Raw genomic sequence first — 71,676 nt, forward strand, 5'->3', positions numbered from 1 at the left:
AAGCTACAGAGAATGGACTCTGAGAGCTGCAGAGGGGCCCTGCTCAGGCAGAGGCACCCCCTCACATGGAAACCAAGCACCCTGCCCTCAGGATTGATAGGGCCTGCCTTAGGGGTGACTGATAAGTTTACATGTGTATGTAAGGTGAGTTATAAGGAACCTATAACTCAGTGAGGAGTGCTAACACTCCCTCACCCAGGCTGCAGTAGCAGGCCTGTGGTGTCAGATTTAGTCTGCTTTCCAGGGGTGGCATAATACATGCTTCAGCCCCTGGTAGGCCTGTGAAGTACCTATGCCCTTGGTACCTAAGGTACCATATACTAGGGGCTCATAAGGTACCACAGTATCCAATCACTAGTGCATCTAATATGCACTCCAAGTTGTTTAGAGAGAACAGAGAGGCTGGGGCCCTGATTAGCAGGGTCCCAGAAAGACTATAGCCATACACCAGTGTAAACATCAGAAAAAAAGTGCGGGCAACATAAGTGCAGATCCTACTCTCCTACAGTCTCGAGGTCCCTTTGCGATCCCTGGTACTTTGACTGGTGGGTCCCTGAGGGGGTAACTTTGTATTTCCTTGGGCTTTCCTGGTTGCTCCAGTTGTGGCCCGACTCCCTACCAAGTCGTGAGTCCCACAGACCTTACTGGTCTGCATCGAAGCATCTTTCTTGTTTCTGCGTGGGTTGCTGTTGCCAAGGCTTGTTGTGTCCAATCCGGGCACCGACACTGCAGCACTCGACATCCTTCATGGGACAGCTCGAATCCAGCTCCTAGTTGTCCTCGACGCCTACTGGTCCTCATGGCTGAAGAGTCAAGCTTCACCTCTTTCACCTGAAATCACCCGACATCGGTGGGTTCTGCTCATTGCCTTCCTGGTCACTGGCTAGTGACCCAGGCTATGTTCCCTCTGCTTTCAGGTTCTTCTCATCTTCGATCCAGGCTTGGATCTCTTCGGACACTTCGCATCTTCATGGCAGCAGCACTTCTTCGCCAGCTCCCGTTAAAATCGACGACACGAAGCGACACCAAACGACACCTATGCACCCGGCTTCCCTGTGTGAGGTAACACGAGTACTCTGATGCTCTTGTGGGTGCTAGCCCTAGAACTTCCTAAGTCCAAAAGGGTTTGGTCCTGACTCATTTCTAAGTGTCCCTAATCTTTAAAAATCTAACTGCGACTTTCCCCATAGAAGCTAATGGGAGCTCGCGGCTGTGTTCACACACTGCACATGGCCCCCGTGGGTCCCCTGTGTCACTACCTTGGGTGGTTCCTTGGGGTCCCAGCGATTCTACTGGCCCTAGGCCTTGTGTCTAGTTAAGTCGTGGTTCTTATACTACTATTTTAGTATATGGTTTGGCTCGCCCCTAGGGCCTGATGTGTATTTGTGCTATTTTACTGTGATTATTGAAGTGTAACTTATGTGTTTTGACCTCTAGTCTCATAAAGAAACTAGGAGGGTGTGTTTAGTAATAAATACATATATTTTATATATATACCTGGTGTGGATATCTTTCATTTAGTGACTCAAGAGATTATAGACTGGTAAAACAAGCTGCTTTACATTCCTTCAAGACTTAGCCTGAATACTGCTCTCCATAGCTACCACAAGGATAGCTTTCAATAAAGGTTGTCTTTAACCTATAACCAATAAGGGGTTGTTTGGACTGATACAAGGTGCCCACTAGAACTAGTGGACAGCATATATCAGGCCAGCTTCTCACATTGCAAAGGTAGTATTTTATGCTATACTCTTGGCTCGTAGAGAGATCTGTAAATTATGGGTATCTCCTGCTTCACCAATGGAGTGTGGCTGGCTCCAATCGATTAAATATTTTGCTAAGCTGGATACTTCGGATCAGATGAGAAAGAGATATGAATTTTGCACTCCCTTTCTGTCTTGGTGTGGTTGATGGTTGGGGAATTTTTAAAACGGTTCAAGGATTAAGCCTTTAATCTGCTTCGGCTGGTTTTTAGTCCTTCCTGTGTAAGCAGGAGGACTTGGGGGTTGGTAGGCAGTTAAACAGAGGACGAGGTCTCCCAGAAGAAATACGAGGGTGCCTCTGTGGAAGGCCTCACTTTGTGCTGTCTCCCCTTGCTTCCCCCCTTCTGTCCAGTATATATGAGGCACGAAACCCGGGGTTTGTTACGTTAGAAGAAGGGTGAAAAAAAGGCAAATGAGGACCAAAAAAAACCAAAAACAGAGGTGCTGAAATAGGCAAGAGTGGTGCAGAAAGAGAGAAGAGAGGTGTAGAAAGAGGCAAGAGAGTTGCAGAAAGAGGGAAGAGGGGTGCAGAAAGAGGCAAGAGGGCTGCAGACAGAAGCAACAGAGGTGCCGTAAGAGGCAAGAGAGGTGCAGAAAGAAGTAAGTGAAGTGCAGAATGAGGCTACAAAGGTGCAGAAAGAGTCAAGAGAGATGCAGAAGCAAGCAAGAGAATTGCAGAAAAAGGTAAGATAATTGCTGAAAGAAGCTTCAGAGGTGTATAAAGAAGCAAAAGGAGTGCAGAAAGAGGCAGGTGAGGTACAGAAATAAGCAAGAGCAGTGTAGAAAGAACCAACAGAGGTAGAAAAAGAGGCAAGAGTGGCACAGAAAGAGGTAGAAGAGGTGCACAAAGAGGCAAAAGAGGTACAAAAAGAGACAGGAGGGGTGCAGAAAGAAGGAAAAGAAGTACAGAAAGAAGCAACAGAGGTGCTGAAAGAGGCGCAAAGGGTGCAGAAAGAGCAAGCGAAGTGCAGAGAGAGGTAACAGGAGTACGGAAAGAAGCAAGAGAGGTGCAGAAAAAATCAACATAGGTGCTGCAAGTGGCAAGTGAGGTGCAGAAAATAGCAAGAGAGGTGCAGAAAGAGTCAAGAGAGATGCAGAAACAAGCAAGAGAATAGCAGAAAAAGGCAAGATAATTGCTGAAAGAAGCTTCAGAGGTGTAGAAAGAAGCAAAAGAAGTGCAGAAGGAGGCAGGTGAGGTACATAAATAAGCAAGAGCAGTGCAGAACGAACCAACAGAGGTGAAAAAAGAGGCAAGAGTGCCACAGAAAGAGGTAGGAGAGGTGCACAAAGAGGCAAAAGAGGTACAAAAAGAGGCAGGAGGGTGCAGAAATAAGGAAGAGAAGTGCAGAAAGAGGCAAGAGAATTGCTGAAAGAAGCAACAGAGGTGAAGAAAGAAGAAAGACAAGCTCAGAAAGAGGCAGGTGAGGTGCAGAAAAAAGCAAGAGCAGTGCATAAAGAACCAACAGAGGTGCAAAAAGGGGCAAGAGGGGTGCAGGAAAAAGTATGAGGGGTATATAAAGAGGCAACAGAGGCACAGAAAGAGGCAAGAGAGGTGCAGAAGCAGGCAAGAAAGGTGCAGTAAGAGGGAACAGGGTGCAGAAAGAGAAAAAAGGGGTGCAGAAAGAAGCAAGAGATCTGCAAAAAAAAGCAACAGAGGTGCTGAAAGAAGCAAGTGAGTTGCAGAAAGAGGCAATAGATGTGCAGAAAAAAGCAACAGAGGAGCTGAAAGAGGCAAGTGATGTGCAGAAAGAAGCAAGAGAGGTGCAGAAAGAGGCAATAGAAGTGCAGAAAGAAGCAACAGAGGTGCAGAAAGAGGCAAGAGTGATCCAGAAAGAGGAGAGAGAAGTACAGAAAGAAGCAAAAGAGGTGCTCAAAGAGGCAAGATGGATGCAAAAGAGGCAAGAGCAGTGCGGATAGAACCAAGAGACGTGCAGAAAGAAGCAACAGAGGTGCAGAAGGATGCATAAGGGGTGCAGAAAGAAGGAAGAGATGTGCATAAACACACAACAGAGGTGCTAAAAGAGGCACAAAGGGTTCAAAAAGAGGCAAGTGAAGTACAGAAAGAAGCAACAGAGGTGCTGAAAGAGGCAAGAGTGGTGCAGAAATAGGGAAGAGAGGAGTAGAAAGAGGCAAGAGAGTTGCACAAAGAGGGAAGCGGGGTGCAGAAAGAGGCAAGAGAGGTGTAGAAAGAAGCAAGTGATGTGCAGAAAGAGGCAACAGAGGTGCAGAAAGACACAAGAGAGATGCAGAAACAAGCAAGAAAAAAGCAGAAAAAGGCAGGAGAATTGCTGAAAGAAGCTTTGGAGGTATAGAAAGAAGCAAAAGAAGTGCACAAAGAGGCAAGTGAGGTGCAGAAATAAGCAAGAGCAGTACAGAAAGAACCAACAGAGGTGTAACAAGAGGCAAGAGGGGTGCAGAAAGAAGGAAGAGAAGTGCAGAAAGAGACAAGAGAATTGCTGAAAGACGCAGGAGAGGTGTAGAAGGAAGCAATAGCAGTGCAGAAAGAACCAAAGAGAGGTGCAGAAAGAGGCTGGAGGGGTGCAGAAAGAAGCAAGAGAAGTGCAGAAAAATAATGGAGGTGCTGAAAGATGCTCGAAGGGTGCAGAAAGAGCAAGAGAAGTGGAGAGAGAGGCGATAGAGGTACAGAAAGAGGCAAGAGAGGTGCATAAACAGGCACGAAAGGTGCATAAAGAGGGAATGGGGTGCGGCAAGAGACAAGAGAGGTACAGAAAGAGAAAAGATGGGGTGGAGAAAGAGGCAAGAGATTTGCAGTAAAAGGCAACAGAGGTGCTGAAAGAGGCAAGTGAGGTGCAGAAAGGGGCAAGAGAGCGTGCAGAAAAAAAGCAACAGAGGTGCTGAAAGAGGTAAGTGTGGCTCAGAAAGAGGCAAGAGGGGTGCAGAAAGAGGCAAGAGAAGTGCGGAAAGAGGCAACTGATGTACAGAAAGAGGCAAGAGAGGTACAGAAACAGGCAGGAAAGGTGCACAAGGAGGGAACGGGGTGTAGAAAGAGGCAAGAGAGGTGCAGAAAGAGCAAGGAGTGGTGCAGAAAGAAGCAACAGAGATGCTCAAAGAGGCAAGATGGATGCAGAAAGAGGCAAGAGCAGTGCAGGAAGAAGCAACAGAGGTGCAGAAGGATGCATGAGGGGTGTAGAAAGAAGCAAGAGAAGTGCATAAACATGCAACAGAGGTGCTGAAAGAGGCACGAAGGGTTCAAAAAGAGGCAAGAGAAGTACAGAAAAAAGCAACAGACGTGCTGAAAGAGGCAAGAGTAGTGCAGAAAGAGGGAAGAGAGGTGTAGAAAGAGGCAAGAGAGTTGCACAAAGAGGGAAGAGGGGTACAGAAAGAGGCAAGGGGGGTGCAGAAAGAAGCAAGTGAAGTGCAGAAAGAGGCAACAGAGGTGCAAAAAGACGCAAGAGAGATGCAGAAACATGCAAGAGAAAAGCATAAAAAGGCCAGAGAATTGCTGAAAGAAACTTCAGAGGTATAGAAAGAACCAAAAGAAGTGCACAAAGAGGCAACTGAGGTGCAGAAATAAGCAAGAGCAGTACAGAAAGAACCAACAGAGGTGGAAAAAGAGGCAAGAGGGGTGCAGAAAGAGGAAGGAGAGGTGCACAAAGAGTCAGGAGAGGGACAGAAAGAGGCAGGAGGGGTGCAGAAAGAAGGAAGAGAAGTACAGAAAGAGACAAGAGAATTGCTGAAAGAAGCACCAGAGGTGTAGAAAGAACATAGCGAAGTGCATAAAGAGGCAAGTGAGGTGCATAAAGAAGCAATGGCAGTGCAGAAACAGCCAAGAGAGGTGCAGAAAGAGGTAGGAGGGGTGCAGAAAGAAGCAAGAGAAATGCAGAAAGAAATAACAGAGGTGCTGAAATATGCTCGAAGGGTGCAGAAAGAGCAAGAGAGGTGTAGAGAGCGGTAACAGAGGTACAGAAAGAGGCAAGAGAGGTGCATAAACAGGCAGGAGAAGTGCATAAAGAGGGAATGGGGTACAGAAAGAGGCAAGAGAGGTACAGAAAGAGAAAAGAGGGGTGGAGAAAGAGGCAAGAAATCTGCAGTAAAAAGCAACAGAGGTGCTGAAAGAGGCAAGTGAGGTGCAGAAAGGGGCAAGAGATCTGCAGACAAAAGCAACAGAGGTGCTGAAAGAGGTAAGTGAGGCTCATAAAGAGGCAAGAGGGGTATAGAAAGAGGCAAGAGAAGTGCAGAAAGAGGCAACAGAGGTACAGAAAGAGGCAAGATAGGTGCAGAAACAGGCAGGAAAGGTGCACCAGGAGGGAACAGGGGTGCAGAAAGAGGCAAGAGAGGTGCAGAAAGAGAAAAGAGGGGTGCAGAAAGAGGCAAGAGATCTGCAGAAAAAAGCAACAGAGGTGCTGAAAGAGGCAAGTGAGGTGCAGAAAGAGGCAAGAGATCTGCATAAAAGTCAACAGAGGTGCTGAAAGAGGCAAGAGTGGTGCAAAAAGAGGGAAGAGAGGCATAGAAAGAGGCAAGAGAGTTGTACAAAGAGGGAAGAGGGGTGCAGAAAGAGGCAAGAGGGGTGCAGAAAGAAGCAACAGATATGCCGAAAGAGGCAAGAGAGGTGCAGAAAGAAGCAAGTGAAGTGCAAAAAGAGGCAAGAGAATTGCTGAAAGAAGCAACAGAGTTATAGAAAGAAGCAAGAGAAGTGCAGAAAGAGGCAAGTGAGGTGCAGAAATAAGCAAGAGCAGTGGAGAAAGAACCAAGAGTTGTGCAAAAAGAGGCAGGAGGGTTGCAGAAAGGAGGAAGAGAAGTGCAGAAAGAGGCAAAAGGATTGCGGAAAGAGGCAAGTGAGGTGCAGAAAGAAGCAAGAGCAGTGCAGAAAGTTCCAACAGAGGTGCAAACACTGGCAAGATAGATGCAAAAAAAGTCGGAGGGGTGCACAAAGAGGAAAGAGTGGTACAGAAAGAGGCAGGAGGAGTGAGGAAAGAAGGAAGAGAAGTGCAGAAAGAGGCAAAAGGATTGCTGAAAGAAGCAACAGAGGTGCAGAAAGAAGCAAGAGCAGTGCAGAAAGTACCAATAGAGGTGCAAAAAGAGGCAAGAAGGGTGCAGAAAAAAGGAAAAGAAGTGCAGAAAGAGCAAGTAAAGTGCAGAGAGAGGTAACAGAGGTGTGGAAAGAGGCAAGAGATGTGCAGAACAAAATCAACAGAGGTGCTGCAAGTGGCAAGTGAGGTGTAAAAAGAAGCAAGAGGGGTGCAGAATGAAGCAAGAGAAGTGCAGAAAGAAGCAACAGAGGTGCTGAAAAAGGCAAGAGAAGTGCAGAAACAGGCAGGAAAGGTACAGAAAGAGGGAACAGGGGTACAGAAAGAGACCAGAGTGATACAGAAATTTGCAAATGAGGTGCAGAAAGAAGCAAGATCAGTGCAGAAAGAACCAACAGAGGTGCAGAATAAGGCTAGAGGGGTACTGAAAGAGGTAAGAGGGGTGCTGAAGGAAGCAACAGAGGTGCAAAAGAGACAAGACAAGTACAGAAACAGGCAGGAAAGGTGCTTAAAGAGGGAACAGGGGTGCAGAGAGAGGCAAGAGGGATACAGAAATGTGCAAAAGAGGTGCGGATAGAAGCAAGAGCAGTGCAGAAAGAACCAAGAGAGGTGCAGAAAGAGGCAAGGGTGTAGAAAGAGGTAGGAGAGGTGCACAAAGAGGCAAGAACGGTACAGAATGAGGCAAGAGGGGTGCAGAGAGAATGAATAGAATTGCAGAAGGAAGCCACAGAGGTGCTGAAAGAGACAAGAAGGGTACAGAAAAAGGCAAGAGAAGTGCAAAAAGGACCAACAGAGTTGCAGAAAGAGGCAATAGATGTGCAGAAAGAGGCAAGAGAGATGCAGAAGGAAGTAAGTGAGGAGCAGAAAGATGCAAGAGATGTGCAGAAAGTGGCAAGTAAGGTGCAGAAAGAGGAAATAGATGTATTGAAAGAGGCAAAATAAGTGCAGAAAGAGGCCCTTGGGGTGCAAGAAGCGGCACTTGAGGTGCAGAAAAAGGCAAGAGAGGTAAAGAAAGAGGCTTGAGAAGTGCAGAAAGAGGCAAGAGAAGTGCAGAAAGAGGCAAGAGAGGTGCAGAAGGAAGACAGTGAGTTGCAGACATTTTCAAGACAGGTGCAGAAAGAAGCAAGAGCAATGCAGTAAGAAACAACAGAGGTACAGAAGGAGGCAAGAGGGGCACAGAAAGAGGCACGAGCAGTGCAGAAAGAACCAAGAGATGAGCAGGAAAAAGAAAGAAGGGTGCAGAAAGAGGCAAAAGGGGTGCAAAAGGAAGCAAGTGAGGTGCAGAAAGAGGCAAGAGAGGTGCAGAAAGAGGCAAGAGAGTTGCAGAAAGAACCAACGGAGGTGCAGAAGGAGGCAAGAGGGTGCAGAAAAAGGATAAGAGGGGTGCCGCCATTTGCAAAAACTAACTATTACTCAGAGGTGCAGAAAGAGTCAAGAAAAGTGCAGAAAGAAGCAACAAAGGTGTAGAAAGCAGCAAGAGAAGTGCAGAGAGAGGCAAGTGAGGTGCAGAAATAAGTAAGAGCAGTGCAGAAAGAACCAACAGAGGTGCAAAAAGAGGCAAAAGGGGTGCAGAAAAGGGTAGGAGAGGTGAACAAAGAGTCAAGAGAGGTACAGAAAGAGGCAGGAGGGGTGCAGAATGAGGGAAGAGAAGTGCAGAAATAAGCAAAAGAGGTGCAGGAAGAGGAAAGAGAACAGCAGAAAAAGGCAAGACAGGTGCAGAAAGATGAAGTAGAGGTGCACAAAGAGGCAAGAGTAGTACAGAAAAAGGCAAGAGTGGTGCAGAAAGAAGCAAGAGCAGTGCAGAAAGAAGCAACAGAGATGATGAAAAAGGCAAGAGAAGTGCAGAAACGGCAGGAAAGGTGCAGAAAGAGGGAACAGGGGTGCAGAAAGAGGCCAGAGGGATACCAACATTTACAAAAGAGGTGCAGAAAGAAGCAAGATCAGTACAGAAAGAACCAACAGAGGTGCAGCAAGAGGCTCGAGGGGTACAGAGAAGAGAAGTGCATAAAGAAGCAAAAGAGGTACAGAAAGAGGCAAGAGAACTGCAGATAAAGGCAAGAGAGGTGCAGAAAGAGGAAGGAGAGGTGCACAAAGAGGCAAGATGGATACAGAAAGTGGTAAGAGGGGTGCAGAAAGAAGCAAGAGAAGTGCAGAAAGGAGCAACAGAGGTGCTGAAACAAACAAGAGGGGTGCAGAAAGAGGCAGGAGAAGTGCAGAAAGAAGCAACAGAGGTGCAAAAGAGGCAAATGAAGTACAGAAACAGGCAGGAAAGGTGCAGAAAGAGGGGACAGGGGTGCGGAGAGAGGCAAGAGTGATACAGAAATTTGCAAAAGAGGTCCAGTTAGAAGTAGGAGCAGTGCAGAAAGAACCAAAAGAGGTGCAGAAAGAGGCAGGGGTGCAGAAAGAGGTAGGAGAAGTGCACAATGAGGCAAGAACGGCACAGAATAAGGCAAGAGGGGTGCAGAGAGAAGGAATATAATTGCAGAATGAAGCAACAGAGGTGCTGAAAGAGACAAGAAGGGTGCAGAAAAAGGCAAGAGAAGTGCAGAAAGAAGCAACAGAGTTTCAGAAAGAGGCAATAGAGGTGCAGAAAGAGGCAAGAGAGATTTAGAAGTAAGTAAGTGAGGAGCTGAAAGATGCAAGAGAGGTGCAGAAAGTGGCATGTGAGGTGCAGAAAGAGGCAATAGATGTATAGAAAGAGGCAAAATACGTGCAGAAAGAGGCCATTGAGGTGCAGAAAGAGGCACATGAGGTACAGAAAAAGGCAAGAGAGGTAAAGAAAGAGGCCCAAGAAGTGCAGAAAGAGACAAGAGAAGTGCAGAAAGAGGCAAGAGAGGTGCAGAAGGAAGACAGTGAGTTGCAGACATTTTCAAGACAGCTGCAGAAAGAAGCAAGAGCAATGCAGTAAGAAACAACAGAGGTACAGAAGGAGGCAAGAGGGGCACAGAAAGAGGCACAAGCAGTGCAAAAAGAAGCAAGTGAGGTGCAGAAAGAGGCAAGAGAGGTGCAGAAAGAGGCAAGAGGTGTGCAGAAAGATGAAGAGAAGTTCAAAAAAGAAGCAACAGAGGTGCAGAAGGAGGCAAGAGAAGTGCAGAAAGAGGCAAGAGAGTTGCAGAAACAGGCAAAAGAGGTGCAGAAAGAAGCAACAGCAGTGCAGAAAGAACCAACAGAGGTTCAGAAGGAGGCAAGAGAGTGCAGAAAAAGGGTAAGAGGGGTGCCGACATTTGCAAAAACTACTTATTACTCAGAGGTGCAGAAAGAGTCAAGAAAAGTGCAGAAAAAAGCAACAAATGTGTAGAAAGCAGCAAGAGGAGTGCAGAGAGAGGCAAGTGAGGTGCAAAAATAAGCAACAACAGTGCCGAAAGAACCAACAGAGGTGCAAAAAGAGGCAAAAGTGATGCAGAAAAGGGTAGGAGAGGTGAATGAAGAGTCAAGAGAGGTACAGAAAGAGGCAGGAGGGGTGCAGAAAGAAGGAAGAGAAGTGCAGAAAGAAGCAACAGGGGTGCTGAAAGAGGCACGAACGGTGCAGAAAGAGCAAGAGAAGTACAGAACTAAAGCAACAGAGGTACAGAAAGAAGCAAGAGAGGTACAGAAAGAGAAAATTGGGATGCAGAAAGAGGCAAGAGAGGTGCAGAAAGAAGCAAGTGAGGTACAGAAAGAGGCAACAGAGGTGCAGAAAGAAGCAAGTGAGGTACAGAAAGAGGCAACAGAGGTGTAGAAACACACAAGAGAGGTACAGAAACAAGCAAGAGAATTACATAAAGAGGCAAGAGAATTGCTGAAAGAAGCAACAGGGGTGTGGAAAGAAGCAAGAGGAGTGCAGAACTAGGCAAGTGAGGTGCAGAAAGAGGCACTTGAGGTGCACAAAGAGACAAGAGAGGTACAGAAAGAGGCTTGAGAAGTGAAGAAAGAGGCATTAGAAGTTGAGAATGCGTCAAGAGAGGTGCAGAAGGAAGATAGTGAGGTGCAGAAAGAGGTAACTGAAGTGAAGACATTTTCAAGAGAGGTGCAGAAAGAAGCAAGAGCAATGCAGTAAGAAAGAACAGAGGTAGTGAAGGAGTCAAGAGAGGTGCAGAAATGGGCAAGCGCAATGCAGAAAGAACCTAGAGACATGTAGGAAAAGAGAAAAAGGACATGTAGGAAAGAGGCACAAGAGGTGCAGAAAGAAGGAAGAGAAGTGCAGAAAGAAGCAACAGAGGTGTTGAAAGAGGTACGAAGGGTGCAGAAAGAGGCAAGAAGAAGCAAGAGATGTACAGAAAGAGGCAAGAGTGGTGCAGAAAGAGGGAAGAGGTGTAGAAAGAGGCAAGAGAGTTGCCCAAAGAGGGAAGAGGGGTGCAGTTCAGGCAAAAGGGGTCCAGAAAGAATCAAGTGAGGTGCAGAAAGAGGCAAGAGAGGTGCAGCAAGAAGCATGAGAGGTGCAGCAAGAAGCATGAGAGGTGCAGAAACAGGCAAGAGAATTGTTGAAATAGGCAACAGATGAGCAGAAGGAGGCAAGAGAACTGCAGAAAGAGGCAAGAGAGTTGCAGAAAGAGGCAAGTGAGGTACAGAAGTAGGCAAGAGAACTGCAGAAAGAGGCACGAGAGGTGCAGAAAGAGGCAAGTGAGGTGCAGAAAGAAGCAAGATAAGTGCAGAAAGAAGCAACAGAAGTGCAGAAAGCGGGAAGAGGGGCAGAGAAAGAGGCAAGAAAAGTGCTAAAAAAGCAACAGACATGCAGAAAGGGGGACGAGGGGTGGAGGGGTGGAGAAAGAGGCAAGAGGGGTGCAGAAAGAAGAAAGAGAGGTGCCGAAAGAAACAAAAGAAGTACAGAAAGAAGGAACAGAGGTACAGAAAGAGGTAAGAGGGGTACATAAAGAGGTAAAGGTGTGCAGAAAGAGGCAAGAGGGGTACAGAAAGAGGGAATAAGGGTGCATAAAGAGGCAAGAGGGGTACAGAAAGAGGCAAGTGAGGTGCAGAAAGAGGCAACAGGGCTGCAGAAAGAGGCAAGAGAGGTTCAGAAAGTAGAAGAGATGTGCAGAAAGAGGCAAGAGAAGTGCAGAAAATGAAAGAAATGTGTAGGAAGAAGCAACAGAAATGCATCACTCTTAGATGGGGATTGAAGTCCCCTTCACTGCTGGGGGTCCTTAGGGGCCAACTAGCCTACCTCTCACCTCCAGTAAGCACCACACAGTGGGATTGCTGATAGGTGGATACAGGCCATACCCTTTTTCTCCACCACTCTGCAAACAAGCTTCCTGGCACACTCTTGGTTGGGGGGATGAAGTCCCCTTGCCTCCTGAGGATCCCCGGGGGCCAATTAGACCTCCTCTTATCTCTAGTAAGCCCCACACAGCTGGATTGCTGAGAGGTGGTCCAAGGCCATGCCCCCTTTTTACACCACTCTGCAAACATGCTTCCTGGCGCACTGCTGCTCAGGGGATGTAGTCCACTTTAGTCCTGAGGTCCTCAGGACACAAGAAGACCTCATTGCCTCACCAGCAGTGTGCCAAGAGGCGCGTTTGCAGAGTGGTGTAAAAAGGGGTGTGGCCTCGGACCACCTCTCAGTGATCCAGCTGTGTGGGGAATACTGGAGGTACCTGGTGGGCTAGTTGGCCCCTAAGGACCCTTAAGGATCTAGGGGACTTTATTCCCCAACTTAGAACACGTTTGCAGAGTGGTGCAGGGAAGGGGCAAGGCCTCCGGTGAGATGCTGGCTTTTTCTTTTTTTTAAATGCTTTTAGAAGGGTGCCTCCCTTTTTTTTAGTATTTTTTGGGCCCTGGGGACTCCATCCTCCAAGGAATTTTTTTAACTTTAAAAATAAAAATGGGAATGGGGCCACGCGGCCCCCCTCCCAAGGCCGATTTCAGCCCCAGGGATCCCATCCCCCGGGGCATGGCCTCTTTTTGAATTTTTTATTTTATTTATGTTACGGGAGGTGGGCCGTGTGGATCCCCTTCCCTGGGCCACTTCTGGCCCCGAGGACCCCATCCCCCAGAGCCTGGCTTCTAATTTAAATTTCTTTTAATTATAAGTACCTGGCCCCCCCTTCCCTTGGGCAATATTATAAAAAAATATATAGATCATGAAAAAGGGGAGGGGGTCTCGTGGCCGGCCTTCCGTTTTCTTTTTTTTAAATAAATTAATGGGGGGCTGAGTGGCCCCCTCCCAGGCCACTTCTGGCCCCGGGGACCCCATCCTCCATGAATTGGCCATAGCATTGGGGACCGTGGGGGGAGCCCCAATGCCCCCACTGTGCCTGCCGGCTCCCCGCCTCCTGCGGAAGCTGGCATTGCTTTTTGGCAAGTGGAGCTGCTAACATGCAGCTCCCCTTGCCCAAAAGCAATTCTGTTTTGCTTCTTGAAAGTGAGATCAGGTTTCCTGCTCTCACTTCCAAGAAGCAAATAAGTGTTTGCTGTGGCAGGGAGGGAGCTGCGCTCCCGCCCTGTCAAAGCAAACAGCAATGTCCAGGGGGTGGGCACCACAGGACATTGCAGGAGCCGGCCCCATCAAGGGCCCCTGTAGGGGGGCCACTTGGCCCCCCGCATCGAGTACAAAGCCCCCTATGCATTTGTTTTCAAGCCCCGGGGAGGTGGCGGTCCCCGAGACTGCGGGGGAGCCACGTGCCCCCACACATAATAAATTAAGCCCCTGTGAGGTGGCAGCCCCTGGGGTTGGGGGGCACCTGCAGGTCCCCTCATATAAATTCTCCATTTACCCCGGGACCTGGCCCACACAGGGACTCAAAGAAATGAAAAATGGGAAACCGCACTTCGTTTAAAAAAATATTTCAACAGGATTCGAGCACCCGCGAATTCTTCCGATTTGTTTTATTTTTTAAATGCTGGTTTGGCCTGGAGGTCCTTGTGGGACCCCCTGAGCAGGCCTAGGGGGGTCAGGGTGTTTCTACCCTGCCCCATATTCTTGTTTTTAATCATTTTTGTTACTGTTTTTTGTGACTCCGTTTTACAAAGTCACAAAATGAAGCTCGTGTCCGGGAGGATAAGGGAATCCTCCTCGGTGCTCAGATATTTTTATTTTTTGAATCTCTCAACAACTACTGAACGGACATACACCATTTGAAAAAAGCACGCTTTCTAGACCATGACCTACCATTTTGCCAAATTCGGTATAATTCAGTTCAGCCGTTCGAGCTGTAGCTTTGTCTAAAGTTTCCTATGGAAATTAACATGGGGAAAACACGCTTTGGGACCCCCTTTGTTCCCTCAGCCCCCGCTTGTTAAATCACCGACAAACTTTCAAGACAGGAGCTGACCTGAGCTGGTCATTAGTTTGGAAAATTACGTGAAGATTGGTCAAACGGCGCCAAAGATATTGGCAAAAGAAAAACACTCTATCTATGGAAACTAGGTCCTAACTATAACTACCTACTGGTGACCGCCAGAAGGCAATAGATATATAGAAATATAATAAAAAACATAATTTTAACTACCCATAACAATATCCTTCCTGATCCCTAAAGACTTTCTACCATTTGAACGCTACCCTTTCCTAAACCCCAAAATCCCTTAATACCACTTTACACACTTTTCCCCGAACCCTGAAAATGCCTTACTACCTTTTAACGCTACTCTTCCTTGAACACTTAAAGCCTGTACTACCCATTAACGCTACCCTTCCCTTAAAGCTATAAACCCTTTACTAGGCCCTAATGCCACCCTTACACACTAAAAATGCCTTACAATCCCATAACACTGCCCTTATTAAAACCTAAAACCCTTACCACCCTTTGACCCTACCCTTCCCTAAACCCCCAAAAACCCTTATTACCCCTTAACACTACCTAACCCTAAAACATAAAAAACCCTGACTACGCTTATCACTGCCCTTTCCTGAACCCTAAAAACTCTTTCTGTCCCTTAACCCCTTAAAGCCCATTACCTTAAACTCTCATACATGTGTTATAACTGTAACACATTTGAAACGTATCACGTTGTAATTCTAGACACATTGTAGTGTTATGCCTGGTGCTCAGTACACTTTGAATGAGTATAACTGTATTATGTCCTTTTCAGTCAAACCGTGAGTGCAACTGAGATCCTGTGCTATCTTAGTGTCCTCATGCCTTCCTCTGGCATAGGTACGGTCTATTCTTAAGGGCACCATCCCCTGCCTTTTTGCATCATATGTTTGGGTCAGGCAGCCAGATGATGTATGTGTTCTAAATGTATGGGTGCCTGACTACCACAGCTGAAATTTGCCAAAATGAAAGTTTCAGAGGCCTGTGGGTGTGATCTCCTCGGCCCGGCAAAGCACTGGAGGTCCTTCCCCTCATGGCGAGGGGGTGCGCCACATATAGACTCTGACCCGGGCACTTCAGTTTTAAGCCCTGAAGTGTCCAGGGGCGACTGTCCATCAGTATAGCCTCATCACAGAGTAGGGTGGGGTTAGCAGACTTACTGCCCATTCTACACACTAACTAGTAAAGGACTGCTGTCTCCTCTTCTTCGCTGACCCATAATAAGGTTAGTGAATAAAAGAAGGTGACAGTCCTAATACTCCAGCACCACAAGGCCTCTCTCCTGTGACCTTACCTTGTCGCTGCGACCTGAAAAGGTATTTTTAATGTCAGGTGCCTGTATGTATGTATGAATGTATGTCTATTTGTGTGTGCTGTGAGTGTGTGTGTGTGTGTGTATGTGCTCACGAATGGTGGGTATATGTGGGAGTGTTTGTGAATGAATGGGTGAGTTTGTGTGCATGTAGATGGGTGAGTCTGAATATGTGTGTGTGTGAGTGCGTGTGTGTGGCCTACCTGCCCCCCACTAACTCAAATTACTAGCCACCCATGCTTTGGCACTTACTAAACTACGGGCATTGCAGTGTAGGCACGCAACGGAGGCTGTAGAAAACTCTTGATTAGATGAGCTCAATTTTCCCACAAATGAAAAAAAGCAGCCAAAAAAGAACCCAAATGGAAGGATTTTTGATATTTTGTGTGGGACAAGGTTGAGTTGAGCCATCCAAAGCCCAGTGACCGAGACTCTCAGTCATATGGGGGACTTTCTTGTTGTCCAGTCAGCCAGTGTTAAATGTATTATTTGGCTGCACAAGTGTGTGCTCGGTGTTGTCCTCATATCTGCAGTTTGGTTGTTTATTGCATAACTGTGTGCACCCTGTGTGTAACCCTCACTGAGCCTTCTTCCAACTGGCTGACTACAACACACCTTACTGAACCCTTCCTTTGTGCCTGTATCCTAAGGGGCAACTGATGTTAGCTTCAAAGGTGCAGTCCCCCTGTTGTAGTCATGACTTGGACTGGCTAAGAGCTCCTGAACCTTTTTATTACAGGACTGGTTAGACTAGTGTATGGTACTGCCAATACAATCTGTATTGACGTTAACAGAAATGCATATGACTGGCTAATACTCAATGTCATTGACCCATGTTTGCTACTTTGTTAGTGAGTACTTTTTTTTTACAGCACACGTCTTGAACACTCGTATTTCAAGGTGCTCTCATATACGTTGATGACCTCACTAGCACATATGAAGCACCTTGAAATACTTAAACGCAACATATGTGCTTTACAATAGAGGTTCATGAGCCAACAAATTATCATGGAGAGCAAAGCTAAGGGTGGATTCTGGCTTTAAGATTCCATGCACGAGCTGAGCCTTCAGAATAATTGAATCACACCACATACATTTTAGAATATACGGTGTTCAAAATTAAAAAAGTGGATTTCTTTAAACTCTAAAGCTTTATACCTCAATACATCACATAGAAGTATGAAAAATAAGAGTTTTTAAACGTATACTGAGAACTATTCCTCTTCTCGCCATCATGATAAAGCTATCAGTGAACTCAGATGTAAGTCCCTGATGGATACGCTATATACAGCGGCCATAGCTTTTTTCACATATTTATAGATTTGCCACATTTCCCACAAAATCCAACATCCTCTGTGTAATCTAGTTATTTTAACAAAGTTTAACTAGTCATCTTTTGGTTGCTTTTTTGTATTTGGTTGTGAAACTGTTACTACTGAGGTGAAATCTTTGCACAGACAGTATTACCATGTGTACACATTGCAAAACAATGAAGAAATGTTATAAAAAATATGCCATATTATGCCTCATAAATTGCCTTTGTTTGCTGCATAATTTATTGATCCTTACTGCATTATTAGATGCTATTCTGACGCATAATTCCATTTGCCCTACCTATATAGTATAGTAGAGAGTTATGTGGACTAGATTCTAATTACGACTGGAGCAAAATTAAAGGTTATGAAATTAAACGTGCAAGGTTTTTGTACTAGAGGTGGGTGAGCCACTGAAAAGTTGAGCCTGGCTTAAGCCAGATGATGGCTCTGGCTCAGCTCGAGGTCCTCTTGGTTGCTGGAGCCCAAATCGAGCCAAACTTTCATATGGCTGCTTGCCACTCAGGCATGTCACCGGGGAAATGAAGACAAAACTTTGATGACAAACCTTTGATGTAAAACCTTTGATGCAAAACAGACAAGAGAAAATCAGATACCTTAACTGGCCAAAATAACTCAGCTGTCCTCCCACCCCCAAAAACTCCATTGAGAACCTGGGAATGTGGCTGGACCACAATCTCACCATGGAAATACAAGCAAGGAAACTGGCTGCCACCTGCTTCGGAATATTAAACATGCTTCACAAAATTCTAACCCTTATCCCTGAACAGACCCGAAGAACAGCTATACAGTCCTTGGTGATCTCACGACTCGATTACGGGAGCTCCCTTTCTCTGGGATCACCCAAATATGTGGTGAACAGGCTACAGGTGGTTCAAAACGCAGCAGCCAGGATACTCAGAGGTATACCCAGGCAAGAATCAGCGAAAGCAGCACTGATACTACTACACTGGCTGCCGATCCAAGCCAGGATCAAATTAAAATCTTTATGTATAGCCCACAAAGCCATGATCTGCAAGGGTCCGGCACATCTTAGAACACTCATCACCCCATATGCACCCGAAAGGTCTCTGAGATCCTCCTTAGATCATCTCATCAAGACTACTAGGATAAAGAGATCCAGATGGGGTATAAGATCGTTTTCCCACCTAGTGCCAAGGTTGTGGAACTCTATGCCCAAAGAAATGAGATTGCTAATGGACAAACTAAGCTTCAGGAAAAAAAAAAAAACATGGCTGTTCCCCTGATAACTCTCTGAACTACACCTCTTCATCTGCTCCTCTACGCTGGGAAGCCCTGGGGCAGCTATGCGCTTTATAAAACCATTGAACATAAACAAAAACATAGTTAGTGGCCATAATTGTACAGTGCAAAAGAAGAAATGTGGCCGTCCCTGCTTGACAAAATTGTGTGATCCTGTGCAAATACCATATTTCACCAAGACTCCTTTTTCTTCATTATCACATTTGAGAGAGCGATCAGGATGTATGCTATCCAATAAGCTCTTGTTTTTTATTTGACAGACTGTAATGTTGTGCTGTCTTCAGTACAAATCTACACCACAAAATGTGGGTACAGATATGTTATGTGTTTGTGTAAAGTAAACTCTCACTCAGGAGGACATCCTGGCACTGAGCGGATTAATGTGCCAAGTCATGCCCAGGATGGGGCAGGATGGTGAGTAGAAAAGGCTTGTTTTTAACTTCTTGCTGGAATCAGAGGGAGAGGAGGAGACTCTGGGTGTGTTTGGTTGAGTGACCATGCATGAGAGGGTGATTGGTTAGTGTGTGTGTGGGGTTCTGAGTACAGGAGCGGTGAATATAGATGGGTGCATAAGGGCTTGAGGGAGGTGCATGTGAAGACTCCCTTTGTGGTGTGTGAAGCAGTGTGGCAAGTGACAGTAGGGGTTGAGAGAGCAGAGTAGTGCGGTCGGTCAGAGGAGGACCAGGGTTCCCTGCACTGGGCACAGTCCATGCGCAGACAGGCTTGCCATGGCATGCTAGCAGCACACCTGCTGCACGTCAGCGCTTCGGTAGACATTACGTTGCTATGAGGGTGGGAAGTGCTGGGGGCGGATTTGAGGCACTGCATGCAGGAGAGCGAAAACAGGGTAAGGAGCACTGGGGTGAGAAAAGTTTGGCAAAATTGGAAAATGGGGCACAGGCAAAGGTAAGGACACAGCACAAAGAGCCTCAAACAAGAGCCAAAAATGGGGCACAGACAAGAGCAACAAGCATTTGCAATGCAATAGGTCTCGCATTAACGCGAGTTTAAGCTATTGGTATTGTAAATGACAAAGCCTTTTATTGATGTTTTAAAAACAAAAACAAAAATAAATGGCATTGTTATTTGCAATGTCAATAGCTCAAACTCGCATAAATGCGAGACCACTTGCATTGCAAATGCTTGTTGATTGCTGGCAGGTTTACGACCAGGAGGGACCCGGCCCACTTAAAGCCCTGCGCATTGTACGTTTAAAGCAAGTGCCCTCTGCAGGAGACTAAAGGCTCCTTGCCCTTTGACCCAAGGCACCCTGCCCAGTGACACTGGCTCCTGCTCACAGTATGAGGTTCCTATCCCTAAAACTCGCCACCAATGGCTCAACACATGAGACCAGAGGCGGCCTTAAGCCGCGCTCATGAGCTGGCATCAGAAAAGAGGCAATACCAGCACGCGCCCTGAAGTTCCCGTAAGGCACCACTTAGGCGCTCTAAAAACGTCAAAATAAATACAATGAAATAACAAGCCCGGGAGTTGTGTGCGCACGCGTGCGCGCTAAAAGAAAATGTAAACAAGCATTGGCATAGCCAATAGGTCCTGCCTTTGGGACCTTATAAGTGTTTAGTTATCCTTGGTGCAACAACATCAACTGTTGCATGGCTAAACACTTATAAGGTCCCAAAGGTGAGACCTATTGGCTATGCCAATGCTTGTTATTAGTACTTGCAGCAGCACAATAACATATAAAACAGCAACATTTTCCCAATAAACATCGGAGCGAGATGAACAAATAACCACACGTCCTTTTTTTAAGTTCGAAAGATCTTTATTAGAGAAATAAAGGTGTCGATACATGAGAAAAACCAAAACATAACACCAATATAGCAGGGAAAGTAAACATTTCTATGGAAATAAACATGAAATTGAGAGATAACAAATAATTGAGGCTATAGAACAAAAAGCAGTGCTGGAAATAATAAGCAATAAACTGGATTATAGAAAATGCAAAGGAACAAAAAAAAAGGTCAATCAGGGAGGCTTGGAAATCTCCTGCTGAGAGGGAGGCAAATGAGATGAGCGTTTAGCACAAGCATCAAGGTACAAAGTCACAGGTTGCCAAAGATCATGTCGCTTTTTAGCCAAACAAAGAGGATGGATAAAAACGGTATCTAACCTGTGATTGTGGCATACATTGTACCACCATGCTTTAAAAGAGATATTAGCAAAGTTTTTCCAATTTACAGTGATTTGCTGGAATGCAACAGCTAGCAACAAGTCAACAATCTGCACTTTAAAATCAACATCTGCCCAGCAGGAAGAGAGACTTCCTAAAAAAACATTAACAAAGGAGAAGGGAAATGTAGTGTGGAAAATGGCATTAATCTGAGCCCATACTTGTTTCCAAAAATTGTTCACAGCAGTACATAAAAAAAGCATGTGAAAAAGAGTGGCCTTGGGTGTCGAGCAGGACCAACAATGGTCAGGGGTTAAAGGAAATCTCTTATTCAGCATATGGGGTGAAAAACGAAGTCTATTGTAGATAAAAAAAAGAGGGTTTGCGTAAGGGATGCAGCCCTGGATGATTTGCGAAGTTTGGTCCACACTTTATCCCAAAGAGAGGTGGGCCAAGAGATATCAAAATCAGACTCCCATTGTTCCTCTACCATGGATTTTGGCCTGGGGGTGAGAGTCTTGTGAAATGAGTGGTAAATGAAGGAAGCAGTATTATGAGTGCGAAGCAAGGAGTGGAGGCGCAGAGTAGGGTTGGGAGGATCGGGTTGGACAGGAGAGTTGGAAAGTTGGGTATAGGTAGACATAACTGCACTCTTGAGCGCGAGGTACTTACGGGCAAAGGAGGAGGGGAGATTGAAAGTATGGCAAAGAACGGAGAAAGATAAGAAATCAGAGCCAGAAAAGAGGTGGGATACCCAGATCAATCCTTTTCGTCTCCAGGATTTCCAATAGAAGGGCTTGTGATTAATGAGGATGCTATTGTTATACCAAATAGTGGTGTTGAGAAAATCGGCTACAGAGGAAGGAGGGCTTGGGGAAGTGGAAAGAAGAAGCTTGGTGGTAAATTTGTGGATGGGAGTGGAAGTGAGCTGGGGTTTACGAGAAAATGAAAGATATTCAGCGAAAGTAAAGGGGGACAGAGAAAGACGCTCAATAACAAGCCATAAAGGGGAAGATTCAGCAGGATCTCGCAACCAAAGGGAAGTTTGTCGTAGAAGGAAAGCTTTGTGATAGGTGGGAAAATCTGGAAAATTGACCCCACCCTCTGATTTGGGGAGTCGTAATCTATACAGGGACATACGTGCTTTTTTGCCAGACCAGAGGAAGGAAGAAAGAATAGTGTTGATTTTCCTAAAAAAATTAGCTGGAATAGGGACTGGGATATTGGAAATAGTGTAGAGAACTATTGGGGAGAGCATCATTTTAATCGTGTCAAGGCGACCCCACCAGGAAAGATAAAGCGGGTGCCACCGGGAAGTAAGGTCAGACAATCTCTGGATGCATTAGCTAAGGCATGACGAAACAGTGTCTGAGAGGGAGGGGGCAATGTGTAATCCAAGATATTTGATGTGTGAGGTACACCAAGTGAAATTGGACATAACAAAATCGGGTTTGAAAGTAAATTTTGTAAGAGGTAAAATTTCACATTTGTCGTTATTCAACTTATAACCAGAAATTTGGGAGTATTCATGAACTTCAGTTAGAAATGCAGGAATGGAGATGGCAGGGTTAGAGATAAAGAGAAGGATGTCATCTGCGTAGGCAGCAAGTTTAATATTCGTTTGAGAAAATTGGAAACCGTGTAAACTAGGATTTTGGCGGAGTTTTGAGAGGAAGGGTTCTAAGGCCAGATTAAATAGGAAAGGGGAAAGGGGACAGCCCTGACGAACTCCTCTACCTAGGGTGAAGAAAGAAGAGACCAGGCCATTAGCACAGACCGCCGCTCTGGGATTGGAATAAAGGAAAGAAACCAGGGAAATAAAATTGGGACCAAACCCAAACCATCTGAGGGCGGAAAAAAGAAAAGTCCACTTTACTCTGTCAAACGCTTTTTCTGCGTCCAGAGCAATTGCTGCTAACGAATCCTGAAATCGTGAGGATTTGGACAGGACATTGAACAGAAGTCTAGTATTGTCTGTGATGAAACGACCCTTAACAAATCCGGACTGCTCTGGGCCCAATAATTCGGGAAGAAAGGGGTCTAGTCTTATAGCAAGGGACTTAGCGTATATCTTATAATCAATGTTAACTAAAGAAATTGGTCTGTAATTTTTGCAATACTGGGTGTCTTTTCCTTCTTTGGGTATTATGCATATGTGGGCGTCTGAAAAAGTGCCAGAGGAGGTGCCACTAAGGACAAAACAATCAATAAGAGAATGTAATCTGGGTAATAATACTTTAGAAAATTGCAAATAAAATTCAACTGTAAATCCGTCCGGACCCGGGGCTTTATCCTTCTTAAGTGACTGAAGTGCAATGTGTAGTTCAGAACTGGAGATGGGCATTTCAAGAATGGATAGGTCTACAGGAAAATTGGGGGGAGTCTGAATGCTGGAGAAGAAGGTAGCGAGGGATTGGGGAGTAGGGTGAGTTTCAGATGAATAAAGTTTGACATAAAAGCGGGAAAATTCTTCTAAAATATCAGCATCCGTGTGCCTTAAAACAGAATTATCATCAAAAACGGATTCAATATTCAGTTTATGTTGTTTAACTTTTAAATAATTGGCTAAAACCTTCCCCGCTCTGTTTTTACCCCCATAACATTTTGAGCTAGATTTCAACAGATATAACGAAGCATCTTCAGTGGATTGTTTGTTAAATTGCATCTTAGCTTCAACAAGATTAGTCAAACTTTCCTGCGAGTGGGAGGTATAAAAAGCGTGCTCCAGTTTTTTGATCGTAAGGAGGAGATCGCAAGTACGCTTGCGAGCGGATTTACGCTTTTTAGCCACAAAATCAATGATGAAACCTCTAGCTGCAGCTTTATAAGCGTCCCAAATAACATGCTTGGCAAATTGGGCGTATCATTGATGGCAAAAAATTCTGTGGTAAATTCAACAAAGGAGGTTGTGAAATTGGGTTCAAGAAGGAGAGTGTTATTAAAGCGCCATCGCTTTGGCCCAGTGGACTTGGGTAAGACATCAATGTTGGCCAGAAAAGGGGCATGATCAGAAAATAGGATGGGGCCAATATCAGCGTGAGTGAGGGACTGAGATATATGATGGGAAAGAAAAATGTAATCAATACGGGACTGTGATTGGTGAGATGGGGAGTAAAAGGTAAATTCTTTAGTAGTAGGATTGCACAGACGCCAGGCATCAACCAGTTTGTGCTGGGATACTGCCTGAACAAACAATTTGTGAGACTTATTAGGGACATAGGAGGCTTTGGAATGCCTATCTAAAAAGGGGTCGTGAGGTAGGTTGCAATCTCCTACCACAATAAAATTATCATCAACGTATTCGGAAATACGAGAAGCCATTGTGCGCCAAAAAGCGGGGTCACCACCAGTAGGTGCGTAAATGTTGAAAAGGGAAATGGGAATACCCTTCGAGGAAAGTTTGACATACAACCATCTACCTTCGGGATCTGACTCAGAAGACAGGAGAGAATGTGGGAGAGATTTACGAACTAGCACAGCCACACCATTCCTTTTACCATCCCCAGGAGCAGAGAAAACATCACCAACCCAACCTCTCTTGAGCTTAGCAGCTTCCACATCAGACAAATGCGTTTCTTGCAAGAAGGCAATGTCTACATTCAACTTGGCTAAATGAGAAAGAATTTTTTGCCTCTTAATGGGAGAGTGAAGACCTTTAACGTTCCAGGATAAAATGCGTACTGACATTAAAGATTATTAAAAGAATAGTGCAAAGAGGGAATAAAACATTGAGAGAAAGCCTCGTGAAAAACAAAAAACGTAGAAAAAAGAAAGAAAGAAAAAGAGTAGAGAAGCAATGGAGTGGACAGGAACAAGAAAAGTAAGAGAAGACTGAGAGATACCATAAAGAAAGAGGAAAGCCAAGGTGTTACTAAGATCAATGAGACGATAAAATAAAGTCCGGAGATAATATGAGTAAAGGTCCAATGGAAGAGAAAAAGGAACATGCGCAAAAAGACCAATAAAGAAACAGGATAAGAGAGAGAACGGCCAAAGGGAGAGAAAAGTAAATATAAGTCAAAGAGGAAGTGAAGTGACAAGGGAACAGAGTGTATAATGAGAAGGAAGCATGGCCGAGGGAGCAAATGGAAGATGAGGAGAAAAGAGTAAAGTAAGAGAGAAGAGGAAAAAGGTCGTAAAAAAGGTATTGACACCAATAAACCTACAAAAACAAACATTCCCAAAAAGGTAAAAGGAATACTTACAAAGGGTAAACCAGGGGAGATACAATCAGGAACAGGAACAAAACAAGACACACGTGGAGACGAGGGGAGGGAGGTAGAGCCAACTGAAGAAGGCAAGGCACTTGGGGTCGGTGGGACGTCCGAGCAGAGGAACAAGGCGGAATGCAGGACAATAAGCTATGGGGGAAGAAAGATAACAAAGTTAGGCGAGAACAAACTGCAAAAACACAAAATAAGCAATGGATAGAATGGAACAAGAAACTGTAACGCGAACAACAAGTAATTCAATAAACAGCAAAAACTCATCAGGAGAATATATATGTCTGAGAACATTTGAGTTAGAAAAAATCAACAAGCAAGCACAACTGGGATGTTGTGATACAACTTCAGAGAAAGTCACGGTGGGTGAGAAGAGGAAGGTTCAGAGAGCTCCATATTGGTCTGGCCGCAAGAGTTCAGGAAGCTCCGAAGTCGTGTGGGTTCTTCATATGTCGTAGTTTTATTATTATAGGTGACTTTGAATAAGCAGGGATGGAAGAGACCGTATCTGGCGTCAATGTAGCGAAGGTCAGGTCTTATGTCCAAGAAGGCCTTACGGCGAGTTGCAGTGGCTCTGGCAAAATCTTGCGCGAAAAATAAAGTGGAGCCCGACCATGTGAGACGAGGAAAGGCTCTAGCTGCGTAGAGAACTTTCAGTAGATCTGTGTATTCCAGGAAATACATTATTACACCTCTGGGCTTTGCTTGCGCAGAAGGAGAAGAAGGAACTCGCCCAAGCCTGTGGGCACGCTGGATATTTAGTGTGGTGTCCTCGGGCAGGTGCAAAAGCTTGGGGAGAAAGGACTTGAAAAAATTGATAGAGTCATTTCCCTCGCAACCTTCCACCAGGCCGTAAAGGCGAAGATTGTTGCGTCTGTTTCAGTTTTCCAAGTCCTCCACCTGCTTCTGGAGAGAGGAGACTTGCGCATGTAGATGCGTAACCTTGGCAGCAGAGTCTTGAAGGGAGGACACATCACGTTCCACTGATGACACTCTTTCATCCATCATAGTCCAACTGTCAGTAAGAACCGGCAGTTTGGCGTTGGTTTCCTCCATAAAAGGACGTAAGGCCCGTATCTCATCAAGGAGTAACTCCATCGAGATAGTCGAAGAAGACTTGGGAGGCGAAGGTGGATCTTTTTTCAACCTCTTAGGCATGGTTTTCGCGGAAGGCTGCGAGGAGGGTTCCATATGCGTCGTCATCTCAGTGGAGGAAAGGGACTGAGAAGCTTCTAGATGGGCCAGTTCTGTAAAAAGCTTGGAGTTCTTAATATAATTACGCTTATGGACTTTGGTGGAACACTCAGCCATCGACGCGACTATAAAGTACCAGGTCACTGGGAGCACACAATACAGCTTGAAGCGGAGCAGACTTTTCGCAGGATTCCAAAAGCGCAAAGAAATAAAAATAAAGGAGGCAGATAAAAGGAGTTGACGGGTAGAAATGCCAGGCCGAGGACCAGAAAATATCAGGAACTTGAGAAAAGCAAAGTGAATTCTTAAAATGGCTGCCAAGCTTGATGAGGGTAGGAAATAACCATTTAGTCACAGAAGAGCCATAACTTGGTAAGAAAGTCACCTAAAAAACATGCCAGAGTATGCCATCCGCGTCACTGGTAAAGCTGGAAGCATTATGTAGATATCGGAATGCCAATGCGCGGTGAAGCGCGTTACTGAAGAGAATCTGATTTTGCATAAACAAAATGGCGGCCGCGGCCGTTGCCGAGCCGCGGCCGAAACTAAGAGGAGCAGCAACGTTAGAAATGATACCGCCCCAGCGGCTGAAGTGGATTCAGGGCACTCCCGACATCCTCAGGCAATGGAGGCTTCCCTTCAAGGTTCGTGTAGGACACGCGAACCGCCAGTACGCTCCGTCTCGGGCGGAGCCCTCACGCCGGCGCCGCCATTCTCCCCGGGCGCTAACCACGCCCCCCCAATAACCACACGTCCTTGATGCAACGATCACTCATCGAACAAATCCTCTTATAGCAGCACCGCATCCGCCTTTCTAGAGACGGCACTTGACTAGGTTTGAGCATCAAGACATTTGAATCAAAGTAATAAACACAACTAATTTGTGATGAACGACATTACAGTATCGCACTAAAAGTTCAAATTAAAGTAATTTATACAACCAGTATGCATAGCGCTAACACGCAAGACTGGTCTTAAGGCACTGTAGCATATGAAGCACTCACCATATGATATCAATAGAAGCCAATAAACTGAACAGTAAAACGCCCCGTTCAACAGTGAAAATCAAACAGTTTAAGAGAACTATCCGATAAAAAAAACAGCCGAAGATAAATTCTAACTTATTGTGTAAATAACGAATGTCCAGACACCGTGCTCATGTACTTGAGCCAGGCTTAGGAACAAAACATGGCGCCGAGCGCCGCCTGGGCACTGGTAGACAAGTGAAAAATACATAAGCATGGGGGTGTCTGAAAAATGACTTCCTTGGCTAGAGACCACCCATTGCGCCAGCAAGCTTAGGTTTCATTAGTGTCCAAGCAGACCAGTAAGTTCACGTGTGGTGCATACCTAATAGATGACCTTTTAAAATGGACCAGTGGTGTACCCTGCCAATAGTCCATCGTTAATGTTTAGGTTTTAACAGGAAGCATTAAAAATACTTGCTAAACTACGGGTAAAAGGCCCGTCAATATTTAGTATAACGAGGACTCCAGCGTTCCTCAACAAGATCAAAACACTAGGGCGTGTTGTTACACTGCAGCGCAAGCTGGTGGAGAACAGGATCAAAAATACACACTCCGGAAACACGGGCAGGTCAATTCTCAAGGACGCAAATTAATCAACCAGTTGTTGAGCCAGGCAGGTACGGAATTTTAGAAGCTGCCAGACCACACCACGCGGTTTTTGTATTGTTTATTTTTCATATTAACTATTGATAACATAAAACATAACATGGCTGTCTAAGCATGGCACCTGTGTGCAGGTAGTCTTCCTGCTTCTGGGAGCAAGCATCATGCCTGACTCATGAACTTTACAGCAGTGCTCAGAACGTCACCCATGTGAATCTCCCTTTACCACTTACTACTGAGGTGTATGTCTGTAACTCTGTGTGATTTATCAACGAATCATGAGGGTCACACATTCTGTTATAGGTTTTTAAAGAATTATTTTCATAGCTCTGATGCCTCAATGATTATGTCTTGAACCTGACTTTGAAGAAAATACTTTCTATCCATCATTGAACAGACTTTTGCACAATGGTGTCCCTGGAGTTAATAATTACACCTTATTTCTTCTGCTCAACTATTTTACAGTGGTTATACCCTATTCTGAAGGCAAGGCTTTAAGTGGGCCGGGTCCTGTAGGTGCTCGGGAGTTCTAAAAAGCAGGTGCCGAGACGGGTACTTATCGGGCTCTCCATGTTTGCCTTCACTCTCAGGGTGAAAAAACATAATCTTAGCTCTGCAGCAGTGCCACCCTCACCCTGCCTTTAAGGTAACTTTTAAGATACTCCATATAGTTCTTTCTCAGTCTCAGCATTTCGGAACGGAAGCATTTTCAATCCTACATAAAAGGAAGCCATAGTTGTTGCTAATTTTATCTTACACAACTAACAACCATTGGCAAAGCCAATAGCCCTGGCTTGTTGTATGTGTAATGTTGCTTGTTGTATCTGGATACTTGGCTACAATGATAGAAACAGCAAAATACCAAACGGGTGGCACACTGACTACGCTAAGCACAGATTTTTAGCGTAGCCCATGCCGGGAGCATATAGAGCAGCAAAGGGCAGTTAACAGTTGTTAATGCCTGGCAGTATCCAAACAGTCGGTCTTTTACTTTCGTCCACTAATCTGATTCTGACCTAACATATACAACCGACTAGACCAGCTGCCCCTTGCCTGCGCCATGCCCCTGCTTCGCGCGCTAAACTGGATGTAAATGGCGGTATCCATCAGGACTTAGTGCCAGCCTTCTGATTGGTTGGATGAACGGCTACGCTCCACACAGTCTGCTAATATACAGTGCTGTTTACTTCTTGGTTGTAATAAAGATGGCTGAGCTCATAATCACACGCAGGTGTCTCAGAGGAGCGAATAGTGAACTGTCCCGCACAATAAATATTTCTGTTTGCGTTTTCACCACAAGTAACGCGGAGCTGTCACCCTATGACATGTTTAAAAATCAACATCGCAAAGGCTTACATGACAGAAGGACAGGTCCCTCTGGAGTATGCCTCTGTGAGACTGTGGCAGGAACAAACCAAGTTGTAGATATGAGTTAGTCACGTAGAGTGAGTGACAGATGGCAGGGGTCTGTTTGTGAACTGCTACTTTTAGATCATTGTCAACGGTAATATTGTGCCACAGAAATAGAAATGCCCAAAAACTGGAAAATGTGTCTGTCAGCGGCAGCGTCCATGGTTGTCTTCCAGCACCGGTTTCTTGCCTCGTGCAGCCATTATGAACTGCATGATCGCGTCCAACAGGAAGTGCTCCGGGAGCTTGCGGTGAGGGCGGTGCGCTGAAGGATGAGGCTGTCTGCTGGGTGCTGCTACCAGCAGCAGACTACTATATGAATTAGGGGCACGAGGCAGGCCCCAGAAAGCATTCCATAGGTAAACCCATGGAACGTGCCTGCTGAGTGTGAATGTCATGTCCCACCACTGTGACGTCATACTGGGAGACCCATCGAGAACACCTTTCGATTGTTTCCTCTTGAGAGGCCCCTCCACGGCACACGCCTGTCTCATCTGCTCCCCATTCCTAGTCTCAACAAGCATTGGCCGCGCAACCATAAAAGTAACGGGCCGCGCTGCCGTGAAAGGGGACGCGTTCGAAAGTGAAAGTGATGGGGGGGCTGGGGGGGGGAGAGAAATGCTACCGCCAGCCACAGCTTGCAGTGCATGTGCGCGAGTGGTGCGTGCTCAGCAGTAATCACGCCATTTGGCACCTCTGCTCAAGCGCGCGCCCGCGCACATGCACTGCAAGCTGTGGCCGGCGGTAGCATTTTTTGAAGCCCTTACTTAAAGTCTCGCCAGACCAGCGCAAGCGCTGGGTCAGGCGAGACCTAAAAAGCACGCGAGTGGTGCTCAGAGGCGCTTGAGTGAGTGCGCTGGCGATGAGCGGGTGCGTGAACGCGCCTCCTGCGCTTTTTCAAAGCACATACTCGTGCTTGGGGCCATTGCCGCCACAAGCACGAGTATGTGCTTTGTAAAAAGAGCTGCACTACGGCTAAAGGTCTCCTATGCAGTGCATGCGCACTGCATAGGCGAGACCTAAAAAACGAAGCATTCAAAGGCAATAACAAGGACTAGAACAAAGCATACAAAGGCACAGACAAGGGTTGAAACAAGAAGAAAATTGGCACAGAGAGGCACAAAACAATGGAAAAATGAGCAGAAGAGTCACAAAATAAGGGAATACAAGAGGGGAAAGAGACACAAGCAAGAGCAAAAACAAATCATGAAGAGGCTCAAATAGAGAGAAATGAGCTGAAAATAGGACACACAAGGACAAAAACGAAGCACAATGAGCCCCAAACAAGTCAGAATGAAGTAAAAACAAGGGATACAAGAGAGTCAGAAAGCAGGGAAAATGGGGTACAGAAAAGGGCACAAACAAAACACACAGATGCAGAAACAAGGGCTGAAACGAAGCTCGGAGAGGCATAATGAAGGGTTTAAATGAGAAGACAACTGGTACAGAGAGTCACAAAACAAGGGACAACAGGGCACAAACAAGGGCAAAAACAAAGCATAACAAGGGGAAAATAAGCCCGTCATGCAATGTCATCTCAAAATGTACACAGTACAAAAAAAGGATTTAGGCACGCTTGTAGTACATACGAGAGCGATTTTGAACACATGGGCTCAGAATTTGTGCCTTACAAAAATACATTTTTTAATGTGCGGCATACATGATCCTGAGCTCAATCAGCACTCAATCATCTTGTGGCTTGATGCTGTCTTACCTGCTGTGACGAGGCACTCCAGGGCCTCACTTCCGCATGTACCAACCCTGCTCCAGCCTCAAAAGTCTGTACAGAGAGAGCCCCAGAGCTGCTGGGAACGAGATTCTAGGATTGCTTGCTGTGGGTTTTCTGGAAAGGCCCTGTAACCCAAACCTCACAGCAGCGAAGGATGCATAATTGTACTGTTTGCGGCTTGCTTCTGCATGTGTCATTAACGTGCTCCTGTCCACAACTCCTCCTCTTGCTGAGCCACGGAGCCCGCCGTGCTCACTTTCTGAAGTGGGCTCTGTAACTTCCCTCTGATTGGCTGCCAGTGTCAAGTGTTTTTCAGTGTGTGTTATACGCACAATTCACCACACCATAGCACCATCATGGCAACAGACCCCCCCCACAATCAGAATGCCCGCAAAGAAACACACCACAAGATATATTGGGAAAAAACTGCTGCAGGTTTATGACATACAACGTTATGTAATCTGGTGGGTTAGCTTACGGGCGATCCAAAAACGGTCAGCCTTCTCGCCACCTGCCCGCCTGATGAGCCTAGCAGCACCGTGGTGAACCTGGGGTTCGGCTCTGGCAGCGGTACTGTTCTGTACCCTTATGCATCCAGATCGCCCTGTAACTCTGCCACAGCCCCAGAGGCGGCTAACCATCGCCACTGGGGCCCCCCACCAACTGCTCTAGTCTATCCCCTGCAACCCTTGTGAGCTAGTGCTTCCTCCAAGTCTAGCAGGAACAGGTCCATTCCTACCGGAGTAAGGTGTACCCCGTCCGCCTCAAAGTAACCTTTGACCCTTTCCTGAATCATTTCGTGTCTGATAAATCCCAGACCCCTCTGCTGAGTGAACTTGCGCATGGAGCTGTTCACCCGTTTCCTGGACCGCTCCACCGCCTCACTGGACTTAGCACCCTGCCACACCCTTCGCGGCAGTATATCAGACCACCAGAGCTCGCACTGCCCCAGGCGTTTGCTCAGTTCCCCCAGGTCAGTCTTCATGGACTGCAGGAGCAGGGTCCTCCCCAAAGCAGTCAAGTCATTACCCCCAAGTGAATCACCAAAAAGTTGGGCGGGGCATCCAGCGTGGCTAACGAGTGCTCCAGTCTGTTCATGAGGCTGCACCATCTCATCCCTAGGAAACCCAACCACTCAATCTTAGTCTGAGAGAAGCGCCGCATCCAGTTCCGGATCGATACCCAACGGGCCAACCGGGAGATGGCAGAGTGCCCAATGACCCACACACGTGACCCTGAAGAAACAAAGGACACGATTCAACTCAAAACTTTATTACAAACAGTAAAGATAGCACTACAACCACCAAACCATAACAAGTGGCACCCAACACTGCAAGCTACAGTCTAACACAACGCAGAACCCCTCAAGGGCGGATATAACGCTTATAACACGTGGACTTCCAGCGCCCAACTTTCATGACCTGTGCCGGTTCCATGCCTGCTGCGGATGCAGTGGTGGCCGCCCCAATCCAGAAGGAGTGGCTAGAATACTTTTTATCATCCCGGAGAAGGCCGGCCTTGGACAGGCAAGCAACCATAACCCTGTCTACCTGGAAGATGGTTAGGGGGACGAGGTTGGCGTGAATCAATAGGTACCCCGGGGCATCTGGGTGGAGAGAAACGAACCCCCGGACCCTGGTGACCGGGCAGTATTTGGGTTCTTCCAGCGGCAGTAGCACCACCCCTATCCCCTTTCCGTTCTGATCTGTCTTAGACCTTCTGAGGTGGATCGAGAGCTCGTCCATCAACTGTACGTCCGCTATGCCCAGGGCGTCCCCTGACCTGTCAGATTTGGACCGGGCCACTAACTCGCTGATCCTGAAAGCCCCAAAGAATGCTAAGCAAAAGGAAGCAGCAAAGAGGGACGCCTCATAAGGAGAGTGGGTGACCCCCCCCAGGACATCTAGCATAGCCTGCAGGATGGTAAAGGTGATGGGGGACCTGCTGTCTGGTACCCGGGGCTCTTCCCTAGCCCACCCCTTTAGCGCCGCCCTGATCGCAAAGGACTTGGTGGGGTCCTCTCCCCCTCTAAGCTTGGCGTCGTGGCTGACCGCCGCTATGTGACCGCAGACCCAAGAGTGACTCTTTCCCTGTCTCTTGGCCCACACCACGGCCTGAACCTTTCCCTCAATGGGTACCCCAGCCAGGCCCAACACAGCAGCCACGTAGTTGAAGCAGTTAAGGCTCGCCAGGTACCGCTTCCTGGTGCCGGGGGCGAGGGCCCGTTGCCCCATAGCCCTTAGCTGTTTTTCAACTCCAAGATCCTCCAGAGGGTTGCGGGGAAGGGGGTCATCTCCTCTCTCGCATGCGGCCACGCCTCTCTAAATCGGAGCCACTGAAAACGAGAGAGAGAGCGTCAGCCGCAACATTCTTAACCCCCACGATGTGTCTAGCCCTGCACTCCAAGTTGCCGCGCAGGCTCCCTCTGGCGAGCTCCCTGAGCAGGCAGAGCACTAGAGGGCACTTGGCGGTCTGCCCGTTGATTTCCTGCACGATCGCCATATTGTCCGACCAGAAAAGGACCTTCCTGTTGGACAAGATGGACGGCCACAGGTGGAGGGATATAATGATAGGGAATAGCTCTAGAACTGTGATTTTGGAAGTAATGTCGTGCTTGCGCCAAGCGTTGGGCCATTCCTGTGCGCACCATTCCTCGCCCAGGATTGCCCCAAAGCCCTCCCTTCCAGAGGCGTCCGTGAACAGGCTGAGCTCGTGACTGTCCACCCAGGGGGCCCTCCAGATGACCGTCCCATTGAAGTGCAGCAGGAAATCTCCCCACATGGCAAGGTCCTTCTTCAAGCCTGTACTCAACCTGACCCAGTGGTGTTTCTTCGACAAGTTACCTGTGGCCCTGGCTAATCTCCTGGCGAACACCCGCCCCACTGGGATGACTCTCGCTGCAAAGTTTAACTTGCCTAACAGGATTTGAATGACACCCAGGGGCGCCTTGTCTTTCCTCAGCAGTGACCGGATGTCCTGCCGCAAAGCCTGTACCTTATTCGCAGGGAGCCTAGACACGCCCGTAACCGTGTCAAGCTCGATGCCCAGAAAGGGGAGGACCTGCGCAGGACCCTCCATCTTACCAGGTGCTAGTGGCACCCCTAGGTGTCTGGCCAGGTCCTGGAAACATAGGAGCCCCCTGCTACACTCTTGTGTACCCGCACCTCCAAGGAACAGAAAGTCGTCCAGGTAGTGGGTCACCCCTTCGACGCTATACCTAGCCGACAGGGCCCACTGCAGGAATGAGCTAAAGGCTTCAAAGTAGGCACACAAGACCGCACACCCCATCGGCATGCACCTGTCGTAGAAGAATTCACCTTGCCACTTAAACCCAAGGAGGTGCTGACTGTCAGGGTGGACCGGTAGGAGGCGGAAAGCAGACTCAATATCGGCCTTTGCTGGCCACGCTCCCCTGCCCGCCCTCCTGACCATGTCTACTGCCATGTCAAGCGAACAGTAGGAGACTGAGCATGAACCCTCCTCCAGCCAGTGGTTCACTGAATCCCCATCCGGGTAGGACAGGTGCTGGATCAGCCTGAAGGCCCCAGGCTCCTTCTTTGGGACCACACCCAAGGGAGAGACAACGAAGTTCGGAAGGGAGGGGGTGCCGGAAAGGCCCCGCCACCCTCCCCAGGGCCGCTTCCTTCCTGATCTTAGCCCCTACTCGGGGTAGTCCCTGGCTGACCTGAGGTTCTCTGAATCTCTGCTGACTAGGGGGCCCTTGTAGGGGATACTGAACCCCTCCACGAACCCCTGGACCAGGGCCAGTCTGTCCTACGCATTGGGGTATTCCCTAAGTAGTGGTAGCAGGTTTGCGGTGACCACGGGGGAAGGACCCTTGGCCAGGGGCACACCCGGGGCGGGGGTGTGCCGAGTGGCCTGATCTGAGGGGGGAGGAGGCGGGGGGCCTGGCACGAGGACCCCGGACCCCGAGCTTACTTGTCTTGTCTGGCGGGCAAGGAGGCGAGTTCGCGCTTGTCGCAGAAGGTGGCAGAGTGGGGGGAACCGCACTTGCTGCAGGTGTGGGAGAAACGGCAGGCCTTGCCCCAGGAGCAGGAGCCAGTGTTGAAAAGTCTACACGTGCCATGGGGTGGCAGTGGAAGTAGGGATCGCAGGGGGTGCACAAGGTGCTGCAGGCGGGATGGCTGGCTCAGCTCGTAACTCGCCGCCTAACTCGCAGGAGGTCCCCCAAGAGGGATGGGGAGGGTGCTTGGTGGTCCCGGGGTCACGGCCGAGCCCTGGGACTCCTGAATGCCTGCTGCCCTATGGCAGCACTGGCCAACAGCTGACCCCCCACACCCACCCCACACCTTCGTGACTGGAGGGGCACCTGGTGCATGCCCCGGGGGCACTGGGCTAGCTACCCCGGCTCCACCGGTCGCTGTATTGCTGTTGTTGAACACCTGGAGCCCAGCTCGGACCTCAGACATGAAGTTTGCTAGCGAGTCCGTGAGCTTACCCAGGCCGTCGCGTGTGGCAAAGTTCAAGGGTGGCACTGCGTTGGCCAAGGGGCCAGTTGGTCCGGCTGCGGGGGCAGGGGGGTGTCGGCCATTGGCACGGCCACAGACCGCACTGTGCTCAAGGTGCGGCTCCTGGCTGCCAGCGGATCAGTGGGGAAGTCCTTGACTGTAGGCCTGCACGCTCTCTTGGGTCTGTTAGGACCGTTCTCCTTGGCGGCTTCCTGACCAGTGCATGGGGCAGGCATGGCAATGCCCGAATCATCTGGGCTGGAGCCATCAGCAGCTCAGTGGCCCAAGCCACGCCCTTGGCCCTGACCATCTCCATGACAGCCGACATTTGCGCATTTTGGGAGGTTCCGTGCTCGGAATCCTCCACCTGAGACATCATCGAGAAAGCGGGGGGGAACCCTGGCTATTCATCGGGAGGGTCTGCAACTGCCGGCCTGGAAGAGAAAATGAACTGTGAGCCAAGGCCTGACTGCTACTGACTGCTCCACCTCCTAGTTTAACACTGCGCCACTCATTCTCAGGTACTTACTTCTTGTGGTCGCTACTCTCGTCCTGCCGGTGCTCGTGACGTCGCGAGGTCTTGGGTGGGACTTGCTGAACCCTGTGAGGTGAGGATGGTAGAATTGTTAGATAAAGGCCCAGGGGGGCTGACGGCCGCTGGCACGGCGCCATCCCTGCCTGCCCGACTGGGCTCTCACCCTCTCGGAGATGGTGCTGTGGTCCTCGTCCCATGGGAGCCCCCCGACCATGCCACCTGGTGGCAAGCTCCGCCATGCGTTACCTCGAGAGCACCTCTGCCGGCGACTGGTGCTTTCACTGATCCTCTGCGAGACGTCTGCGAAGCGCGGGGCGAGGCTGAAAAACAAAGCAAAGGCGTGAGGGGGGGTGTGGTGGCTGTCACTGCCTGCCATGGCTATACGGGGGGGGCGGAGTTGGGGTGGTTGACCCAGGTCAACATGACCTCGTGGCATGCAGCCCCAGGCCAGGTGGAGACACCCCCGCCGCGGAATGCTGCTGTCTGTCCCTTCGTAATACCTGCCTAGGGTGGCTCTTACCCTTTCCTGTGAGGTCCTAGCGAATCCTTGGGGGTGGGGGGGATAGGGGGGAGGCCTTGCATCGGTCCCTACCTGGATGAAGAAAACAGATCAACTTAGTACATTCGCAACAGTCGCGGCAGTTCCAAATAGGCAGGAAGGATGACCTCTGCTGGCGCAGAGTGCACGGCCGTCCTGACCCATTCCCCCCCCAAGCGTGCATAAGCCGTGGGGCCAGCAGGGTACCCGGACGGAACCCCAGGGTTGGGCAACTGGGCAAGCGCACAACCCTATAATTCCTATGCTTGTGCCAGGCGCTAATGCATTTTGCCTACTATTTATATTCCATTTTATTTTCTCTCTCTCTACCTCCCCGCAGGCCCGGCACGCCCTCTGGGGGACAACCCCCACCACACAGGGGGTACGCTGGATGTGCACTCTAGGGGAAAGGCCCTATTGAATTACCGCCAAATTGTTTTTTTTTTGTTGTCCTTTCTGTGCTCTTGTAACCTGCACACGTCCCCTTTTCACTTTTGTAACTCATCGTTTGCTACCTCTTGTCGTTTGTTAGCTCTTGATACTTGCACAATTGTCACTATTGCCTTCTGTAACGTAACGTTTGCTTTTGTAACATGCCCACTTTGTAATTTTCCTCCTTATGTGTCATTACCGTTTCTATTGTGGAGCGCTCTGACACCTTCGGGTGTTGTGTTGCGCTGCGTTGTCAAGTGCATTAAATAAATTAGCAAATAAATGAACTGCCCCTATGCTGAAGGCCCCCCGGTGGCTGTGCCTTTGGAGTCGGGCAGAGCCGTGGACAGACCAGGGTAGAACCCCCCAAGTTGCCGTGAAAGCGGGGGTGAGGCCAAGAACATAAGGCCGGGAGGATTCCACCCATGGCGTGGGTGTGCTCGGTGCCCAAGCTTATCTCACGCGTTGTCCGGGTGTAGTGCGTGTCGCCGTGAGCCCACAGCTACTGGGGGGTCAGGCCCACATCGCCTGGAATCAGCACAATGCCCCCAGTGCCGGCCACACTCCATGCCTGACATGCCTTGCCCCCGCAGGCACTGGTCGACGCCTCCTGCGCCGACGGCGCCCGAGGCCACAGACTCCTGGGGGGGGGGGATGGTGCTGCAAAGCCATCCTGGCAGTGCGCCGGGGGCGAGAGGCGGGGCGCGCGGCACGGGGCACCCCACGCAGAGCCCACCCCCTTAACATCGCCCATACCACGGAAGACCCACCCCCGCAGCGGGAGGAAGCCTCGGGCCCGCGGCTGGAGCGCCAGCCCCGAGGCCAGCCGCCATGCCGGGAGCCACCCGCGAGTACACCGGGGACGCCGGGGCCGAGCCGCGGCTCGCTGGCAGGGACCCCCACACCTGAGAGGCCCCCCCGCACAGGCAGTCCCCTGCTGGTGAGTCTCCGTGCTGCATGGGAGGGAGGGGGATGGGGGCGAATGTCCGCACTCTTGCGGGTACACTTGCCATTGCACTGCTCACCCTTCCACACCAGTGACCGTGACCCTCCCTGGCTGCCGTGCTTCCCGCAGAAGCCATGCCCGCAGTCACAACCCTGTGCACTGCCCTTGAGGCGGCCAGTGGTCACCTGAGAGGCCCGACCCGCCTACACGCCAAGTCGGCCTACCTCACCACAGCTGCCCTAGGTAACAGAGCAGAGAGGCCTTGTATGCACAGGTGGGGGAGGGGGAGCCAGCACGGGCCGCCCGTACGCCACCCGCCCACAGACCCCCACGACCCACAAGCAAGCCAGGGGGGACGGGGGCGCCGCGCAGGGGCGAGGGGCCCCATACACTAGAACGGGGCGAGACGTGCAGGGGGGCAGCCTCCCCATCGCAGGTGGGCCCGGGCGAGGCCGGCTAAGAGCTTGCGGACCCCGACCCAACCCCGGAGCTACCCTGCTGCCGCCCGACCCCATCCCCGGCAGCCTCCAGCATAAGCTGGACCGCCCGCCCTAAATCACCCGCAGTGGGGAGATACGGCTTTGGGGGGATAGGGGGGCAAGGGCCGCACTCACCGCCTACGAGTCAGCATGTTGGAAGTGAGGTGTCCACGGCGCGTCCGGTGTGGGAAAGAGGCAGAGGAGGGGGTGGGGGATACCTATGTACCCCTCACCACGCCTCGCGCACCGAACATGACGCGGGACACCCGCGACCAAGGCGGGACTCCTCCCTAGGCCAAGCTGCTCCCCCCCAAAGGAAAGGGGGTAGGGAGGACCGACGAGGAAGGGGGGTTGATGCCCGATGCCACTACAGGGCCGCCCTCCTGAGTGGCCCCCTGTGGTGGCCTCGGGCAGCCGCATTTCATTCATATCCTCATCCACTTCAGTCATTATTTTGTCAATGTGATTCATATCCAATTTGAGTTATGCACATAATCATTTTAAGTGCAGTATTATTTACCTCATTGGTATTTCTATCCATCTTAAGATTTGTTATTGAAATCATTCTCTAATTTTTTTTTATTTAGCCTATATGTTATATGAGCTCAATGCAAAACAGTACACTTTCCAGCACTAGATCGCAGTACAGTACACACATGGAACAACATATAGTACAATCAGGTTGTTATGTGTTATCTCCGGCCTGTGAGCGGCTTTGCTCTGCCTGCCGGGCTCGTGGTGTCTTTGTTACTGGGCTTGAGGCATATGACATTGTTAGACGGACCGGGAGGGTCGGCCGAGGACAAGAGGAGAGGTCTCCGGGGAGAGCCGTCTCCAGCGATCGTACAGACAAATAACTTCCCCCCCACAGACAGATACCACACAAGGAGATGAGTTAGCGTTCTTTATAAGCACTTCTTAAGGTACGATGAAAAGGTACAAGGAGGTCTGGACTCAGGGGTCCCCTCGATTCAAGTCTCTCAAGATGGGAAAAGGGGGTAGCGGGACAGTCTGGTAGTTGAGGTGGTGTGGTGGGTAGCTCACAATCCTCGAGCTTAGGTGGTCTAGCTGGTACGGGCCGCGGCAGCGCCAGCAGGTCCCAGTGAAGATGGTCGATACACGGGCAGCGCCAGCAGGTCCCAGAGAAGATGGTCGATGTACGGTCCGCGGCAGCGCCAGCAGGTCCCGGTGAAGATGGTCGTTACAACGGGCCGCGGCAGCGCCAGCAGGTCCCGACGAGGATGGATGTTGCAGAAGGCCGCGGCAGCGCCAGCAGGCAGGACGATAGATCACAAGATAGGGCTACGGCAGCGCCAGTAGTCCGTCAAGGCTGAGTTCTCTCGGTGTCTCTCGACTCCAGGATACAACTGCCTTCTTGCTCCGCAGCTGCTCCAGTTATAGGGCAGGTGCCCTTTGATGTCCGGACCCTCGCACTTGGGGGTCGGAGGGTCCGGGATGAGGGTGTCCAGACACCCAGCGGGGGGGTGGAGCCGGTGCCTGGGGGAGCTGGAGGCGATCGTCACCTGGCGGGGGAGAGTCCTTGGCACTTCGTCCTCCCATTGACCTGCCAAATGATCCGCTCACCTCCTGGGTGGATGGTGGTGCCGGGATGTCGGGGCCGGCCAGGCCCAGGGTTAGGGTCGGGGGGAGGCCACGCGGCCTCGTGGCGCAGGGCCCAAGATGGCGGCTTGACCCGGCCGAGGGAGCCGGTGGTGGCTTGGGCCCGTGCTACAGGGAGATCCGAGGGCAGGAGTTCCGTCGGGAGATGGGGTGCGGGTGATTCTCGTGGGCCGCGCCTGGGGGGCCGGGGCTTGGGCCCTGTCATGCGGGGGGGAGGCGCAAGCCCTTCGTGTGGCCTGTCCAACATGCGTCCCCCCCAGCTGAAGGCGGGGAGAGTCACCCATCTCCTTGGGGACTCTCTTCGTCGAGGCGGAAGAAGCGGGACAGGCCATCTGCGTTGGCGTGGTCTTGGCCCGGTCGGTGCTCCACGGTGAAGTCCATTCCCTGCAGGGAGATGGACCAGCGCAGTAGTTTGGGGTTTTCCCCCCGCATCTGCATCAGCCACTGCAGGGGTCTATGGTCGGTTTGTACCCGGAAGTGGGTACCGAAGAGATAGGGCCGGAGCTTTTTGAGGGCCCACACCACTGCGAAGGCCTCCCTCTCGATGGTGCTCCAGCGCTGTTCTCGGCCCAGGAGACGTCGGCTGATGAAGGCCACCGGCTGGTCATGACCCTCGGGGTTCACTTGGGAAAGAACCGCTCCGATGCCGTGGTCGGAGGCGTCTGTCTGTACTACGAATTCCCGACTGTAATCGGGGGCCTGGAGCACAGGGGCGGTGCACAGGGCGGCCTTCAGCTTTTCGAAGGCCGCTTGACAATCGGGGGTCCAGTTAATCCGCTTTGGTTGGTTCTTGGACGTGAGACCCGTGAGGGGCCCCACAATGCTGCCGTAGTCCCTCACGAACCGCCGGTAGTAGCCGGTGAGCCCCAAGAAGGCTCGGACTTCGGTCTGAGTGACGGGGGGCTGCCAGGACTGGATGGCAGCAATCTTAAGTTGCAGTGGGGCCACCAGCCCGCTCCCCACCTGGTGCCCCAGGTAGGTCACGGACCCTTGACCAATTTGGCATTTGCCGGCCTTAATCGTGAGGCCGGCCCGCTGGAGGGCCTGTAGGACCTCCTGGAGGTGGAGGAGGTGGTCGGACCAGTGGCGGCTGTATACAGCGTTATCGTCCAGGTAGGCAGCGCTGAACTCTTCGAGCCCCGCCAAGACCTGGTTCACAAGACGTTGAAATGTAGCGGGGGCGTTCTTCATGCCAAAGGGCATGACCTTGAAGTGGTAGTGGCCATCGGGGGTAGAGAAGGCGGATCGTTCTTGAGCTCGGGGTGTGAGACCGATCTGCCAGTAGCCCGCTGTTAGGTCGAAGATACTGAGGTAGCGGGCGGCCCCCAGTCGGTCGATCAATTCATCCGCTCTGGGGATAGGATGAGCGTCGGTTCGGGTGACAGCGTTCAAGCCCCGGTAGTCGACGCAGAATCTCAGTTCAGGTGTGGTGCCGGGGGCAGCGGCTTTGGGGACCAATACAACTGGACTGGCCCAGGGACTGTCCGAGGGCTCGATGACCCCGATCGTGAGCATTTTGGCCACTTCCTCTTGTATGCAGGCCCGTACCCAATCTGGTACGCGGTAGGCCCGGTGCCGGACAGGGGGACTGTCCCCGGTGTCTACGTCGTGCAAGCACCAAGGGGTGACCCCGGGAGTGAGGGAGAACAGTGAAGCGAACCGCAGCAGGAGGTCCCGGCAGCCCTGGCGTTGCTCTGGGGTGAGGGCATCGGAGAGCCGGACCCCGTCCACGGAACCGTCTTTCTCCTGAGTCTTCAGGAGATCAGGGAGAGGCTCGGAGTCTTCTTCCGCCCCACTGTCTGTAGCCATCAGGAGGCTGAGTTCTGAGCGCACAAAGTGTGGTTTGAGTCTGTTGGTGTGGAGGACCCGAAGGGGGTTCCGGGTGGTCCCCATGTCGATGAGGTAAGTGACGGGGCTTTTGCGCTCGACCACCTTGAAGGGCCCCGTCCACTTATCTTGCAAGGCACATGGTTCGGTGGGGGACATCACCCACACTTGTTGTCCCAGTTCGAACTCGACGGAGGAGGCATTGTGATCATACCATCTCTTCATGTCTCCCTGGCTGGCCTCGAGGTTCGCCTTGGCCATCTCCCTGAAGCGCCGGGTCTGATTACGTAGGGCCAGGAGGTACTTGAAGACGTCTGGAGGGGTCTTTAGGGGGGCCATCTCCCAACCTTCTTTGACTAGGCTGAGGGGCCCTCGCACAGGGTGGCCGTACAGGAGTTCGAAGGGGCTAAAACCGAGGGACTTCTGGGGAACTTCCCGGTAGGCGAAGAGGAGGCACGGGAGTAGTACATCCCACTGGCGACGGAGGGGCTCTTCCAATCCCCCAATCATCCCCTTGAGAGTGCGATTGAATCGCTCCACTAGTCCGTTCCCTTGGGGGTGATAGGGGGTCGTGAATCGGTAGGTGACCCCGCACTGTTGCCAGAGGGACTTCATGTATTTGGAGATAAAGTTCGTGCCTCGGTCGCTGGCGACTTCTCGGGGGAAGCCCACCCGGGAGAAGATCCCCATTAGGGCCCGGCCAACCACCGGAGCTGTTACTGTTCGTAGAGGCACCGCCTCGGGGTAGCGGGTGGCGTGATCCACCAGTACTAGGATGAACCTATGTCCTTGTGCCGTGCGGGGGTCCAGGGGCCCCACAATGTCTATTCCTACCCTCTCGAACGGGGTGGTGACCACCGGGAAGGGTTGTAGAGGGGCCTTCAGCTTACGGCCACTCTTCCCGCTGGCCTGGCACGTGGGGCAGGACCGGCAGTGGTTCAGGACGTCGTTCCGCATCTTCGGCCAGAAAAAGTGGGTCACTAGGCGACTGTAAGTTTTGTCTTGGCCCAGGTGTCCGGCCAGGGGGACATCGTGGGCCAGATTGAGCAGGAAGTTTCTGAAGCGGAGAGGTACCACCAGTACTCGGCCGGCCCCTAGCTCTGCGATCCTCTGTTCGCTGTATAGCAGGTCGTTCTCCCAGTAGACCCAGTGAGTTCCGGTGGAGTCCCCTGCGCTCTGGGCGCTGGCTTGTTGGCGGAGTCCCTCGAGGGAGGGGCAGGTCTTTTGCTCCTGGCGGAACTGTGCTTGGGTGGGCCCCCCTTCTTGACGCCACTGAGCCAGGCCGGGGACGTCCTGGAGGTGCGCGTCCCCTTCGGTCGTTGGCTCCGGGGGGTTGGCCTCATCGTTGTCTTCTACTGGGGCGACCGGGGGCGGAGGTGCTGGCCATTCCGGTTCTTCTGGTCGGGGAACGGCACGGGCTGCCCTGGACCGGGTGGTTACGCAGGCCCAGTCCGGGAGGCCCAGCATCCCCAGGTGCTCTCTTCTCTCGACGGTGGCCCATTGGGAACTCTCAAGGTCATTCCCCAGGAGGCAGTCCACGGGGGCATCATCCCGGACCGTCACTTTCAACAGGCCGGAGACCCCTCCCCATTCGAAGGGGACGCAGGCCATTTGACACAGACTTTCGGAATTGTCAGCTGAGCAGACGGGGCAGAGAATGTTCGGCAGGATCTGCTCGGGTTTCACCAGGTGACAGCGGACGGCCGTCACACTGGCGCCTGTGTCACGTAAGGCCTCGGCCCAATGCCCATTAATGGTCACCCACTGACCGTATTTCCTGGTGTTGGCGGGTAGGGGAGCCCGCGGGACTATGTCTTTTCCCCCTAGGCACGCTAGAACCATGGCGGCCGGTTCCCACTCTTGCTGGGCCGGCTCATACTCTTCCTGTTCCTCTGACAGTCGTTCTTCCCCCAGGGCGGCGGCAGCTACCTGGCGGGGCTTGGGCATCTGGTTCTGCGGGCAGCTCGGGTCATTGGCGTAATGGCCGACTCGCTGGCATCGGTGGCACGTGACATTGGCTCGGAACCCTGGACGCATCGGGGGGTTTCCCTGGCCGGCCGGGGGCGGGGTGCTGGCCACGGGTGTTGCCGGGAGGGTGTCTCTCCCTCGCCCCTGGCCTCCTCCTCCTCCCCGAGGACGGTGCTGGCCTTGGTTGCTTCGGTTCTGCTCGTGCGGTCCTCTCCGGCCCACTCGGGTGCTCTCCCATCGGTCAGCTTCAGCGGCGAGCTGCCGGGGGTCGGTCAATTTACTGTCGAGGAGGTGCTGCCTGAGCTCGACGAAGCAGTTGTTCGACAGGTGTTCCCATACCATGAGGTTAAAGAGTTGTTCGTAGGTCGTTACATGGCTCCCCTTGATCCACCCCTCGAAGGCTCTGCTGAAATAGTTTACGTACTCCACCCAAGTTGTACCCGGGATCCGGGTGCAATCTCTGAACCTCTGGCGGTACATCTCGGGTGTGAGGCCGTAGCGGGTGAGGAGGGCAGCCTTCATGTGGTCGTAGGATGACATTTGGTGATCTGGGAGCTGCAACAGGGCATCGCGACCTTCGTTGACGAACCTCCCCCATAGTCCAGCTCCCCAATCACTCCGGTCGATCCGGTGGGAGGTCATGGCGATCTCGTAGGCTTTGAACCACTGCTGTATGTCGTCTTCTCGGACATACTCTCGGACAACATCCTTGGGGATGTGGACTTTTTTCTCGGTTGCCCCTGGGGTGTGCGGTCGCTCAGGCACCCCCGTCTCTTTATTCTGTTTCCGAAGTTCTATTTCCGCCAGTTTGCGTTCGTGTTCGAGTGTTATTCTTTTTTCCTCAAGCTCTCTCTGTCTCTGTTTTTCTTCTCGCTCCTCTCGGAGCCGCAGATGCTCTAGATTTAGTTTCTGCTCGGCTAACTTTAGTTCACCGTCCATCTTGAGTCGTGCCATTTCCAACTCGTGTAATCTGGTCCTTTCTCTTTCCTGGATCTCCTCCTGCGAGAGGCCCGTTCCCCTCTCCTCGGGAGCCGTGGCGTTCCCCTCTGGTGCGACACTGTTTTGGTCGGAGGATCCGGTGATCCCAGTTTCTGCCCACGACTCAAGGGCGCGCTTCAAATCCTCTTTGGTACTCAGGCCGGTGGTAGCAATGCCTAGTTCCATGCAGAATTGTTTAAGTTCGCGGTGGTTATACTCTTCCAACTTATCCATTTGGAACTTTTCAGTGGAACCGCTATCTTTAGCTGACATCGTGTTTTTGTCGTGGGGTGAGCTACTCTCTGTACGATTACGCGTTGATTCGGATCGCGCCGCTGGCCACCAATGTTAGACGGACCGGGAGGGTCGGCCGAGGACAAGAGGAGAGGTCTCCGGGGAGAGCCGTCTCCAGCGATCGTACAGACAAATAACTTCCCCCCCACAGACAGATACCACACAAGGAGATGAGTTAGCGTTCTTTATAAGCACTTCTTAAGGTACGATGAAAAGGTACAAGGAGGTCTGGACTCAGGGGTCCCCTCGATTCAAGTCTCTCAAGATGGGAAAAGGGGGTAGCGGGACAGTCTGATAGTTGAGGTGGTGTGGTGGGTAGCTCACAATCCTCGAGCTTAGGTGGTCTAGCTGGTACGGGCCGCGGCAGCGCCAGCAGGTCCCAGTGAAGATGGTCGATACACGGGCCGCGGCAGCGCCAGCAGGTCCCAGAGAAGATGGTCGATGTACGGTCCGCGGCAGCGCCAGCAGGTCCCGGTGAAGATGGTCGTTACAACGGGCCGCGGCAGCGCCAGCAGGTCCCGACGAGGATGGATGTTGCAGAAGGCCGCGGCAGCGCCAGCAGGCAGGACGATAGATCACAAGATAGGGCTACGGCAGCGCCAGTAGTCCGTCAAGGCTGAGTTCTCTCGGTGTCTCTCGACTCCAGGATACAACTGCCTTCTTGCTCCGCAGCTGCTCCAGTTATAGAGCAGGTGCCCTTTGATGTCCGGACCCTCGCACTTGGGGGTCGGAGGGTCCGGGATGAGGGTGTCCAGACACCCAGCGGGGGGGTGGAGCCGGTGCCTGGGGGAGCTGGAGGCGATCGTCACCTGGCGGGGGAGAGTCCTTGTCACTTCGTCCTCCCATTGACCTGCCAAGTGATCCGCTCACCTGCTGGGTGGATGGTGGTGCCGGGATGTCGGGGCCGGCCAGGCCCAGGGTTAGGGTCGGGGGGAGGCCACGCGGCCTCGTGGCGCAGGGCCCAAGATGGCGGCTTGACCCGGCCGAGGGAGCCGGTGGTGGCTTGGGCCCGTGCTACAGGGAGATCCGAGGGCAGGAGTTCCGTCGGGAGACGGGGTGCGGGTGATTCTCGTGGGCCGCGCCTGGGGGGCCGGGGCTTGGGCCCTGTCATGCGGGGGGGGCGCAAGCCCTTCGTGTGGCCTGTCCAACAGACATGCTTTTGGTTCCATGTCTCAAACCCAGTATTCCACAGTGCGGCATTTGGTGTGAGGTGGTCGGGTTTTGTTTGCGCTGTCTTAATTCAATAAACATTCCCAACCAATGCCGAAGACTCCATTTCAATTTATAATACAGGCCCACTGGAATTATGTGATTCTGCAGCCACTGCATCTTTCGCTTATTTATGAAGTTGCTGCATTTGCCTCATAATCTATCAAATGCTACATAATCTGCAGATTTTAACAAAAACAAATGATGTTTCTAGCTCAAACAGATCAAAACTTATGAAAAGAGTGACAACTCGTGGTTCAGCGCACTGGAATGCCCTTTGAAAACGTTGTTTGGTCAGCTTTCATTTGCTTGTTGCTGCATTTGGTATTCTGTTGATACTAATCAAGGTGCTAGCAGGGTTCAGTTGACTAGCCAAATAGCCAGGTCTTCAGGGACTTTTGGAGCTCTGGAAGAGATGGGGAGGCTTGTTCCATGACTTTGTTGTTAGGTAGGAGAATGAGCAACCTTCACATATGCTATTTCGGATTTGAGGGGTGAGGTTTAAAGAAAGGTACGCGAATCAGAGGTGGGCTTATGCAAATTCAGGCGGTGATTCAAGTTGGCAGGTCCACAGTTGTGTAAGGCCTTGTATGCATGAGTCAGGAGCTTGAAAGTTCCCTGAGGTAGAGGGTGATGTGGGTTTGTCTAGGGCGGTCCAGGACGAGTCTGGCAGCACTCTTCTGTATGGTCTACAGTTGTTGGAGGTGAGCTGCAATCCCTGTGTAGAGTATGTTGCCATAGTCCTGTCAGCTGGAGATGAAGGCCTGGGTGATGGTGTTTCTTGAGCGTTAGGGTAGCAATTTGAATATCTTATGTAGCATGCAGAGGATGAAGAAGCAGGAGGAGGAGACTGAGCTAACCTCATGGTTACCTTGTTGTTCAGAATGATGCCAAGGTTCAGAGTATGATCAGGGTGGGTAGGAGTAGCTTCAGGTTCCGAGGGCCCCCAGGATGAGCCCCATGGGCAGCTTTAATTTTCAAAAATCAGTACCTCTGTCTTGTCAGTGTTGAGCTTCAAGCAGTTGGCCTTCATCCATATTACCGACGTCTGCCAAGCAGTTGTGGAAGTTGGTCTTAGTGTGGGTGGTGTCTTTGGAGAGAGAGAGGATGAGTTGTGTGTCATTGGCGTAGTATAGGATGTTAAGTCCATGGGTTTTGGCGATGCTGGCCGAGTTGTCATATAAGTGTTGAAGAAGATGGCGATAAGCGAGGATCCTTGGGGCACTCCACACATGATTTACTTGGGTTCGGAATGAAGAGGGAAAGGCAGACATTTTGTATTCTTCCGGTGAGGAAAATGGTGATCCATCTGAGAGTGGCTCCTTAGATTCCTATGTTGTGCAGCTTTGTGATGAATGTGTGGTGGGAGACCATATCGAAGGCTGCTGAGAAGTGTAGGAGGATCAGAGACGTAGACCCTCCTCGGTCGAGTAGGGTTTGGATGTCGTCTGTAGCTGTGATGAGGGCTGTCTCAGTGCTGTGTTTGCTGCGGAACCTGGATTGTAAGGAGTAAAGTAGAAGGTTCCGTTCCAGATTAAAGGAGAGTTGTTGTTTTTTTTCTAATACCTTGGCTGAGAACAGGAGCAGGGAAATCAATTGTTAGTTGTTGAGTTCACTGGGGTCTGCCGATGGCTTCTGTAGTAGACTGTTGACTTTTGCATGTTTCCAGTCCTCTAGGAAGGTGGCCCTGGCAATTGAGGTGTTGAACAAGGTGGTGAGTACGTGGTTGAAGATTTGGTGATGGCATGGGTTGGTTAGGGCCCATGAGTGGACTGAGTTCATGATAGAGGTGGTGTTCTGTGGGGCAGGCTGGCTGCATTCAGTTAGTCAGATGTTTGTGGTGGTAGCGGGGTCATTGTGTTGCTTGAAGCAGTTGGTGGCCTTAAGCTTGGATTTAAAGTTTCTGTAGATGTTGTTGATCTTGTTGTGGAGGAAGTTTGCAAGGTTGTTGCAGAGTTCCTGTGAGGGTGTGATATTGTTTCTTGCAGATGAGGGGTTGGAGAATTATTTGACGATGTTGAAGAGTTCTTTGCTGTTATTGGATATTGATTCGATGTGTGAGGCTACTGCCTTTTTCTTCGATTCTCTCAACTGTCTGGTAGTGGTTGAGGATTGCCTTGAAGGCAGTCTTGTCGGTCCTGTACTTGCTAGTGCGCCATCTCCTTTTCAGTTGTTTACAGTGTTTTATAGTGGTTCTGAGGTCTTCAATGTACCAGCTAGCCTGCTTGGTGGACCTTCTGTAGGTGTTGTTGCTGATCAGAGTGGCGCAGTTGGCGCAGTTTGATGATCCAGTTGTGGAGGTTTCTGACTTTATGGTCTAGGTTGTTGGAAGAAATGGGGTCGGTGGTGCTAATGGCGTTGATCCATGTGTCCTTTGCGACTTTGCTCCAGCTGTGGTGGGGGGTGTTGGGCAAACTGGAGGCAGATTTCCATAAGCTGGTGATGCTAAAGTGAACAATGGAGTGGTTGATTGTGGTGAGTTATGTGGTGTAGCTGTACCTTATGCACTCACTGGAGGTAAAGATGAGGTCTAGTGTGTGGCCTGTGGTGTGTGTGTGGGGTAGTGGATGAGTTGGGTAAGTCTGATGTTGTTCATGCTGTTGTGGAGGTTGTTAGTGTAGAAGTCATTGTGGTCATCAAGATGGAAGTTGATGTTACCGATGAAAATGTGGTTGTTGGAACCTTTAGTGAGGAGGGGCGATGAAGTTGGTGATGAAGTTGCAGATGGCTGGAAGTGGTCCTGGAGTTTGACAACAGGGGAAATAATGCAGTAATACTGTCACAAAATGTGTCGCATTATGTTGCATAATTTTCCTTTTCTTGTTGCACAATTTCAACCTGCCATACAATTTGGCCCTCCTCTGCCACCTAATTCCAGTGGCCCTGGAAATAATACATCCGCAGTTCAGTAGTGTCTCCCTTGTCCTACAAGTGCTTTCCACACATAAGGATGGCACCTTTAAAGTATAGTGGAATTAATCACAGCTGAAATGGGCCACTAGGGTGCTTCAGGTACCATAACATTTGGAGATCTTATCAAGGACTAGTCTGTATACACATTCCCATCATTTGCCCATCCCGGCCACATTCCGCATGTTTGCCCAAACTTTAACCAGTCTTGATGCCGTTGATATCATGAGTTAACACATATTCTTGCAATAGGTCCCAGATGTCCCTGGGCCCCAGAACCTTAGGAATGGTGGAATGGCAGAGTTCAAATTGGTCCTTGCAGTATATCATATCATGCAACCAGGTCTTCACTGTGAGAATGCGATCCCCGCTCTACACACAACACAGGCCTCTCCACATCCTTTACTCCTCTTGCATCCTTTATCACTCCTTAACCCTCACTCATCAGTCCTTATCCATTACTCAACCTACCTCACTCCTGACTTTCTTTTCATCCCTCAGCCCTTCCCTTCTTCTTCACTCCTCATTAGTTACTCCTGTACCATCACGTTTAGGGCCCGCTTTACATTTTTGGTGGATATTTGATATGTCTGTCTGGGCAATAGACATTTCAAAATTTGACTGACAACATATGAAGGAGGCCCTAAATGCCCTACTTCCTGCTCTTCCCTCACTCCTCGTTCCTCACCATCCATCAGCCTTCCTCTATTCCCCATACATAAGTCATCTCTCACTTGTGATTCCTAACAATCACTTCACTACCCTCACTCTGCATCACTCAGTCTACTTTTTATGTTTCATCCCTCACTCCTCAGTTGTCCCTTCACATCCTTCATCCCTCATCCCTTATTCCATCTCTTTATTTCCCACTCTTTTCTACTCACTCTCTGTCACTTATTTGCCATATTCCTTTCCATGAATTTCATATTCATTTCAATAGATGTCATATTCACCACAACAATTCATAATAATTTTAACATGTCATATCCATTTCAGCATAGGTCATAATATTTTGAATACATGCAATATTCATTTTGATATGTATCATATCATATCAATTTAAAAGCATAACATATTCATTTTGACAAGTTTCATTTTAATGTGAGCATTGGTCATATTCATTTATAGGCATATTGAAAATTAATTTCAATGGGGCTCATATTAATTTCAATGCATGTCATATTCATCTTTGCATGTGTCATATTCATTTCGATGAATGTCTCATTCATATTAACACATCCTATATTAATTTTAACATGAATCATAAAAGTATCACAATAATGTCAATGTGCATCATATTACTTTCAATGCAAGCTGTATTCATATTTAACGTTACTCGTATTCATTTTAAAACATGTCTAATTCCTTTCAATGAAGCTCATATTCATTTCAACTCATGACATATTTATATTAAAAAATGTTATATTCGGGGGTGTGGCCTGGAGATGGCAGCTTAGAGCGGGAGCTCCACCGGGACCGCAACGAAAGCCCGAGATATCCAGCTTAAATCCTGCAGTTGCAGCGCCACACGCACCTGAAGAGCAGCGGGACACCAACCACTGTAATTTGGTGTCTGGAGACGGGAGCCACGACCCGTACTGGCGTGGAAAGACGTTGGCGAGCCAGTGAGGCCGAAGAATGTGAAGGCCTTGGGAGCGGCTGGGCGGTGTTCGAGTAGCAGATATCCGGATGCCGGAACATCCTGGAAGCAGTGTCGTGTGTGGTCCGGGGGCACTTAAGCCTAGCCCCGGAGATCCTGTGCCATGCTGCCGTACCGGCCCGGTAAGAATTGAGGTGCTGGGCAGTGTCTGGTGGCTGCAGGATAGGTGAGTGGCTGCGGAAGTGTGATCCACGGCCCTCTGCGCCGGACCTGAGCGGGTGGGGCGGAACCAGGGACACCCCAGCACGGATCACTAACTCCGGCAACTTTGGGGATGTTGGCAGAGGACGGCCCCCATCCTGTGCCTGTGCTGCGTGGCGCCCTTTGACGCTACTGCAATACCATTTCATCACGTACTAGGCATGTGCGGGAAGGAGATTCTGCATTGTGCTGCCATATTCGCCCGGTGAGAACTGAGGTGCCGGGTGGTATCAGGTGGCAGCGGTTCGTAGTGAGTGGCCGGCGGGAGTGAGTCTGGTGACCTTCCTGCGCTGGACCTGAGCGGGCAGGGTAGAGGAGCCTCCCCGCACAGATTATTGAATCCTACGACGTTGGGGACACTTGTGGAGGAGGACCCAATTGAGTGGTTGTGCTGGGTGGTGCCCCTCACTAATACTGTGGAACTTAATCTACGAGCAGCAGAGCGTGGTTGGCGGTGCAATGACCCCGTCCAAGGCACTTAACTACAGTAAATGACCAGGTGCCCCCCTCTTCAGCCATTTTCACCGGGGCAATTCTAAGGCATCTACATCGGATGAGCCCCCATTGAGTGCAGGCAGAACGCGCTGCTCTCTTGTTGGAGCTTCAGTGCCACTCAAGCATGTCACCGGGGAAATGAAGACAAAACTTTGATGACAAACCTTTGATGTAAAACTTTTGATGCAAAACAGACAAGAGAAAATCAGATACCTTAACTGGCCAAAATAACTCAGCTGTCCTCCCACCCCCAAAAACTCCATTGAGAACCTGGGAATGTGGCTGGACCACAATCTCACCATGGAAATACAAGCAAGGAAACTGGCTGCCACCTGCTTTGGAATATTAAACATGCTTCACAAAATTTTAACCCTTATCCCTGAACAGACCCGAAGTACAGCTATACAGTCCTTGGTGATCTCACGACTCGATTACGGAAGCTCCCTTTCTCTGGGATCACCCAAATATGTGGTGAACAGGCTACAGCTGGTTCAAAACGCGCCAGCCAGGATACTCAGAGGTATACCCAGGCAAGAATCAGCGAAAGCAGCACTGATACTACTACACTGGCTGCCGATCCAAGCCAGGATCAAATTAAAATCTTTATGTATAGCCCACAAAGCCATGATCTGCAAGGGTCCGGCACATCTTAGAACACTCATCACCCCATATGCACCCGAAAGGTCTCTGAGACCCTCCTTAGATCATCTCATCAAGACTACTAGGATAAAGAGATCCAGATGGGGTATAAGATCGTTTTCCCACCTAGTGCCAAGGTTGTGGAACTCTATGCCCAAAGAAATGAGATTGCTAATGGACAAACTAAGCTTCAGGAAAAAAACATGGCTGTTCCCCTGATAACTCTCTGAACTACACCTCTTCATCTGCTTCTCAGTGCTGGGAAGCCCTGGGGCAGCTATGCGCTATATAAAACCATTAAACATAAACAAAACATAGTTAGTGGCCATAATTGTACAGTGCAAAAGAAGAAATGTGGCCGTCCCTGCTTGACAAAATTGTGTGATCCTGTGCAAATACCATATTTCACCAAGACTCCTTTTTCTTCATTATCACATTTGAGAGAGCGATCAGGATGTATGCTATCCAATAAGCTCTTGTTTTTTATTTGACAGACTGTAATGTTGTGCTGTCTTCAGTACAAATCTACACCACAAAATGTGGGTACAGATATGTTATGTGTTTGAGTAAAGTAAACTCTCACTCAGGAGGACATCCTGGCACTGAGCGGATTAATGTGCCAAGTCATGCCCAGGATGGGGCAGGATGGTGAGTAGAAAAGCCTTGTTTTTAACTTCTTGCTGGAATCAGAGGGAGAGGAGGAGACTCTGGGTGTGTTTGGTTGAGTGACCATGCATGAGAGAGTGATTGATTAGTGTGTGTGTGGGGTTCTGAGTACGGGAGCGGTGAATATAGATGGGTGCATAAGGGCTTGAGGGAGGTGCATGTGAAGACTCCCTTTGTGGTGTGTGAAGCAGTGTGGCAAGTGACAGTAGGGGTTGAGAGAGCAGAGTAGTGCGGTCGGTCAGAGGAGGACCAGGGTTCCCTGCACTGGGCACAGTCCATGCGCAGACAGGCTTGCCATGGCATGCTAGCAGCACACCTGCTGCACGTCAGTGCTTCGGTAGACATTACGTTGCTATGAGGGTGGGAAGTGCTGGGGGCGGATTTGAGGCACTGCATGCAGGAGAGCAAAAACAGGGTAAGGAGCACTGGGGTGAGAAAAGGTTGGCAAAATTGGAAAATGGGGCACAGGCAAAGGTAAAGACACAGCACAAAGAGCCTCAAACAAGAGCCAAAAATGGGGCACAGACAAGAGCAACAAGCATTTGCAATGCAATAGGTCTCGCATTAACGCGAGTTTAAGCTATTGGTATTGTAAATGACAAAGCCTTTTATTGATGTTTTAAAAACAAAAACAAAAATAAAAGGCATTGTTATTTGCAATGTCAATAGCTCAAACTTGCGTAAATGCGAGACCTCTTGCATTGCAAATGCTTGTTGATTGCTGGCAGGTTTACGACCAGGAGGGACCCGGCCCACCTAAAGCCCTGCGCATTGTACGTTTCAAGCAAGTGCCCTCTGCAGGAGACTAAAGGCTCCTTGCCCTTTGACCCAAGGCACCCTGCCCAGTGACACTGGCTCCTGCTCACAGTATGAGGTTCCTATCCCTAAAACTCACCACCAATGGCTCAACGCATGAGACCAGAGGCGGCCTTAAGCCACGCTCATGAGCTGGCATCAGAAAAGAGGCAATACCAGCACGCGCCCTGAAGTTCCCGTAAGGCACCACTTAGGCGCTCTAAAAACGTCAAAATAAATATAATAAAATAACAAGCCCGGGAGTTGTGTGCGCACGCGTGAGCGCTAAAAGAAATTGTAAACAAGCATTGGCATAGCCAATAGGTCCTGCCTTTGGGACCTTATAAGTGTTTAGTTATCCTTGGTGCAACAACATCAACTGTTGCATGGCTAAACACTTATAAGGTCCCAAAGGTGAGACCTATTGGCTATGCCAATGCTTGTTATTAGTACTTGCAGCAGCACAATAACATATAAAACAGCAATATTTTCCCAATAAACATCGGAGCGAGATGAACAAATAACCACACGTCCTTGATGCAACGATCACTCATCAGACAAATCCTCTTATAGCAGCACCGCATCCGCCTTTCTAGAGACGGCTCTTGACTAGGTTTGAGCATCAAGACATTTGAATCAAAGTAATAAACACAACTAATTTGTGATGAACGACATTACAGTATCGCACTAAAAGTTCCAATTAAAGTAATTTATACAACCAGTATGCACAGCGCTAACACGCAAGACTGGTCTTAAGGCACTGTAGCATATGAAGCACTCACCATATGTTATCAATAGAAGCCAATAAACTGGACAGTAAAACGCCCCGTTCAACAGTGGAAATCAAACAGTTTAAGAGAACTATCCGATAAAAAAACCAGCCGAAGATAAATTCTAACTTATTGTGTAAATAACGAATGTCCAGACACCGTGCTCATGTACTTGAGCCAGGCTTAGGAACAAAACATGGCGCCGAGCGCCGCCTGGGCACTGGTAGACAAGTGAAAAATACATAAGCATGGGGGTGTCTGAAAAATGACTTCCTTGGCTAGAGACCACCCATTGCGCCAGCAAGCTTAGGTTTCATTAGTGTCAAAGCAGACCAGTAAGTTCACGTGCGGTGCATACCTAATAGATGACCTTTTAAAATGGACCAGTGGTGTACCCGGCCAATAGTCCATCGTTAATGTTTAGGTTTTAACAGGAAGCATTAAAAATACTTGCTAAACTACGGGTAAAAGGCCCGTCAATATTTAGTATAACGAGGACTCCAGCGTTCCTCAACAAGATCAAAACACTAGGGCGTGTTGTTACACTGCAGCGCAAGCTGGTGGAGAACAGGATCAAAAATACACACTCCGGAAACACGGGCAGGTCAATTCTCAAGGACGCAAATGAATCAACCAGTTGTTGAGCCAGGCAGGTACGGAATTTTAGAAGCTGCCAGACCACACCACGCTGCTTTTGTATTGTTTATTCTTCATATTAACTATTGATGACATAAAACATAACATGGCTGTCTAAGCATGGCACCTGTGTGCAGGTAGTCTTCCTGCTTCTGGGAGCAAGCATCATGCCTGACTCATGAACTTTACAGCAGTGCTCAGAACGTCACCCATGTGAATCTCCCTTTACCACTTACTACTGAGGTGTATGTCTGTAACTCTGTGTGATTTATCAACGAATCATGAGGGTCACACATTCTGTTATAGGTTTTTAAAGAATTATTTTCATAGCTCTGATGCCTCAATGATTATGTCTTGAACCTGACTTTGAAGAAAATACTTTCTATCCATCATTGAACAGCCTTTTGCACAATGGTGTCCCTGGAGTTAATAATTACACCTTATTTCCTTCTGCTCAACTATTTTACAGTGGTTATACCCTATTCTGAAGGCAAGGCTTTAAGTGGGCCGGGTCCTGTAGGTGCTCGGCAGTTCTAAAAAGCAGGTGCCGAGACGGGTACTTATCGGGCTCTCCATGTTTGCCTTCACTCTCAGGGTGAAAAAACATAATCTTAGCTCTGCAGCAGTGCCACCCTCACCCTGCCTTTGAGGTAACTTTTAAGATACTCCATATAGTTCTTTCTCAGTCTCAGCATTTCGGAACGGAAGCATTTTCAATCCTACATACAAGGAAGCCATAGTTGTTGCTAATTTTACCTTCCGCAACTAACAACCATAGGCAAAGCCAATAGCCCTGGCTTGTTGTATGTGTAATGTTGCTTGTTGTATCTGGATACCTGGCTACAATGATAGAAACAGCAAAATACCAAACGGGTGGCACACTGACTACGCTAAGCACAGATTTTTAGCGTAGCCCATGCCGGGAGCATATAGAGCAGCAAAGGGCAGTTAACAGTTGTTAATGCCTGGCAGTATCCAAACAGTCAGGCTTTTACTTTCGTCCACTAATCTGATTCTGACCTAACATATACAACCGACTAGACCAGCTCCCCCTTGCCTGCGCCATGCCCCTGCTTCGCGCGCTAAAGTGGATGTAAATGGCGGTATCCATCAGAACTTAGTGCCAGCCTTCTGATTGGTTGGATGAACGGCTACGCTCCACACAGTCTGCTAATATACAGTGCTGTTTACTTCTTGGTTGTAATAAAGATGGCTGAGCTCATAATCACACGCAGGTGTCTCAGAGGAGCGAATAGTGAACTGTCCCGCACAATAAATATTTTTGTTTGCGTTTTCACCGCAAGTAACGCGGAGCTGTCACCCTATGACATGTTTAATAAGCAACATCGCAAAGGCTTACATGACAGAAGGACAGGTCCCTCTGGAGTGTGCCTCTGTGAGACTGTGGCAGGAACAAACCAAGTTGTAGATATGAGTTAGTTACGTAGAGTGAGTGACAGATGGCAGGGGTCTGTTTGTGAACTACTACTTTTAGATCATTGTCAACGGTAATATTTGCCACAGAAATAGAAATGCCCAAAAACTGGAAAATGTGTCTGTCAGTGGCAGCATCCATGGTTGTCTTCCAGCACCGGTTTCTTGCCTCGTGCAGCCATTATGAACTGCATGATCGCGTCCAACAGGAAGTGCTCCGGGAGCTGGCGGTGAGGGCGGTGCGCTGAAGGATGAGGCTGTCTGCTGGGTGCTGCTACCAGCAGCAGACTCCTATATGAATTAGGGGCACGAGGCAGGCCCCAGAAAGCATTCCATAGGTAAACCCATGGAACGTGCCTGCTGAGTGTGAATGTCATGTCCCACAACTGTGACGTCATCGAGAACACCTTTCGATTGTTTCCTCTTAAGAGGCCCCTCCACAGCACACGCCTGTCTCATCTGCTCCCCATTCCTAGTCTCAACAAGCATTGGGCGCGCAACCATAAAAGTAACGGGCCGCGCTGCCGTGAAAGGGAACGCGTTCGAAAGTGAATGTGATGGGGGGGCTGGGGGGTAGAGAAATGCTATAGCCGGCCACAGCTTGCAGTGCATGTGCGTGAGTGGTGCGTGCTCAGCAGTAATCACGCCATATGGCACCTCTGCTCAAGTGCGCGCCAGCGCACATGCACTGCAAGCTGTGGCCGGCGGTAGCATTTTTTGAAGCCCTTACTTAAAGTCTCGCCAGACCAGCACAAGCGCTGGGTCAGGCGAGACCTAAAAAGCACGCGAGTGGTGCTCAGAGGCGCTTGAGAGAGTGTGCTGGCGATGAGCGGGTGCGTGCGCGCGCCTCCTGCTCTTTTTCAAAGCACATACTCGTGCTTGTGGCCATATGCCGCCACAAGCACGAGTATGTGCTTTGTAAAAATAGCTGCACTACGGCTAAAGGTCTCCTATGCAGTGCATGCGCACTGCATAGGCGAGACCTAAAAAACGAAGCATTCAAAGGCAATAACAAGGACTAGAACAAAGCATACAAAGACACAGACAAGGGTTGAAACAAGAAGAAAATTGGCACAGAGAGGCACAAAACAATGGAAAAATGAGCAGAAGAGTCACAAAATAAGGGAATACAAGAGGGGAAAGAGACACAGGCAAAATCAAAAACAAATCATGAAGAGGCTCAAATAGAGAGAAATGAGCTGAAAATAGGACACACAAGGACAAAAACGAAGCACAATGAGCCACAAACAAGTCAGAATGAAGTTAAAACAAGGGGTACAAGAGAGTCAGAAAGCAGGGAAAATGGGGTACAGAAAAGGGCACAAACAAAACACACAGATGCAGAAACAAGGGCTGAAACGAAGCTCGGAGAGGCATAATGAAGGGTTTAAATGAGAAGACAACTGGTACAGAGAGTCACAAAACAAGGGACAACAGGGCACAGACAAGGGCAAAAACAAAGCATAACAAGGGGAAAATAAGCCCGTCATGCAATGTCATCTCAAAATGTACACAGTACAAAAAAAGGATTTAGGCACGCTTGTGTGCTTATAATGCACTCACTAGTACATACGAGAGCGCTTTTGAACACATGGGCTCAGAATTTGTGCCTTACAAAAATACATTTTTTAATGTGCGGCATACATGATCCTGAGCTCAATCAGCACTCAATCATCTTGTGGCTTGATGCTGTCTTACCTGCTGTGACGAGGCACTCCAGGGCCTCACTTCCGCATGTACCAACCCTGCTCCAGCCTCAAAAGTCTGTACAGAGAGAGCCCCAGAGCTGCTGGGAACGAGATTCTAGGATTGCTTGCTGTGGGTTTTCTGGAAAGGCCCTGTAACCCAAACCTCACTGCAGCGAAGGATGCATAATTGTACTGTTTGCGGCTTGCTCCTGCATATGTCATCAACGTGCTCCTGTCCACAACTCCTCCTCTTGCTGAGCCACGGAGCCCGCCGTGCTCACTTTCCGAATTGGGCTCTGCAACTTCCCTCTGATTGGCTGCCAGTGTCAAGTGTTTTTTAGTGTGTGTTATACGCACAATTCACCATATCCATAGCACCATCATGGCAACAGACCCCCCCTACAATCAGAATGCCCGCAAAGAAACACACCACAAGATATATTGGGAAAAAGCTGCTGCAGGTTTATTACATACAACGTTATGTAATCTGGTGGGTTAGCTTACGGGCGATCCAAGGACAGGCAGCCTTCTCGCCACCTGCCCGCCTGATGAGCCTAGCAGCACCGTGGTGAACCACTTAGTGCTGCCCTATTGGCGATCCCCTTCCCGGATCACCTGACCACCCTAGGTCCATTATACTCACGCCCTACTGGGCGGAGCGTAGCTAGGCAAGCCCCCGGTTGGTCAGACCCCCAACCGCCCGAAGGACTATGGGGCACCGACATAGAATCCGTGAACCTCCCATGAGGCTCCTGGGGTTCGGCTCTGGCACCACCGTGTGCCGTGCAGCGGTACTGTTCTGTACCCTTATGCATCCAGATCGCCCTGTAACTCCGCCTGCAACGAAAAAGTACACATTACAAAGTGCAACTGTGCTCCCCCCGCCAGCACGGCGGGCGAGTGGCAGGGAGGGTGAACGTGTTGGAGGCGAGGTGTCCACGGCATGTCCGGTGTGGGAAAGAGGCAGAGGAGGGGATGGGGGATACCTATGTACCCCTCACCCCGCCTCGCTCACCGGACGTGACGTGGGACACCCGCGACCAAGGTGGGACTCCTCCCTAGGCCAAACTGCTCCCCCCAAAGGAAAGGGGCAGAGGGAGGACCGATGAGGAAGGGGGGTGGATGCCCGATGCCACTACAGGGCTGCCCTCCTGAGTGGCCCCCTGTGGTGTCCTCGGGCAGCCGCAGAGCACCATCATGGCAACAGACCCCCCCCACAATCAGAATGCCCGCAAAGAAACACACCACAAGATATATTGGGAAAAAACTGCTGCAAGTTTATCACATACAACGTTATGTAATCTGGTGGGTTAACTTACGGGCGATCCAAGGACAGGCAGCCGTCTCACCACCTGCCCGCCTGATGAGCCTAGCAGCACCGCGGTGAACCACTTAGTGCTGCCCTATTGGCGATCCCCTTCCCGGATCACCTGACCACCCTAGGTCCATTATACTCACGCCCTACTGGGCCGAGGGTAGCTAGGCAAGCCCCCGGTTGGTCAGGCCCCAAACCGCCCGAAGGACTACGGGGCGCCGACATAGAATCCGTGAACCTCCCATGATGCTCCTGGGGTTCGGCTCTGGCACCACCATGTGCCGTGCAGCGGTACTGTTCTGTACCCTTATGCATCCAGATCGCCCTGTAACTCTGCCACAGCCCCAGAGGCGGCCAACCGTCGCCGCTGGGGCCCCCACCAACTGCTGTAGTCTATCCCCTGCAACCCTTGTGAGCTAGTGCTTCCTCCAAGTCTAGCAGGAACAGGTCCATTCCTACCGGAGTAAGGTGTACCCCGTCCGCCTCAAAGTAACCTTTGACCCTTTCCTGAATCATTTCGTGTCTGATAAATCCCAGACCCCTCTGCTGAGTGAACTTGCGCATGGAGCTGTTCACCCGTTTCCTGGACCGCTCCACCACCTCACTGGACTTAGCACCCTGTCACACCCTACGCGGCAGGATCTCAGACCACAAGAGCTCGCACTGCCCCAGGCGTTTGCTCAGTTCCCCCAGGTCAGTCTTCATGGACTGCAGGAGCAGGGTCCTCCCCAAAGCAGTCAAGTCATTACCCCCAAGTTAATCACGAAAAAGTTGGGCGGGGCATCCAGCGTGGCTAACGAGTGCTCCAGTCTGTTCATGAGGCTGCACCATCTCATCCCTAGGAAACCCAACCACTCAATCTTAGTCTGAGAGAAGCGCCGAATCCAGTTCCGGATCGATACCCAACGGGCCAACCGGGAGATGGCAGAGTGCCCAATGACCCACACACGTGACCCTGAAGAAACAAAGGACACGATTCAACTCAAAAGTTTATTACAAACAGTAAAGATAGCACTACAACCACCAAACCATAACAAGTGGCACACAACACTGCAAGCTACAGTCTAACACAATGCAGAACCCCTCAAGGGCGGATATAACGCTTATAACACGTGGACTTCCAGCGCCCAACTTTCATGACCTGTGCCGGTTCCATGCCTGCTGCGGATGCAGTGGTGGCCGCCCCAATCCAGAAGGAGTGGCTAGAATACTTTTTATCATCCCGGAGAAGGCCGGCCTTGGACAGGCAAGCAACCATAACCCTGTCTACCTGGAAGATGGTTAGGGGGACGAGGTTGGCGTGAATCAATAGGTACCCCGGTGCATCCGGGCGGAGAGAAATGAACTCCCGGACCCTGGTGACCGGGCAGTATTTGGGTTCTCCCAGCGGCAGTAGCACCACCCCTATCCCCTTTCCGTTCTGATCTGTCTTAGACCTTCTGAGGTGGATCAAGAGCTCGTCCATCAACTGTACGTCCGCTATGCCCAGGGCGTCCCCTGACCTGTCAGATTTGGACTGGGCCACTAACTCGCTGATCCCGACAGCCCCAAAGAATGCTAAGCAAAAGGAAGCAGCAAAGAGGGACGCCTCATAAGGAGAGTGGGTGACCCCCCACAGGACATCTAGCATAGCCTGTGGATGGTAAAGGTGATGGGGGACCTGCTGTCTGGTACCCGGGGCTCTTCCCTAGCACACCCCTTTAGCGCCGCTCTGATGGCAAAGGACTTGGTGGGGTCCTCTCCCCCTCTAAGCTTGGCGTCGTGGCTGACCGCCGCAAGGTGACCGCAGACCCAAGAGTGACTCTTTCCCTGTCTCTTGGCCCACACCACGAAGGCCTGAACCTTGCCCTCAACGGGTACCCCAGCCAGGCCCAACACAGCAGCCACGTAGTTGAAGCAGGTTAGGCTCGCCAGGTACCGTTTCCTGGTGCCGGGGGCGAGGGCCCGTTGCCCCATAGCCCTTAGCTGTTTTTCAACTCCAAAATCCTCCAGAGGGTTGCGGGGAAGGGAGTCACCTCCTCTCTCGCCTGCGGCCACGCTTCTTGAAATCGGAGCCACTGAAAACGAGAGAGAGTGTCAGCCGCAACATTCTTAACCCCCACGATGTGTCTAGCCCTACACTCCAAGTTGCCGTGCAGGCTCCCTCTGGCGAGCTCCCTGAGCAGGCAGAGCACTAGAGGGCACTTGGCGGTCTGCCCGTTGATTTCCTGCACGACCGCCATATTGTCCGACCAGAAAAGGACCTTCCTGTTGGACAAGATGGACGGCCACAGGTGGAGGGATATAATGATAGGGAATAGCTCTAGAACTGTGATTTTGGAAGTAATGTCGTGCTTGCGCCAAGCGTTGGGCCATTCCTGTGCGCACCATTCCTCGCCCAGGATTGCCCCAAAGCCCTCCCTTCCAGAGGCGTCCATGAACAGGCTGAGCTCGGACTGTCCACCCAGGGGGCCCTCCAGATGACCGTCCCATTGAAGTGCAGCAGGAAATCTCCCCACATGGCAAGGTCCTTCTTCAAGCCTGTACTCAACCTGACCCAGTGGTGTTTCTTCGACAAGTTACCTGTGGCCCTGGCTAATCTCCTGGCGAACACCCGCCCCACTGGGATGACTCTCGCTGCAAAGTTTAACTTGCCTAACAGGCTTTGAATGACACCCAGGGGCGCCTTGTATTTCCCCAGCAGTGACCGAATGTCCTGCCGCAAAGCCTGTACCTTCTCCACAGGGAGCCTAGACACGCCCGTTACCATGTCAAGCTCGATGCCCAGAAAGGTGAGGACCTGCGCAGGACCCTCTGTCTTACCAGGTGCTAGTGGCACCCCTAGGTGTCTGGCCAGGTCCTGAAAACATAGGAGCCCCCTGCTACACTCTTGTGTACCCGCACCCCCAAGGAACAGAAAGTCATCCAGGTAGTGGGTCACCCCTTCGACGCTATACCTAGCCAATAGGGCCCACTGCAGGAATGAGCTAAAGGCTTCAAAGTAGGCACACAAGACCGCACACCCCATCGGCATGCACCTGTCGTAGAAGAATACACCTTGCCACTTAAACTCAAGGGGGTGCTGACTGTCAGGGTGGACCGGTAGGAGGCGGAAAGCGGACTCAATATCGGCCTTTGCTAGCCATGCTCCCCTGCCCGCCCTCCTGACCATGTCTACTGCCATGTCAAGCGAACAGTAGGAGACCGAGCATGAACCCTCCTCCAGCCAGTGGTTCACTGAATCCCCATCCGGGTAGGACAGGTGCTGGATCAGCCTGAAGGCCCCAGGCTCCTTCTTCGGGACCACACCCAAGGGGGAGACAACGAAGTTCGGAAGGGGGGGGTGCCGGAAAGGCCCCGCCACCCTCCCCAGGGCCGCTTCCTTCCTGATCTTAGCCCCTACTACCTTGGGGTAGTCCCTGGCTGACCTGAGGTTCTCTGCATCTCTGCTGACTAGGGGGCCCTAGTAGGGGATACTGAACCGCTCCACGAACCCCTGGACCAGGGCCAGTCTGTCCTTCGCATTGGGGAATTCCCTAAGTAGTGGTAGCAGGTTTGCGGTGACCACGGGGGAAGGACCCTTGGCCAGGGGCACACCCGGGGAGGGGGCAGGGGTGTGCCGAGTGGCCTGATCTGAGGGGGGAGGAGGCGGGGGGCCTGGCAGGGGGACCCAGGACCCCGGGCTTACTTGTCTTGTCTGGTGGGCAAGGAGGCGTGTTCGCGCTTGTCGCAGAAGGTGGCAGAGTGGGGGGAACCGCACTTGCTGCAGGTGTGGGAGAAACGGCAGGCCTTGCCCCAGGAGCAGGAGCCAGCGTTGAAAAGTCTACACGTGCCATGGGGTGGCAGTGGAAGCAGGGATCGCAGGGGGGGCGCAAGGTGCTGCAGGCCGGATGGCTGGCTCAGCTCGTAACTTGCCGCCTAACTCGCAGGAGGTCCCCCCAAGAGGGACGGGGAGGGTGCTTGGTGGTCCCGGGGTCACAGCCGAGCCCTGGGACTCCTGAATGCCTGCTGCCCTATGGCAGCACTGGCCAACAGCTGACCCCCCACACCCACCCCACACCTTCATGACTGGAGGGGCACCTGGTGCATGCCCCGGGGGCACTGGGCTAGCCACCCTGGCTCCACCAGTCGCTGTAATGCTGTTGTTGAACACCTGGAGCCCAGCTCGGACCTCAGACATGAAGTTTGCTAGCGTGTCTGTGAGCTTACCCAGGTCGTCGCGTGTGGCAAAGTTCGAGGGTGGCACTGCATTGGCCAAGGGGCCAGTTGGTCCGGCTGTGGGGGCAGGGGGGTGTCGGCCATTGGCACGGCCACAGACCGCACTGTGCTCAAGCTGCGGCTCCTGGCTGCCAGCGGATCGGCGGGGAAGTCCTTGACTGTAGGCCTGCATGCTCTCTTGGGTCTGGTAGGACCGTTCTCCTTGGCGGCTTCCTGACCAGTGCATGGGGCAGGCATGGCGATGCCCGAATCATCTGGGCTGGAGCCATCAGCAGCTCAGTGGCCCAAGCCACGCCCTTGGCCCTGACCATCTCCATGACAGCCGACATTTGCGCATCTTGGGAGGTTCCGGGCTGGGAATCCTCCACCTGAGACATCATCGAGAAAAGCGGGGGGGGGAACCCTGGCTATTCATCTGGAGGGTCTGCAACTGCCAGCCTGGAAGAGAAAATGAGATGTGAGCCAAGGCCTGACTGCTGCTGACTGCTCCACCTCCTAGTTTAACACTGCGCCGCTCAGTCCCCAACCCATTCTCAGGTATTTACTTCTTGTGGTCGCTACTCTCGGCCTGCAGGTGCTCGTGACGTTGCGAGGTCTTGGGTGGGACTTGCTGAACCCTGTGAGGTGAGGATGGTAGAATTGTTAGATATAGGCCCAGGGGGGCTGACGGCTGCTGGCACGGCGCCATCCGTGCCTGCCCGACTGGGCTCTCACCCTCTCGGAGATGGTGCTGCGGTCCCTGTCCCATGGGAGCCCCTCCACCATGCCACCTGGTGGCAAGCTCCGCCATGCTTTACCTCGAGAGCACCTCTGCCGGCGACTGGTGCATTCCCTGATCCTCTGCGAGACGTCTGCGAAGCGCGGGGTGAGGCTGAAAAACAAAGCAAGGGCATGAGGGGGGGCTGTGGTGGCTGTCACGGCCTGCCATGGCCACACGGGGGGGGCGGAGTTGGGGTGGTTTACCCAGGTCAACATGACCTCGTGGTGTGCAGCCCCAGGCCAGGTGGAGACACCCCCGCCGCGGACTGCTGCTGTCTGTCCCTTCGTGATACCTGCCTAGGGTGGCTCTTACCCTTTCCTGTGAGGTCCTAGCGAATCCTTGGGGGTGGGGGGGATAGGGGGGGAGGCCTTGCATCTGTCCCTACCTGGATGGAGAAAACAGATCAAATTAGTACATTCGCAACGGTCGCGGCAGTTCCAAATAGGCAGGAAGGATGACCTCTGCTGGCGCACATTGCACGGCCATCCTGACTCATTCCCCCCCCCAAGCGTGCAGAAGCCGTGGGGCCAGCAGGGTCTCCAGACGGAACCCCAGGGTTGGGCACCTGGGCAAGCGCACAACCCTATAATTCCTTTTCTCGTGCCAGGCACTAATGCATTTTGCCTACTATTTATATTCCATTTTATTTTCTCTCTCTCTCCCTCCCCGCAGGCCTGGCACACCCTCTGGGGGACAACCCCCACCGCACAGGGGTACGCTGGATGTGCACTCCCAGGGGAAAGGCCCTATTGAATTACCGCCAAATTGTTGTTATTTTTTTTGTCCTTTCTGTGCTCTTGTAACCTACACACGTTTGATACCTCTTGTCGTTTGTTAGCTCTTGATACTTGCACAATTGTCACTATTGCCTTCTGTAACGTAACGTTTGCTTTTGTAACATGCCCACTTTGTAATTTTCCTCCTTATGTGTCATTACCGTTTCTATTGTGGAGCGCTCTGACACCTTCGGGTAAAGTCCGCGCTGCGTTGTCAAGTGCATTAAATAAATTAGCAAATAAATGAACTGCCCCTATGCTGAAGGCCCCCCGGTGGCTGTGCCTTCGGAGTCGGGCAGAGCCGTGGACAGACCAGGGTAGAACCCCCCAAGTTGCCACGAAAGCGGGGGTGAGGCCAAGAACATAAGGCCGGGAGGACTCCACCCACGGCGTGGCTGTGCTCGGTGCCCGAGCTTAGCTCACGCATTGTCTGGGTGTAGTGCGTGTTGCCGTGAGCCCACAGCTACCGGGGGGGTCAGGCCCACATCGCGTGGAATCAGCACAATGCCCCCAGTGCCAGCCGCACTCCATGCCTGACATGCCTTGCCCCCGCAGGCACTGGTCGACGCCCCCTGCGCCGACCGCGCCCGAGGCCACAGACTCCTAGGGGGGGGATGGTGCTGCAAAGCCATCCTGGCAGTGCGCCGGAGGCGAGAGGTGGGGCGCTCGGCACGGGGCACCCCACGCAGAGTCCACCCCCTTAACATCGCCCATACCACGTAAGACCCACCCCCGCAGCGGGAGGAAGCCTCGGGCCCGCGGCTGGAGCGCCAGCCCCGAGGCCAGCCGCCACGCCGGGAGCCACCCGCGAGTACACCGGGGACGCCAGGGCCGAGCCGCGGCTCGCTGGCAGGGACTCCCGTGCCTGAGAGGCCCCCCCCGCACAGGCAGTCCCCTGCTGGTGAGTCTCCGTGCTGCATGGGAGGGAGTGGGAGGGGGGCGAACGTCCGCACTCTTGCGGGTACCCTTGCCATTGCACTGCTCACCCTTCCACACCAGTGACCGTGACCCCCCCTGGCTGCCGTGCTTCCCGCAGAAGCCATGCCCCCGGTCACAACCCTGTGCACTGCCCCTGAGGCGGCCAGTGGTCACCTGAGAGGCCCGACCCGCCTACACGCCAAGTCGGCCTACCTCACCGCAGCTGCCCTAGGTAACAGAGCCGAGAGGCCTTGGATGCACAGAGGGGGGCGGGGGAGCCAGCACGGGCCTCCCGCACGCCACCCGCCCACAGACCCCCATGACCCACAAGCAAGGCAGGGGGGACGGGGGCGCCGCACAAGGGCGAGGGGCCCCATACACTAGAACGGGGCGAGACGTGCGGGGGGGCAGCCTCCCCATCGCAGGAGGGCCCGGGCGAGGCCGGCTATGAGCTCGCAGACCCCGACCCAACCCCGGAGCTACCCTGCTCCCGCCCGACCCCATCCCCGGCAGCCTCCAGCATAAGCTGTACCGCCCGCCCTAAATCACCCGCAGTGGGGAGATACGGCTTTGGGGGGGTAGGGGGGCAAGGGCCGCACTCACCGCCTACAAGTCAGCGTGTTGGAGGTGAGGTGTCCACGGCGCATCCGGTGTGGGAAAGAGGCAGAGGAGGGGGTGGGGGATACCTATGTACCCCTCACCCCACCTCGCGCGCCGGACGTGACGCGGGACACCCGCGACCCAAGGTGGGACTCCTCCCTGGGCCAAGTTGCTCCCCCCCAAAGGAAAGGGGGAGGGAGGACCGACGAGGAAGGGGGGTGGATGCCCGATGCCACTACAGGGCCGCCCTCCTGAGTGGCCCCCTGTGGTGGCCTCGGGCAGCCGCATTTCATTCATATCCTCATCCACTTCAGTCATTATTTTGTCAATGTGATTCGGCTTTGCTCTGCCTGCCGGGCTCGTGGTGTCTTTGTTACTGGGCTTGAGGCATATGACATGCTTTTGGTTCCATGTCTCAAGCCCAGTATTCCACAGTGCGGCACTTGGTGTGAGGTGGTTCCCATGGCTGAGGTGGTCGGGTTTTGTTTGCGCTGTCTTAATTCTATAAACATTCCCAACCATTGCCGAAGACTCTGTTTCACTTTATAATACAGGTCCACTGGAATTATGTGATTCTGCAGCCGCTGCATCTTTCGCTTATTTATGAAGTTGCTGCATTTGCCTCATAATCTATCAAATGCTACATAATCTGCAGATTTTAACAAAAACAAATGTTGTTTCTAGCTCAAACAGATCAAAACTTATGAAAAGAGTGACAACTCGTGGTTCAGCGCACTGGAATGCCATTTGAAAACGTTGTTTGGTCAGCTTTCATTTGCTTGTTGCTGCATTTGGTATTTTGTTGATACTAATCAAGGTGCTAGCAGGATTCAGTTGACTAGCCAAATAGCCAGGTCTTCAGGGACTTTTGCAGCTCTGGAAGAGATGGGGAGGTCCGTAGAGGAAAGAGTAGCTTGTTCCATGACTTTTTTGATAGGTAGGAGAATGAGCAACCTTCACATATGCTATTTCGGATTTGAGGGGTGAGGTTTAAAGAAAGGTACGCGAATCAGAGGTGGGCTTATGCAAATTCAGGCGGTGATTCAAGTTGGCAGGTCCACAGTTGTGTAAGGCCTTGTATGCATGAGTCAGGAGCTTGAAAGTTCCCTGAGGTAGAGGGTGATGTGGGTTCGTCTAGAGCGGTCCAGGACGAGTCTGGCGGCACTTTTCTGTATGGTCTACAGTTGTTGGAGGTGAGCTGCAATCCCTGTGTAGAGAATGTTGCCATAGTCCAGTCAGCTGGAGATGAAGGCCTGGGTGGTGGTGTTTCTTGAGCGTTAGGGTAGCAATTTGAATATCTTATGTAGCATGCAGAGGATGAAGAAGCAGGAGGAGGAGACTGAGTTAACCTCATGGTTACCTTGTTGTTCATAATGATGCCAAGGTTCAGAGTATGATCAGGGTGGGTAGGAGCAGCTTCAGGTTCCGAGGGCCCCCAGGATGAGCCCCATGGGCAGCTTTAATTTTCGAAAATCAGTACCTCTGTCTTGTCAGTGTTGAGCTTCAAGCAGTTGGCCTTCATCCATATTACCGACGTCTGCCAAGCAGTTGTGGAAGTTGGTCTTAGTGTGGGTGGTGTCTTTGGAGAGAGAGAGGATGAGTTGTGTGTCATTGGTGTAGTACAGGATGTTAAGTCCATGGGTTTTGGCGATGCTGGCCGAGTTGTCATATAGGTGTTGAAGAAGATGGGGATAAGCGAGGATCCTTGGGGCACTCCACATATGATTTACTTGGGTTCGGAATGAAGAGGGAAAGGCAGACTTTTTGTATTCTTCCGGTGAGGAAAATGGTGATCCATCTGAGAGTGGCTCCTTAGATTCCTATGTTGTGCAGCTTTGTGATGAATGTGTGGTGGGAGACCATATCGAAGGCTGCTGAGAAGTGTAGGAGGATCAGAGACGTAGACCCTCCTCGGTCGGGTAGGGTTTGGATGTCGTAGGTAGCTGTGATGAGGGCTGTCTCAGTGCTGTATTTGCTGCAGAACCTGGATTGTAAGGAGTCAAGTAGAAGGTTCCGTTCCAGATTTAAGGAGAGTTGTTGTTTTTTTTCTAATACCTTGGCTGAGAACAGGAGCAGGGAAATCAATTGTTAGTTGTTGAGTTCACTGGGGTCTGCCGATGGCTTCTGTAGTAGACTGTTGACTTTTGCATGTTTCCAGTCCTCTAGGAAGGTGGCCCTGGCAATTGAGGTGTTGAACAAGGTGGTGAGTATGTGGTTGAAGATTTGGTGATGGCATGGGTTGGTTAGGGCCCATGAGTGGACTGAGTTCATGATGGAGGTGGTGTTCTGTGGAGCGGGCTGGCTGCATTCAGTTAGCCAGATGTTTGTGGTGGTAGCGGGGTCATTGTGTTGCTTGAAGCAGTTGGTGGCCTTAAGCTTGGATTTAAAGTTTCTGTAGATGTTGTTGATCTTGTTGTGGAGGAAGTTTGCAAGGTGGTTGCAGAGTTCCTGTGAGGGTGTGATATTGTTTCTTGCAGATGAGGGGTTGGAGAATTATTTGACGATGTTGAAGAGTTCTTTGCTGTTATTGGATATTGATTCAATGTGTGAGGCTACTGCCTTTTTCTTCGATTCTCTCGACTGTCTGGTAGTGGTTGAGGATTGCCTTGAAGGCAGTCTTGTCGGTCCTGTACTTGCTAGTGCGCCATCTCCTTTTCAGTTGTTTACAGTGTTGTATAGTGGTTCTGAGGTCTTCAATGTACCAGCTAGCCTGCTTGGTGGACCTTCTGTAGGTGTTGTTGCTGATCAGAGTGGCGCAGTTGGCGCAGTTTGATGATCCAGTTGTGGAGGTTTCTGACTTTATGGTCTAGGTTGTTGGAAGAAATGGGGTCGGTGGTGCTAATGGCGTTGATCCATGTGTCCTTTGCGACTTTGCTCCAGCTGTGGTGGGGGGTGTTGGGCAAACTGGAGGCAGATTTCCATAAGCTGGTGATGCTAATGTGAACAATGGAGTGGTTGATTGTGGTGAGTTATGTGGTGTAGATGTACCTTATAAACTCACTGGAGGTAAAGATGGGGTCTAGTGTGTGGCCTGTGGTGTGTGTGTGTGGGGTAGTGGATGAGTTGGATAAGTCTGATGTTGTTCATGCTGTTGAGGAGGTTGTTAGTGTTGAAGTCATTGTGGTCATCAAGATAGAAGTTGATGTTGCCGATGAAAATGTGGTTGTTGGAACCTTTAGTGAGGAGGGGCGATGAAGTTGGTGATGAAGTTGCAGATGGCTGGAAGTGGTCCTGGAGGATGGCAACAGGGGAAATAATGCAGTAATACTGTCACAAAATGTGTCGCATTATGTTGCATAATTTTCCTTTTCTTGTTGCACAATTTCAACCTGCCATACAATTTGGCCCTCCTCTGCCACCTAATTCCAGTGGCCCTGGAAATAATACATCCGCAGTTCAGTAGTGTCTCCCTTGTCCTACAAATGCTTTCCACACATAAGGATGGCACCTTTAAAGTATAGTGGAATTAATCACAGCTGAAATTGGGCCACTAGGGTGCTTCAGGTACCATAACATTTGGAGATCTTATCAAGGACTAGTCTGTATACACATTCCCATCATTTGCCCATCCCGGCCACATTCCGCATGTTTGCCCAAACTTTAACCAGTCTTGATGCCGTTGATATCATGAGTTAACAGATATTCTTGCAATAGGTCCCAGATGTCCCTGGGCCCCAGAACCTTAGGAATGGTGGAATGGCAGAGTTCAAATTGGTCCTTGCAGTATATCATTTCATACAACCAGGTCTTCACTGTTAGAATGAGATCCCCGCTCTACACACAACACAGGCCTCTCCACATCCTTTACTCCTCTTGCATCCCTTATCACTCCTTAACCCTCACTCATCAGTCCTTATCCATTACTCAACCTACCTCACTCCTGAGTTTCTTTTCATCCCTCAGCCCTTCCCTTCTTCTTCACTCCTCATTAGTTACTCCTGTACCATTACGTTTAGGGCCCGCTTTAAATTTTTGGTGGAGTGGGCACAGTGGTACCTGTCAATATTTGAAATGTCTGTCTGGGCAATAGACATTTCAAAATTTGACTGACAACATATGAAGGAGGCCCTAAAGGCCCTACTTCCTGCTCTTCCCTCACTCCTCGTTCCTCACCATCCATCAGCCATCCTCTATTCCTCATACATAAGTCATCTCTCACTTGTGATTTCTAACAATCACTTCACTTCCCTCACTCTGCATCACTCAGTCTACTTTTTATGTTTCATCCCTCACCCCTCAATTGTCCCTCCACATCCTTCATCCCTCATCCCTTATTCCATCTCTTTATTTCCCACTCTTTTCTACTCACTCTCCGTCACTTATTTGCCATATTCCTTTCCATGAATTTCATATTCATTTCAATAGATGTCATATTCATCACAACAATTCATAATTTTAATATGTCAAATCCATTTCAGCATAGGTCATATTAATTTGAATACATGCAATATTCATTTTGATATGTATCATATCATATCAATTTAAAAGCATAACATATTCATTTTGACAAGTTTCATTTTAATGTGAGCATTGGTCATATTCATTTAAAGGTATGTTGAAAATTAATTTGAATGGGGCTCATATTAATTTCAATGCATGTCATATTCATCTTAGCATGTGTCATATTCCTTTCGATGAATGTCTCATTCATATTAACACATCCTATATTAATTTTAACATGAATCATACAAGTATCACAATAATGTCAATGTGCATCATATTACTTTCAATGCGAGCTGTATTCATATTTAACGTTACTCGTATACATTTTAAAACATGTCTAATTCCTTTCAATGAAGCTCATATTCATTTCAACTCATGACATATTTATATTAAAAAAATGTTATATTCGGGGGTGTGGCCTGGAGATGGCAGCTTAGAGCGAGAGCTCCACCGGGACCGCAACGAAAGCCCAAGATATCCGGCTTAAATCCTGCAGTTGCAGCGCCACACGCACCTGAAGAGCAGCGGGACACCAAACGCTGTAGTTTGGTGTCTGGAGACGGGAGCCACGACCCGTACTGGCATAGAAAGACGTTGGCGAGCCAGTGAGGCCGAAGAATGTGAAGGCCTTCGGAGCGGCTGGGCGGTTTTAGAGTAGCACATATCCAGATGCCGGAACATCCTGGAAGCAGTGTTGTGTGTGGCCTGGGGGCGCTTAAGCCTAGCCCCGGAGATCCTGTGCCATGTGCCGTACCGGCCTGGTAAGAATTGAGGTGCTGGGCGGTGTCTGGTGGCTGCGGGATAGGTGAGTGGCTGCGGGAGTGTGATCGACGGCCCTCTACACCGGACCTGAGCGGGTGGGGCGGAACCGGGGACCCCCCAGCATGGATCGCTAACTCCGGTGACTTCGGGGACGTTGGCAGAGGACGGCCCCCATCCTGTGCCTGTGCTGCGCGGCGCCCTTTGCGGCTACTGCAATACCATTTCATCACGTCCTAGGCCTGTGTGGGAAGGAGATTCTGCATTGTGCTGCCATATTCGCCCGGTGAGCACTGAGGTGCCGGGTGGTATCAGGTGGCAGCGGATCGCGGTGAGTGGCCGGCGGGAGTGAGACTGGTGACCTTCCTGCACTGGACCTGAGCGGGCAGGGTGGAGGAACCTCCCCCGCACAGATTATTGAATCCTACGTCGTTGGGGACACTTGTGGAGGACAACCCAATTGAGTGGTTGTGCTGGGTGGTGCCCCTCACTAATACTGTGGTACT

The sequence above is a fragment of the Triturus cristatus genome, chromosome 6, assembly GCF_964204655.1.
Source record: "Triturus cristatus chromosome 6, aTriCri1.1, whole genome shotgun sequence".
Classification (NCBI taxonomy): domain Eukaryota; kingdom Metazoa; phylum Chordata; class Amphibia; order Caudata; family Salamandridae; genus Triturus; species Triturus cristatus.